General features: G+C 37.9%; 2 protein-coding genes and 1 long non-coding RNA gene across 8 annotated transcripts; 2 read left to right on the plus strand and 1 right to left on the minus strand.

The window, feature by feature from the left end:
* Positions 1-8,547: 8,547 nt before the first annotated feature.
* Positions 8,548-9,262, plus strand: LOC130992852 (uncharacterized). The gene is made up of 3 exons (XR_009091442.1): positions 8,548-8,662; positions 9,074-9,127; positions 9,209-9,262. It is a non-coding gene; the product is annotated as an uncharacterized LOC130992852 (long non-coding RNA).
* Positions 9,263-29,849: 20,587 nt separating this feature from the next.
* Positions 29,850-36,473, plus strand: LOC130992853 (uncharacterized). Of its 4 annotated transcripts, none has more exons than XM_057917613.1 (11): positions 29,850-30,181; positions 31,048-31,159; positions 31,420-31,491; positions 31,741-31,815; positions 31,962-32,059; positions 32,516-32,756; positions 33,333-33,500; positions 34,178-34,490; positions 35,063-35,235; positions 35,307-35,368; positions 36,062-36,473. In XM_057917613.1, exons 1-11 carry the CDS (start codon positions 30,077-30,079, stop codon positions 36,194-36,196), a joined length of 1,554 nt encoding a protein of 517 aa, XP_057773596.1. In that variant the 5' UTR covers positions 29,850-30,076; the 3' UTR covers positions 36,197-36,473. The 4 variants fall into 4 exon arrangements, with proteins under 4 accessions (XP_057773596.1, XP_057773595.1, XP_057773593.1 ...); XM_057917610.1 differs by having other exon boundaries at positions 29,851-30,181; positions 31,048-31,261; XM_057917611.1 differs by having other exon boundaries at positions 29,851-30,181; positions 31,048-31,261; positions 36,068-36,473.
* LOC130992854 (protein ABIL2-like) lies at positions 36,263-39,302 on the minus strand. Of its 3 annotated transcripts, none has more exons than XM_057917617.1 (10): positions 39,164-39,302; positions 38,492-38,642; positions 38,335-38,417; positions 38,114-38,264; positions 37,915-38,014; positions 37,733-37,816; positions 37,303-37,363; positions 37,141-37,229; positions 36,735-36,832; positions 36,263-36,625 (listed from the first exon to the last, which is right to left on the minus strand). In XM_057917617.1, exons 2-10 carry the CDS (start codon positions 38,576-38,578, stop codon positions 36,443-36,445), a joined length of 936 nt encoding a protein of 311 aa, XP_057773600.1. In that variant the 5' UTR covers positions 38,579-38,642; positions 39,164-39,302; the 3' UTR covers positions 36,263-36,442. The 3 variants fall into 3 exon arrangements, with proteins under 3 accessions (XP_057773600.1, XP_057773597.1, XP_057773599.1); XM_057917614.1 differs by lacking the exon at positions 39,164-39,302 and adding an exon at positions 38,751-38,995; XM_057917616.1 differs by lacking the exon at positions 39,164-39,302 and adding an exon at positions 38,717-38,969.
* Between the last annotated feature and the right edge of the window lie 32,787 nt (positions 39,303-72,089).

Below are 72,089 nucleotides of genomic sequence, written 5' to 3' on the forward strand. Positions count from 1 at the left end.
GTTGCTACCGACCAATTTTTTCAACAAAATCGTGATGCGGCTGGTCGTTTAGGTATGTCTTCGATTCAAAAATGTACTGCAGCTATGAGAGTCTTGGCATACGGGACCGGAGCAGATTTGCATGACGAATAGCTCTGAATGAGTGCACAAACCATAAGACGATCAGTTGAAAAATTCATTGAAGGTGTAATTAACAACTTCGGAGATGAATACCTCAGAAAGCCAAATGAAGAAGACCTATCATATTTGCTGCATGTCGATGAACAACAAGGTTTTCCAGGTATGTTGGGCAGTATTGATTGCATGCATTGGGAATAGAAAAATTGCCCTACTGCATGGGCAGGGCAATATACAGGAAGAAATGGTAAGGCGACAATCATTTTGGAAGCAGTTGCATCTCAAGATTTATGGATCTGGCATGCATTTTTTGGAACTCCGGGTTCCAGAAATGATATCAACGTGCTTGAACAATCTCCTGTGTTCAAGGACATCTTGGAAGGCCGAGCACCGAAAGTTAGTTATGTTGTAAATGGTCACGAGAAGAATATGAGATATTATCTTACTGATGGCATATATCCTCAATGGGCAGTATTTGTCAAATCTATTAATGGTCCACAAATTAGGAAGCACCAATTGTTTGCCCAACATCAAGAGGCTGCTCGAAAAGATTTTGAAAGGGCATTTGGTGTTTTACAAGCTCGTTTCATTTTATCAAAAGACCATGTCTTATGTGGGATCGTGATATGATGGAAAAAGTGATGTTAACTTGCATCATTATGCACAATATGATAGTGGAAGATGAGAGACACACTTACCTAAATTATTGTGATCCTACAGAATTTATGGAAGCTAGAAGATTTAGTAATCAGAGTGGAGGAGATGTGGAAGAAAATGAAGATCCAAATTTTAAGTTCTCTACAGAACGGATTACAAGTCTCTTTAGCCATATGAGAGATAGATCACAAGTTCGTAACAGAGAAGCTCACAGTGCTTTAAAAAATGACTTGATCGAGCATATTTGGCAGAAGTTTGGCCGTGAAAATTGAATGTATAATTTTTTTGTGTCTGTTAGTATCGATAGTTTGTTTGTAATATTGCAATGCTATTAGTGTAATTTATATTTTTAATTTAGTTTGTGTAATTTTTGTATTGCCTTTTAATTTCATAGTTATTGCTTGCCTTTTAATTTCATAGTTATTGCTCGATTTTTAGTTTTAAAATTTTTATAATTTCTTGTTTTAATCATAATTTTATATATTATTTTTAACAAAAATAATTATTAATGATTAAAAATTATAATAAAAATAATTATAGATAACATTGTGGTTGGGTGGTTGGGTGGTTGGATGGTCATGGATAAATCATTCAAAATAGATGTGGTTGGATTGGATGAAAATTAATGATGTGGAAGAGAGAGAAATTAATTAAATATTAAAGATGTTGGATGGTTGGGTGGTTGGAATGGTTGCTGTTATTTGTGGTCAAAGAGACCAGATGGTCTCTCTTTCCTCCACTGTAGCACCAAACATATTTTAATACTTGTTTGTATTGTATTGGCGTTAAAGGATTTTATTTAGAGAAATAGATAAAACTATTATATCTTGGAGTGAAACCCCTACTCTAACCAAAATCTTTTAGTTGTAGTAAAATATTATATGGAAAATGTAGTCTTTTTAGTGTTGAATTGACAAAGTTGCCCTTACTAATATATTTTGATTAATTAGTTTTGTACTAATTTTCAAAAATTTCACAAAATAGTAAAATCAAAAAAAGTTAAAAGAGAAAAAAAACCTAAATTTTGGGTGAAATCATATTTGGGTAAAAAAAAAAGTTATCGTTTTCTTCCCCAAGTCACCACCGTCTCCGGCGGTCTCGTGAGGCGGTCTCCAAGGCTGTGTTGCTTCTCTTCCTCTCATATATCTTTGAATTTGTAGAGGTTTTTGAAAAAATGAAATTTTAAAATTTTGTTGGGTAAATCTTGATAATAGAAAAATGTGTTAATCCCCTTTGTAATGATGTTAAAAACAACGAGATTTGGTTGATTTGGTTTAGAGTTTGTGAATATTTTTGTTGTTCTTTGGTTCTTGATTTGTGTTTTTCGAATTGTGTTCATGGTTACACACAAAAAACGATGATTACACATATTATCGATAGTTACAGACTTTATTCGAGTGTTACACACATTATCTTCCGAAATTGTGTATAACATAGAAAAATTAACCATTACACACATTATTGTCCTAAATTGTGTGTAACGGTTCAAAATGCTTCATTACACACATTATCGACCAAAAATGTGTGTAATGGTTCAAACTACACTGTTACACACAATTTCGGCCGATAATGTGCGTAACAGTGTAGTTTGAACTATTACACCCATTTAAAATAGGATTTCCATTTAAAAAATATTAATTTTTCAAAATATTAATCATTTTTATTTATTTATAAGTATGTGCTTTTTGATATGAGTTTTTTTGTTTTGTAACAGATGAGTCTACAGTCCATGATTATATCCTATGGAGGATCATGGGTAGATAACAAATATGAAGGTGGGGAAAAAAGATTTGCGCTTGTCCCAACGAATGGTTATATATACGATACTCTTATGAGGTAGATTGAAGGTATTGTTCGTGCAGATAGGAATATATATGATTATGTATTGAACTCATTGGTTGAGTCTTCTGAAGGGAAATTGATAATGAACATATCCAATGATGATGATGTGAAGTTTATAATGGATGCACATGAAGTTTCGAAATTCTATGTCATTATTACTCCTAAATTGACACAGTCGACATCTTGTGTTATGGAACAACCTGTGATGGATCTTGGTTTTGTGCATTTATTAAATGCTCAAAATGTTGCATCTCAATTGCATGCAAATGTGATGCTTCATGTTGCTTACAATGTCAATATGGTACAAAGTTATATTCTGAGTGACACTGTGAATATAGAGCCAAAGATTGAAAGGAGTAATGAATGGATTTATGACCACTACTACAAAATTTCACATACATAACACTTCATACATAACGGTTTTTTTAAAAAACCGTTATGTATGAGCGCATTTTCTAGAAAAGACAACGGTTTTGAAGAAATCCGTTATCTATGTAGTGTTATCCATAACAATAGATAACAGTATGATGTAATCCGTTATCTTTTAGCGTTATCTATTAGTTACATACATAACGGTTTATCCAACCGTTAAGCCAACCGTTATCTATTAACACTTTTTTACAACAGTTTTTTTATCGTTAAGAAATGCGCCTCTCAATACTGTTATGTATTAACATTATTTTTTTTCTTTTTTTTTAATAAAGTTTTTTTTAATTGTTATACTTTAGGTAATTCGAAACCTAACTCCAAATCTGATTTTCAAGCTTCTGCTCCAATACTCCTAACACACCCACCGCCTCCCCCCGGTGACGCCGCGCCGGACGACGCTGCACGAGCAACCGGACGCCGGTGCCAGTGAGTCAGTGACCGCCCCTGCCCCCACCCACCCTGCATCGTGTCGCCTCTGACGCCGCTCTTCTCGCAGCAGCAGATCGAGCGGCGGAGCACCCTTCTCCCCTCCACCGAGCACGAGCAGACCACCCCTCTCCTCCGCTCTTCTCGCAGCAGCAGCAGCAGATCGGGCTTTTTGCTTCTCCGTCTGCCACCTACCGCACCCGTCTCTCTCTCTCCGTCCGTTAGGCCTAGCAGCTGTCGCCGGTCGAGCTCTCAATCGCAGACCCTAGGAGCCGCCGCTGTCGCCGCCGCCTTCTACAATAGCCACCACCAAGGTAGAATCCCTAATTATTCATCCCTTACGCAAATCTCATTCCAAATCCCTAATTTTTGAACTTTGTTGGTAACAATATGATTTAGATTAGGGCTTTTGCTCGAATTTTTTAAATTATCTGAAGCTATTTTGCTCAAATTTTTTAATTTTGTCAAGCTATTTTGCTCAAGTTTTTGAATTATCTCTTTGTTATTCGATTATCCTCAATTGTAAGAATGAAACACATTCTCATACATAATCACTTTCATTTCTTCATACTGTTACTGAGACCAGTCTGATTACAATGTTTCTTTGGAGATCAAATCTAGTTTGGATGAGGTTGAAATCAAAACTTGAGAAAGAAAGGTGAGATGAAGATTATTTGGACAATCACGTTGTCAGCATAGTTTACACAGCATAGCTACCTATTTAGCATTACCTGAAACATTATTTGTTTTTTCTATTCTTTGTTTTCTTTTTCTAATTGCTGCATTTGTTAATCTTTCAAGGAAAGAAGAGTAACAAATGACAAGTTCTCATTTCCCATATACTTGTGCTATATGGTTTATGCTCCTCTTTACATTGCTGGACCAATCATTAGCTTCAATGCATTTGCCTCTGTCGCAGCCCGATTCCCAAACGCTAGTAATAGCGGGGTACGAGTATCGATACGACTAAAATAAATGAATAAAGAACCATAAGACTTTAATTGACATCAGCGGAAGCTCTCATCAAAATATACCAAGGCAAAGTATCATAATCTGGCTCAAAGGTATATATATCAACATCAGTATAACTTCTTGAATATCGGAAATTTCAAGAAGAAAAGCAAAGTAGGTATCCCTTATTTTCCATAAGGAAGCCTAACATCAAGAGTAACACAGCAAAAGGTGTAACAATTATATGTATGAAGACATATAATCGCGAGTATATTGCTTGATTAGAAAGGAATAATGTATCAGTTCACTAAGGTTTTATCAACATCAAAAGGAAAACAAAGTTCATCATCCTTAAGACTCTAACATCACAGGAAAACAGCAAGGAAAACTTCATCGGTGAAACCATCCCCACCAGCACCAGTCCAATCTCGCTCCATTGCTTAGCCTGCACATTTAAAAATATATGCAGGGCGTGAGTAATAATACTCAGTGGGCAACCGCCGAAAAAAAAAAACATCAAAGGCGCTCTTAGAGCTATATGTTTGAAAACTTGCCATATCTTCAGCAATGCACAGAAATAAGTTAGCATCAAAGAATCTGTGCATGCAGTTTTAAACATCATAACATCATAAATAAACGACTGCAGTAAAAAATATTCAGCATGTATGTACCACGTCTACAACATCATCATTATTATCGATACTGAGAAGTAGGCCTCCCTCTCAAGTACCGTGACTGGCCGACCCGAAGACGGCTCACAGTCACATCTGTGCACAAAATCCCGCTTGTGGCAGGACCGAATTCGTCTCATCAGTAGAGGGTGACATACAAGCTTAACATCAAAAATTGGCAAGTCAAACAGTTCTTTAAACATCATTTAACTCAAAGCATCAAAACATCTCATAATCTTATCATCATTTAAAACAGTTTAGAAAAGCTCATAAACTGTATACTCAAAATATTGCCCACCTGGAGTCCTTTGCTTAAGCTCGTATAGGAACAGGTGACTTACTTCTTCGTCTCGCTCGGGTCTTCATGAGTCATCAACATCATCACGAAAGTTCATGTGATAAAACAAACCTCAGTTAGATCTCAATACTAAAATCCAATCTCGTTTCATCGATAACTTCTCACTCAACGTCTGTTTACCCAGTAAAACTAAATCCCTAGGTATACTCAACTTCTAAGGATTCACACGTCTTATTCTCGATTTAACTCTCAACTCGGACCATACTCAGCAAACAAGCACATAGGCATGTAGAACACATAAGCATACAACTTCACATAACAAATCACAACCAACAAACATAAGTCTGACTCGGAGACCAGAGCAGAGAAATGCTCGGTGGTCAGGGTGGAAGAACTCAGCAGAGCAGACTAGCTTGGCAGAGCAGAGAAGAAATACTCGCCAAAGCAGAGGAATGCTCGCCAGAGAAATCAACAGTCAGAGGAATGACTTCGTCAGAGGAATCGGTCGTCAGAGGAATCAAACATCAGAGGAATCAAACATCAGAGGAATCGATAGTCAGAGGAATCGATATCAGAGGAATCGATCGTCAGAGGAATCGATCGTCAGAGGAATCGATCGTCAGAGGGATCACGAACTCTCTGTTATGCCAGAGGAATGGCGAACTCTCTGTCGCCAGAGGAATGGCGAACTCTCTGTCGCCAGAGGAATGAACTCGCTGGCAGGGCAGCGGAGAAAAGAACTCTCTGGCATGCCAGCGGGGAAACGACTTCTCTGAGCAGAACGAGACTCAAGGCAGAACAAAGCGAACAAGAGTAAACTCTAAACTTCCTCAACTTTTCATACCCAGAAATCATCAAACATCACGTTAATCCTTTCATCTATTCATGCTCATCGTCAAAACATCATTCAAGACATAACTTACAGATTTTTCCCCTATTTCTTATATCAAACCAAATTTTGTAAAAACTCATGCTCAAGACTCAGTTTTGAAAAACACCTCTTAATCACTTCAAATCATCACGTACAACATACATCTCATCACATATAACACATTTCTCACCCCTGTTTTCGAAAAGAACTTGAAGATTATAAAAAGGGCATGAATCCCTAATTTTCAAAAATGACGAAAAAAAGTGAAGGGGGAGTTTCTCATGCTTCAGTGATCCTTCTAAACACATATATCACATAAAAAGTCTAGATCCCAAAGGATTCAAACACTTACTCAGGTAGTTTCAAGAAAAGGAAAGCTTCGAGCTCTATTCTTCAAGCATCAAACTCCACTAATCTTCTTGAATCAAGAGTAGAAAGTGTTTTGGGGCTAGATTTAGTGGAGTATTTCATCGTAGATACGTCTTTAGAAGCTTGAGCTTAGTCTCCAATGGAGGAGAGAAAGAATGGCGTAAGGGAGAGAGAAGAAGGTGAAGGGCCGAACTGATGAGAAATGACGGAGGGAGAGAGAAGCTCTTCGGTTTTAGCAAGATTCTTATTCCTTAAGATTAGAAGCATTAAATGCTCAATAGTTCTTTGTCTCCTCCCTTAGCAGCAAGCCTAAAATCGGCTAATTACCCACATGTGAGAAGGGATTAAAATAATGGGTGTGAGTGTAGGAATGTGTGGTGGAAAATAAATCATGTACGCTAATTTTCGAGAATCAGACTGACTCAAAATAATATTAGTGCGCACATATCAGGTAAATCACATAACGTCAATTAAATAACTCACACCGTTATCACATTAAAAACGGATCATCACTCATCATCACTCTAACTTAATCCTCTTTATAGTGATTCACAATCACTACCTCGACTCTATCTCTCGTCTTTCATCTCAACATCAAAATCAATTTACCATCTCCATCTCAACTCGCACATCACTCTCAATTCTATCAACATCTCTAACTCAACTCGTTTATCAAATCTCATCATTCTAACTCCATCATGAGTTTGTCCACTCATAACTCATAATCTTCACATCTCGACATCCCAGTATTCTCAGTAGTGTTAAAACACTATCTCTTATCATAAGGAAAAGTACGGGGTGTTACAGCCTCGCAGGTTTGTTCTGGCATTCACCCTAACTTAATGAGGTCTTAATTTGCTCAAAAATAGCACCAAATCAATCTGTATTTTTATACATTGTGTTCCAATTGAATATTTTTACTTGAATATCCATTTTGTTTTTTAACTTGATAGCATTGGGGTCCATGTTACATAGTGATTTGTCATTAAAAGGTTCCTTCATACACTAATCCCCTTTGTTAACCAGAAGAGTAGGACGTGGATACTTAAACAAAAGAGTAATGTAGTACAACTGCTCAATGCCAAATTCTCTTCAACACATGGTGAATTTGCCTGTACCATTTTCTTTTGTTCTCTCCTTTATTGCCTATGTTTAATTTTAATATTCCCAAATTAACACATGCTTTTTTGCACAAACCGTATCCTACAATTATGAATGGTTTCTTTAGAAGGTATTTATAAATATATTTTCAAATTTCTGGCAGTTGGATTCTCCCCAGAACATATACTCATCCCGAGATATTGCTTGGTATGGATTCCGATGGGTTTTTTGTCTTTCACTAATGGAAGTCATGACACAGTTCTTTTACTATAATGCCTTTGCTATTAGGTAAGCATTTAAATTTATAGCTGTTTATAACAAGGCAATATTAAACTTTATACATTGAGAAATTGAATTATTGTCTGCAGTGGTTTGTGGAAACAATTGTCTCCAATGGACATCTTTATCATTGGATATGGTGTAAGTTCTGCTCTTAATATGCTTTGGTTCTCCTAAAACTGAAAGCAGTTCTACTTCTGTGAATACCTACTTCTACTGTATTCTAGCTGTTGAAATTAGTCTTTGTAATTGTGAAATGTGGAAAAATCTAATTAACTTATGAAGAGTTCCTAGCTGCTTATCACTTAATGTGATTTGAATACGAATTCCATCATGTGTGTTTCTCTTTCTGGAAAGTTGAGTAGCACTTAGAAGTGGGCATGGCTCAAACTCTTATGCTGGGTACTAAAGGTGGAACTGCAGTGCTTAGTAATTGCTTTCTCTTCACTTGGCCATTCTTACATCTTTTCATGCTCTATTGACTTGTATACATTATTTTTTTCTGGATGAAGTTGTTTGCTGATATTTTATTGTTTAGGTATTGGAAGTTGTCTCTAATGGTTTCATCCTGACAAATCTTCTCATCCTCAAGCTCACCAAGCTTTTGTTAAGTTGAATAAAGCATTTAAAGATTTACAGGATCCTGAGAAGGTGAGGTTTGTTAAACGTTTATGGCTTTGTAATAACATTTTGATTTTTATTTTATTTTATTTTATTTTATTTATCTCTGCTTCTATCTGTGCTGTGCTTGTGAATAGTTTGGTACATGCGTTGAACCGCTGGAAATTTAATTGATTCGGAAATAAAATGCTTCTTATTCGTTGTCACTTGCCTAAACCTCTGGACAAAGTGGAAGACTTTTTGTGCTTATATGCTTCTAACTACACAGGAAATGAGAGAAGTACTTTAGTGTTGCAGAATCTCATAAATTAATGCATTGTATAAAGCTAGTTTTTGCCTCTTTGCTTACGAATAACTAAAACCATATGCATGTTTCTTGATGTTTTAAGTATATGATTTTTAATTAATCTTTGTATCTTAATCTATTACCATTTTTTGTAGCGAAAAGCACTAGATGACAAGTTAAAGGAAAAGGAGGAACGAGAAGCATTTCAGGTACCAATATCTCCATGATATGATAGTCTGTTAGACACCTCCTGTTGTTTATACTTGCAGAAAAATGTTCTATATTTGCAGATAGAGCTGAAAGCAATGCGTGAAGCTGCTCAATGGAGACGTCTTCAAGGTTTAGCATCTTCTGTAAATTCCTTGGTGTTGCTTGCATGTGATGGGCTTGAAGCTCTGAACAGACTGAAGTAATATAATTATTCATTAATTGCTTGGCGTCTATATTGTTTGTTTGCTAGGGGAGCAGGTGGGAACTCAGATTTCAGTGATGAAATGGGCAATGAACTTAGCCAAATGAGTGCGGCACCTAGGCTAAGGTGATTTTCGTGCCCAATCTTTTTTTTGTTGTCTGCTTTTTAGATTAAATGTGCCTTATACTTCATGTATCCATCTATGTCTTGCATGTTGCCATATGTTTTGGTGTAACTGTAGGTTCTTGAATCGGGCAGCGCTGAAGAGTCTAGATGAGTTTGGAACAGAAGGTTCCATGATAAGTCCATGGAAAAGATGCTGCTATTTGGGCGATATTAACAAGCTGGTGCTTGTATGGTGGGAGAATTGTTAGACAGAAATGTATGTGATGTTTACTACATGCGCATGTAGTAAAACATGTATTAACAGGCAACTTGTGTAGCTCGAATTGTTGGATGCTATGTTATATATGCTAATATTATCTTGTCAATCTTATTTTATTATTTGAATTTTTCTTATTGATTTTTAGATATAAATAAAAGAAAAAATTGAGAATAAATGAAAATATGCGGAAAACTGTCATCTAATACATGTAAAACTGTTATCTATAATGAAAAAGACAACAAAATAAAAGTCATGTATTCTAATTAAAGATAACGGTTAAAATCGTTATAAAAACTGCAAAAATCGTTATAAAAAGTGCAAAAAATCGTTATAAAAAGTGCAAAAAACCGTTATGTATTCTATCAAAGATAACGGTTAAAACCGTTATAAAAAGTGCAAAAAACTGTTAACTATGACAAAAAAAAATTAATATATAACGGAAAAATCTTAATACATAACGGTGAAAAACCGTTATGTATTCTATCAAAGATAACGGTTAAAACCATTATAAAAAGTGCAAAAAACTGTTAACTATGATAAAAAAAAAATTAATACATAACGGAAAAATCTAAATACATAACGGTGAAAAACCGTTATGTATACCCTTTATAGATAACGGATGCGTACTGTTATGTATGACGCATCGTACCGTTATCTATGCTACTATACATAACGATTTTGAAACCGTTGTGTATGACGTATAGAATAGATAACACCACTATACACAACGGTTTTTTTGCTCATAGATAACGGAAAAAATCCGTTATCTATGAGCGTTTTTCTAGTAGTGGACAATGATGATTTTGCTGAAGATGATGTTGGGGACGATGTGGATACTAATTATGATGATGAGGGTGATGTGGATAGTCTTGATGAAGACAATGATGATGTTGTTGAAGACGTTGTTCATCCTTTGTCCAATAGACATACTGTACAACCATTAGGGAGTTCATCAGTGTGTGACATTGTGGAAGGAGACGACCTTCAATATCACTCCACTCGAGGGCGACAATGGGTTATTCCAGGTGCCGTTTATCAAGACACATTTTCTTGTGATAATGTAAGTGGGACTGACCTATACAGACGGGAGGCACTGAGTTCAGGTTGTACATATGTTGATAAAGAGAAGTTGCATATTGCATTGGGTCTATATCATTTGCAAAATCGTGTTGATTATGTTGTGGAACGTTCAAATAAGAAATGATTTTCAGTTGTCTGCAGGAATAAAGAAAAATGTGCATTCCTTATGCGTGTTACATCAGTTGGAACATGTTCTGTTTGGAGAGTTTCAAAATGGAACGCTCCACACACTTGTGAGATGGACTTGAGAAATCATGGGCGAAGGACTGTTGGTGCAAAAGTGATAAGTGCATTTTTTGCCCCTACTTTGCTGAATCAAGGGGAAATTTTGAGGCCAAAGGAGATGTTAGCTCAATTTCAGAGGCAGTTTGGAATTCAAGTTGATTATAAAACAGCTTTGATGGGAAGAAATTATGCCGTTAGTATGATCTATGGAGACACAGACAAGTCATTTCATCAGCTGCCATCATATTTGTTCATGGTTCAGGAAGTCAATCTAGGTACGGTTGTTGAATTGCATAACCTTCTTTCAAGTAAAAAAAAATATTTCTCTATTTCTTTTTCAGTTTCACTAGCTTTCATAAATTTTTTGAAAACATAACAGCTAAATAATTGATCACTTTCTTTTCCAATCCAGGTACGGTTGTTGAATTGCAAACTGATAGTTCTAATTGCTTTCAATATGTTTTTATGGCTCTTTCTGCTTCAATTGGTGGTTTTCTAACATCGGGTCGTCCTGTGATTGTTGTTGATGGTACACATTTGAAAGGAAAATACAAGGGCATTATGTTTGTGGCTGCTACAAAAGATGGTAATGAGCAAATATTTCATTTGGCTGTTGGTATTGGTGATAAAGAAAATGACAATTCTTGGACATGATTTTTTAGACAGTTGAGAAAAACCTTTGGATGTCCAGATCAATTGTTATTTGTCTCAGATCAACATTGTACCATTAAGAATGCTATTGAGGTAATTTATCCTGGTATTCCTCACGGACTTTGCACGTAATATTTGCAAAAATAGTACGTGGCACAGGGCTAGATGCTGACGTGGCAGATCCGGTGCATGAAGAAGATGCGCGAGAATATTCTGTTTTTCATGCGCTGAGAAGTTATGAACGAAAGCTTGAAGATATGCACGGATCGGAGGGTGGAGTTTTATCAAAGGTAGAGTCCTTGCACTTGTGGACTTTATCTCGGGCAGAAGAAGAACACTCCAGCCGGAGTCGAACTCACCAAAACCCTAGATGCGTGTTTGTAACACCCCGTACCTTTCCTTATGATAAGAGATAGTGTTTCAACACTATTGAGGATACTGAGATGTCGAGATGCGAGATTATGAGTTATGAGTGAACAAACTCATGATGGAGTTAGAGTGATGAGATTTGAGAAACGAGTTGAGTTGGAGATGCTGATTGAATTGAGTTGAGATTTTACTTCCGACTACCGGGAATAGAATTACCGGATACCGAGTTATCGGAGTTTGACTGTCCTATTAAGAAAATAGGAATAATGAGTTTGACATAGAGTCGAGGAAGAGAGGGAGAGAACCCTTGAGTTATCGATGGATGGTAATATGAGTAAGATGGAGACGTTGATTGATTTTTGAGATGAGATGAAAGACGAGAGATAGAGTCGAGGTAGTGACTGAGAGTCACTATAAAGAGGATTAAGCTAAGAGTGATGATTAGATAAATGACGAGTAATGATTCGTTTTAATGTGATAGCCTTGTGAGCTATTTGATTGACGTTATGTGATTTATTTAATATGTGCGCACTAATATTATTTTGTGTCAGTGTGATTCTCGAAAATTAGCGTACATGATTTATTTTTCCACCACACATTCCTACACTCACAACCATTATTTTAATCCTTTTGAGCATGTGCCAATTCCTTAACATTTGCTAGAGTGGGACGTGTGGCATAGAAGGAGCTAGAAGGTTTGGGATGTAAGCTTAAGGGGAGACAAAGCACTATTTGAGCATTTAATGCTTTTTAGCTTAGAGAGTAAGCTTGTGTTTAAAACAAAAGACTTTCTCTCTCTCTTGCCGTCACTTTCATTTTCGGCCTTCACCTTCCTCTTTCTCTCCCCCACGCCATTCTTTCTCTCCTCCATTGGAGACTAAGCTCAAGCTTCTAAAGACATAACTATGATGAAATCCTCCACTAAATCAAGCCCTTAAACACTTTCTATTCTTGATTCAAGAAGATTAGTGGAGTTTGATGCTTGAAGAATAGAGAGAAGATTTTCTTTTCCTCGAAACTACTTGAGTAAGTATTTTGATCTTTTAGATCTAGATTTTTTTTGTGATATATGTGTTTAGAATGATGACTGAAGCATGAGAAACTCCCCCTTCACTTTTTCGTCATTTTCGAAAATTAGGGTTCATGCCCTTTAAAAACCTTTCTGGTTCTTTTCTAAAATTGGGGTGAGAAATACGTTTTATGTGATGATTTGAAGTGATTAAGGTGTATTTTGCAAAACTGAGTCTTGAGATATGAGTTTTTGAAAAAACCAGTTTGATGTAAGATTTGGGAAAAATCTGAGGTTATGTCTTGAATGACGATTTGATGATGAGCATGAATATATGAAAGGATTAACGTGATGTTGATGAATTAGTGTTTAAAATGAGTTTTGAGCTGGTCATAATGTAGAATGTGAGTATTTTTTTGATGTTTGAGAGTGTTTGATGATTTCTGGGAATGAAAAAGTTGATGAGTTTTTTGAGTTGCTCTTGATTGCGTCGTTCTGTTTTGAGCCTTGCTCTACTCAGCTGAGAGTTCTTTTCCCCGCTGCCCTGCCAGCGAGTTCATTTCTCTGCTGACGATCGATTCCTCTGAGATTGATTCCTCTGAGTTCGATTCCTCTGAGATCGATTCCTCTGAGATCGATTCCTCTGAGTTTGATTCCTCTGACGATCGATTCCTCTGACGATCGATTCCTCTGATGTTTAATCCCTCTGACGATCGATTCCTCTGATGTTTGATTCCTCTGACGATCGATTCCTCTGATGTTTGATTCCTCTGACGATCGATTCCTCTGATGTTTGACTCCTCTGATGTTAGATTTCTCTGATGATAGATTCCTCTGACTGATGATTTCTCTGGCGAGCATTCCTCTGCTTTGGCGAATATTTCTTCTCTGCTCTGCTGAGTTCTTTCCCCCTGACCACCGAGCATTTCTCTGCTCTGGTCTCCGAGTCAAACTTATGTTTGTTTGTTGTGATGTGTTATGTGAAGTTGTATGCTTATGTGATTATGTGTACCTATGTGCTTGACTGCTATGAGTATGGTCCGAGTTGAGAGTTAAATCGAGAATAAGACGTGTGAATCCTTAGAAGTTGAGTATACCTAGGGAATTAGTTTTACTGGGTAAACAGACGTTGAGTGAGAAGTTATCGATGAAGCGAGATTGGATTTTAGTATTGAGATCTAACTGAGGTTTGTTTTATCACATGAACTTTCGTGATGATGTTGATGACTCATGAAGACCCGAGCGAGACGAAGAAGTAAGTCACCTGTTCCTATCCAAGCTTAAGTGAAGGACTCCAGGTGGGCAATATTTTGAGTATACGTTTATCGTATGAGCTTTCTAAAATGATTAATGATGATATTTATGAGTTTATCAAATGATTTGAGATAAATGATGTTTAAGAATTGTTTGACTTGCCAATTTTTGATGTTGAGTTTGTATGTTACCCTCTACTGATGAGACGATTTCGGTCCTGCCACAAGCGGGATTTTGTGCACAGAGGTGACTGTGAGCCATCTTCGGGTCGGCCAGTCACGGTACTTGAGAGGGAGGCCTACTTCTCAGTATCGATAATGATGAGTTGTAGATGTGGTACGTGCATGATGAATACTTTGATAGCGCTATCGTTTACTTATGATGTTATGATTATGAAAACTGCATGCACAGATTCTTTGATGATAACTTATTTCTGTGTATTGCTGATGATATGGCAAGTTTTCAAACATATAGCTCTAAGAGCGCCTTTGATGTTTTTCCGGCGTTTGCCCACTGAGTATTATTACTCACGCCCTGCATATATTTCTAAATGTGCATGTTAAGCTTTGGAGCGAGATTGGACTGGTGCTGGTGGGGATGGTTTCGATGATGAAGTTCCTTGCTGTTTTCCTTTGATGTTAGAGTCTTAAGGATGATGAACCTTGTTTTCCCTCTGATATTGATAAAACTTTAGAGAGATGATGTATTATTTCTTTCTAATCAAGCAATATACTCGCGATTATATGTCTTCATACATATAATTGTTACACCTTTTGCTGTGTTACTCTTGATGTTAGGCTTCCTTATGGAAAATAAGGGATACCTACTTTGCTTTTCTTCTTGAAATTCCTGATATTCATGAAGTTATACTGAGGTTGATATATATACCTTTGAGCCAGATTATGACACTTTGCCTTGGTATATTTTTTTTGATGCGAGCTTCCGCTGATGTCAATTTAAGTCTTATGGTTCTTTATTCATTTATTTTAGTCGTATCGATACTCGTACCCCGCTATTACTAGCGTAGGGCTTTCGGGCTGCGACAGAGTGGTATCAGAGCAGGTCGTCTGCTCTGAGTTAATTGCTTGATTGAGTACTAGTCTAATATGAGTTCTTAGACTAATTTGAGAGAGAGTCCTTTTTGAAACGAAACCCCAGCACCCCATCTCCTCCGGCTTAACGAGGTAAGAGATTGATGTTGTTTCTTATCGCTTTTCTGATGAGAACCGAGTTTGATGCACTAATGAGTTATGTATTGTTTTGATGACGGAATTGTTTGATGATGATATGAGGAAGTTGATGTGGAAGATGAGGAGAGACGTTGAGGCTAGTATAGCCGATGCCCCACCATACCAAACGAGGAGTATATCCCGGACGAGGATGACACCTTGGGTGAACTTCTGGCACACTATCACCAACGATGGAGGAGGGCTATTTTCCCTATGGGATTGACGGTGCGGAGACCATTACGCTTTTGATTCCACAACTGCCACCCAAGTGGCAAGACGGGCGGCTTCGCTGGTGCCGCAATATACCTTGAAGACTGAGTTCGGGCGTTCGTGAGCGCCAATTTTCGTGGCTTCATCGCGACTTCGAGCCACCTTCATCGCTGTATGGAGAGCCTGAGGGACCAGCCCAAGGAAGGGAGATAGCTGTTATGCCCCCACTTTCTGAGGAGCCGTTTACGATTGTACCTTTACCCCCAGCTGTTTCTATCGACTGAACGACGAGTGCGAGAGTCGGAGCCGAGTGAGGATTTGGAGGATGATAATGCGACGAGCAGGATTTCAGGAGACGATGACTGGCGACCACGTGTATCTAGTAGACGCATACATATGTGAAGATGTATAGTTGATATTTATATATCTATAGGCACTTAGTACCTATGATGCTGGTATAGTTAGAGCATCATTTTGGGTTAGAGCCTTGGTACATAAGACCTTGAGAGAGAGGTAATTTTCCCTTTCTTATAGAGATGACGTTTATGACTAGAGAGTTTGGTGTCACATTAGAGTTTTGAGATTGATGATTTGATGCATGATGTTAGATGAACGATAGAGATGACGAGAACCATGAGAATTTTATAGGAGAAATATAGAATTGAGTTGAGATATAGAGAACTGAGATGAGAATTTTGTATGATGATGTAGATGTTTGATGATAAATGAGAAATAGAGACTGACGAGAAATTCCGAATGATGACGAACAAGAACTAGAGGGGACGAGAATTTTGAGATTTACTTATGAGATATAGAAGTGAAGTAGAGAATTAGTATTTTGTTTTAACGAACTGCTAGTTTCGAAGTCGATAGTTTTATAATTGTTTTCCCTCTATGGTTTACCTCCGAGAAGAAGAAGGAACGGAAGATATATAAACCGAGAAGAAGATGAAGAAGAGAAGCAGAGAGAGAGATAGTTGAGATAATGCGATAAGAATTAGAGTTTTCATCGCGATTTAGAGACACGACCCTAATAGGGCGAACGTATTGTGGAGATCTCATGGGATGCACAGATACTTTTGACCAATTGTACTTCGCAATAGAGGTACTTTTACCAGGACTGCGTTTATCATCGCTAGAGTGATCATGAGAATGGACTTATTGAGTCCCTATCCCGCTGGGTCGTATTTAAACTTTTCTGCATCCATTTGAACTCCTATATGAGATGAACTATATGCTGTTGAGAAATGTTTCCAGATCCACTGTGTTTGAGCCTGAGCCGTTTGTGTTGGAAAAACCTTACCCCTTGCTTTAACAGTGGACAATTTATTCATTTTCCACTTAGTGGATTGCTTCTACTTCCAGTATTGGTTTACCCCCATCATATCATATCTCGGTTTTCATCTGAGTTTCTGTTCTAGTTTTTTATCTTCCTTTGATTATAACTTCTTCATTATCCTTGAGATAGCACTGGCTATTATGGAATTATTCCATTACTCGAGCTCGTCTTGTTCAAGATCAGACATTTTTATTCATCACATCCTAGTCCCTACCACATCCGACAAGAGTTAGGAATGTCTAGGTAACTAGGATGGCATAATAAGAGGAGTGTTTGGAAGAAAACACGATTTATGGGAGAAGTCGTAGAATGTTATTACGGGACGAGCACAACAGTTAGATTATGGATTTTCTTATATTAGCCAAGTACGTAGAAAGCTAATCATTTCGAGGATGAGAAGAAGTGATGCGAGGATGAGAAGAAGTGATGCTAAGCCAGAATAGGCAATGACAGATTCAAGGAGATCGAGATGACATATTAGAACAGATAACGTTTTCCATGATAGCAGACTGAGATGACGACTAGTATGGGAGTAGCAACGACGAAGTATTACGGGATGTTTTATTTCCGTTATGCCCCGCTTAGGGTACAAGTTCTCGAAAGAGAAAATTTTCTTACATCCTTATACGATGATGACCAGAGAGTCTCTATGCTTGAGTAGAGTTTTGAGCTGATGTTACGATGATGGACATGAAATATGTCTTTGACGTTGAGTTATGGGAATTGAGAAAATAATATGATGATTGAGTAAGAGTCTTATGATATGTGAGTTATGAGGATTTGTTCTAAGGTTGATACATGTTCCCTTAGACTTTTAACGAGAAAGAGAAACCGATTGAGGAAAGAAATAGAGTTGATGATATGAGATAAGGCAATAAAACCATAGCTATATACGAACGTCAGTTTCATGACTTGGTTCGGTATGCCACATATTGAGAAGAGATGAATGAGAAGATGTTAAGATTATTTCGATTAGATTTGAGATAAGAAGTACGAGACGATGTAACGAGTCAGAGTGCGATTATGAGTACTGAAGCATTAAATAGAGTATTGAATATAGAACTGGCAATGCAGCCAGAGAACGCGATTTGAGCTTCAGCACCCCAAACGAGTTAGAGCACGCGAATGTGCAATCTATCTTTTATGGACGAGGGCAAGAAGGGAAGAGAAAATGAGACGACCGAAGTCAAGGCACTAAGAAGCCGTGGCAGAGTCAGAATGTGCCACCGCAATATCCGAACTGAGAAAAATGGCCTGAGGTTGGCCCAACTGCCCAGTAGCAGTAAACCTTTAAGAACCGCGAGGGATGTTGCCTTGTCGAAGAGCAATAAATTACATTTGAGATAATGCAAAATGAGACAGAATAGCGGTTACACCTGCGGAAGGGTCGGGCACTACTCGAGCTAGTGTCCGAATCGTCAGCAAAGTGGAAGCGGAGGACAACCGAATCAGTTCGGCCACAACATAAAGCAAGGAAGGGAATCCTAACGCTACCTCCACCACAGCGACAACAGCTAGCCTTTCGACCACGTCAGTCAAGAAGGCAACCGCCAGCCCCGCAGACGAATTAACCGCATCAACAGGGACTGTTCGCACTTGAGCAGAAAGCACCGGACAAGAATCAAGGAAAATTTCCAGAGATAGACCAATTGAAGATGTGCCCATAGTATTTTGTTCGATGCCGAACGAAGAGCCTGTTCCACAACCTCTAAAGAGTAATCGCACCCATAGGCTGAACCACTACGGTTTCATCCGTGTACTCTAACTTAGAATTTGAGTTGAGATCGATTAAGCTCGAGGCGAGAAACCTGAGATTGATGCCTATATGGCACTTGGATATAAATTTTGGAATGTACTGGTTAGAGGAAAACCACGTGAAGATACAATGCAAGGAGAGACGGATATCTTTTCAGCCACCTGGCCAAAGACCAAATTCCTTCATTGGTATTGATTAAAGATGGAAGAAGACGCTGATCATCTTGGCACTGCGAGCAAGAAAGTTCTTGCGGAGAAAAGATACAACCGCGTACGTTGTATATCTGAGCCAGAGAGACGAATCTAAAGAAAAACGCTGATGATGGCCGTCGTGCGAGAGTATAAAGATGTTTTCCCTAAGACTTTATCGGGATTACCCCCAGACCGACAGTTTGGGTTATGATTTATTTGGAGCCTGGCGTGTCACCGACGTCGAAAGAGCCATACAGAATGGCCCCCACCGAGTTGCAAGAGTTGAAGCTGCAACTACAAGAACATCTCGATATGAGTTTCATTCGACTTAGTGTTTCCTCGTGGGAAGCACCAAATCCGTTTGTTAGAGAGAAGGAGGAAAGCTTGAGGTTGTGTATCGAGTATCGAGAATTGAATAAAGTGAGGATAAAGAATGAGTATCCGTTACCCCGGATCGATGATCTGTTCGATCAACTGCAAAGAGCGAGCACTTTTTCGAAGTTTGATTTGAGAACGAGATACCACCAGCTGATGATACGATCGGAAAATATTTCTGAAGACGGCATTTCGTACGAGACATAGATACCGAGAGTTTATAATGATGTCTTTTGGTTTGAACGAATGACCCGACCGTATTCATGGATCTCATGAATCGCGTTTTTTACGAATACTTAGACAAGTTCGTGTTAGTCTCCATAGACGATATCCTGATTTACTTGAAGAGTAAATGAGAACACGAAGAGTATATGATGATCGTGTTAGAGAGACTATGAGCTGAGAAGTTTTATGCGAAGTTTAGCAAATGCGAGTTCTGGCTTAAAGAAATCAATTTTCTTAGCCATTTTGTTTTACAAGAGGAATTGAAGTGGACCTAGTGAAAGTCCAAGCGATACAGGAGTGGAGATTGCCAACTACACTGCACGAGATTCTAAGTTTTCTGGGATTAACAGAGTATTATCGATGTTTTATGAAGGGCTTTTCGAAAATCGCTAAGCCATTGATGCACCCATTAAAGAAAGAAGTCAAGTTCGTCAAACGGACGAATGTAACGAGGTTTTCAAGAGCTAAAGAAGAGATTTCGTATGCAAATTGCATCGATGCATTGGAAGATGGTCTAGTTGTGTGCTGATGCAAGAAGGAAAAGATATCTTATCTTTCGGTAGTTATAGCCGAGCTCTGCTCTGGAAGCAGAACTGAAGTTGAGCTCTGCTCTGCTCTGACGACAGAGCTGAAAGCATTCCTCTGCACTAGCACCGATTTCTCTGCCCTCGTGCGGAATTAATGTTAGAAAGAAAGGAGTTAAAGCAAGTGGAGACCACGCGAGATGAAGTATCTAACGCAAGATTTAGATTTAGCAGCCGTAGTGCATGCTTTGAAGATATGGAGACACCATCTTTATGGAGTACAATGTGAGATGTACACCAATCGTAAAAGTCTCAAATTTTTCTTTGAGCAACGAAGGAGACGATCAGAGTCAGTGGAGGACTACGAGCATGGTTCATGAGTTTATAGAAGGTTGATGATGAGTTAAGTGAGATGAGTTACCCAAGATTTTGGGAAAAATCTTGGTGTTCATAAGTCGATTTGAAGATTTAAATGTATATGAGTCTCGAGCATGTTATGATATTAAATGCTGGTTTGGATTGATGATTAGAAGTGTTGAAATGAGTTCTGTTTGTTTTGCCGAGTGCTGCTGAGTTTTAGCTCTGCTCTGGCAGAGAGTTAGGGATTCCGCTGACAAAGTGATTCCGCGGACGAAGTGATCCCTCTGACGTTGTAACTAACGCGTTAAGAAGAGAGAACCAGGGAGAATTGGGATTTTTCCTTACTCAAGAAGTGAATCTAATCAAGGAATTCGAGAAGATGAATTTGAAGGTAATTATACCCCCGCAAAGTACTGAGCATTACATCAGACTCACGACCGAGGAGCTCTGCTCCACCAGTAGAGCCTATGTGTCGAGCGGTCTTTGTTTTAGACAGAGCTGACGCCGATTCCTCTGCTCTGGCAGAGAAGGATGAGAAGATGAGAAGGTGGAAAGATTTTCGAATAAAGTTTCGAACCGAGAGAGAGTAGAGAATTATTAAGAGGCGGCATATAATGCCATTCTGTTTAAGAAAAGAGACTGAGCATGCCTGATAAAGAAGAGCTGAAGAATGGAATCACGAGTGAATCCATACCTTTATGAGTTATAGTAGTGTCGAGACACTGCAGAGAGTACTACGGTACTGAGATATGAGAATTTTTATTAAGATGAGATGGAGTTATGATGATAAATAGAGATATTGAGCATTAGAGTTACACTTTTGATGAGACTAGAGCGCTGAGATATAAACGTAAGGATAGGACGAGATAAGATTTCTGCGCCAGAGCGGAAGCCATTTCTCTGACGTTTCATTCCGCTGCTCTGGCATCCGATTCCTCTGGCTTTACGAATTCGCTGCTCTGACAGAAAAAGTATGATTACGTGCCAAGACTGAAACGACGTTTTGAATAGAGATGAGAAGTGAGTGATGGCATCTTTCATAGAAAGATGTTTGATGTGTTAGCACGTGAAGACGCCACTTTGGCAGCCTCATACAAATTACAACTGTTAGAGACTTCCACAATAGAAGTGAGACCACATACCATGAGTTATGATATCGATTAGCAAAATTGAGAGAAGGAAATTCGATAGTTGAGTAATCACTGATAGATTCTTTTGACGTTAGAAATGATGTTTATGTGAGTTTTCCCTATCTCGGGGAGCGTGTTAGTTCGAGTTATAGAAAGACTCAAACCGAGATATATATTTATATATATATAGGACCTTACGATGTATTAGAAGGAGTAGGCCAAGTGGCCTATAATTAGCGTTGCCTCCGAGCTTCGCGAACGTTCAAGACGTTTTCCCATGTTTCTCAACTGAGAAAGTAGGTGTTTGTTTCAAAACACGTCGCCCAGGAAGAAGAGTCCCTGGAACCAGTTTTGAGCTACGAAGAGAGAGACCTGATGCTATACTGGACCAGAAGATCCAACAATTGAGGAGCAAGTCGATTCCTTTGGTGAAAATCCAATGGAGACATCACGGTCAAGGAGAGTCAACATGGGAACGTGAAGAAAAGATGATTGTAAACAGATGTTTAAAGCAACAGTTACAAAATAGCCAATCTCCAATAACCTCGAATGGCTACGGAGCACAAAATTCTAGATGACTAAAAAGCGAAGAAATTGATAGTCACATTTGATGGACTACTGGGAATTAGTGGGAATGTATTCCCCCAGAGCTTGAAGAGAAGATGAAAGAGAAGTACCCAGAGCTTTATCCCGGAGATGAATAACTCAAATTTCGGGACGAAATTTCTTTTAAGGGGGGTAGGATGTAACACCCCGTACCTTTCCTTATGATAAGAGATAGTGTTTCAACACTATTGAGGATAATGAGATGTCGAGATGCGAGATTATGAGTTATGAGTGAACAAACTCATGATGGAGTTAGAGTGATGAGATTTGAGAAACGAGTTGAGTTAGAGATGCTGATTGAATTGAGTTGAGATTTTACTTCCGACTACCGGAAATAGAATTACCGGATACCGAGTTATCGGAGTTTGACTGTCCTATTAAGAAAATAGGAATAATGAGTTTGACATAGAGTCGAGGAAGAGAGGGAGAGAACCCTTGAGTTATCGATGGATGGTAATATGAGTAAGATGGAGACGTTGATTGATTTTTGAGATGAGATGAAAGACGAGAGATAGAGTCGAGGTAGTGACTGAGAGTCACTATAAAGAGGATTAAGCTAAGAGTGATGATTAGATAAATGACGAGTAATGATTCGTTTTAATGTGATAGCCTTGTGAGCTATTTGATTGACGTTATGTGATTTATTTAATATGTGCGCACTAATATTATTTTGTGTCAGTGTGATTCTCGAAAATTAGCGTACATGATTTATTTTTCCACCACACATTCCTACACTCACAACCATTATTTTAATCCTTTTGAGCATGTGCCAATTCCTTAACATTTGCTAGAGTGGGACGTGTGGCATAGAAGGAGCTAGAAGGTTTGGGATGTAAGCTTAAGGGGAGACAAAGCACTATTTGAGCATTTAATGCTTTTTAGCTTAGAAAGTAAGCTTGTGTTTAAAACAAAAGACTTTCTCTCTCTCTTGCCGTCACTTTCATTTTCGGCCTTCACTTTCCTCTTTCTCTCCCCCACGCCATTCTTTCTCTCCTCCATTGGAGACTAAGCTCAAGCTTCTAAAGACATAACTATGATGAAATCCTCCACTAAATCAAGCCCTTAAACACTTTCTATTCTTGATTCAAGAAGATTAGTGGAGTTTGATGCTTGAAGAATAGAGAGAAGATTTTCTTTTCCTCGAAACTACTTGAGTAAGTGTTTTGATCTTTTAGATCTAGATTTTTTTTGTGATATATGTGTTTAGAAAGATGACTGAAGCATGAGAAACTCCCCCTTCACTTTTTCGTCATTTTCGAAAATTAGGGTTCATGCCCTTTAAAAACCTTTCTGGTTCTTTTCTAAAATTGGGGTGAGAAATACGTTTTATGTGATGATTTGAAGTGATTAAGGTGTATTTTGCAAAACTGAGTCTTGAGATATGAGTTTTTGAAAAAACCAGTTTGATGTAAGATTTGGGAAAAATCTGAGGTTATGTCTTGAATGACGATTTGATGATGAGCATGAATATATGAAAGGATTAACGTGATGTTGATGAATTAGTGTTTAAAATGAGTTTTGAGCTGGTCATAATGTAGAATGTGAGTATTTTTTTTATGTTTGAGAGTGTTTGATGATTTCTGGGAATGAAAAAGTTGATGAGTTTTTTGAGTTGCTCTTGATTGCGTCGTTCTGTTTTGAGCCTTGCTCTACTCAGCCGAGAGTTCTTTTCCCCACTGCCCTGCCAGCGAGTTCATTTCTCTGCTGACGATCGATTCCTCTGAGATTGATTCCTCTGAGTTCGATTCCTCTGAGATCGATTCCTCTGAGTTTGATTCCTCTGACGATCGATTCCTCTGATGTCTGATTCCTCTGACGATCGATTCCTCTAACGATCAATTCCTCTGACGATCGATTTCTCTGATGTTTAATCCCTCTGACGATCGATTCCTCTGATGTTTGATTCCTCTGACGATCGATTCCTCTGATGTTTGATTCCTCTGACGATCGATTCCTCTGATGTTTGACTCCTCTGATGTTAGATTTCTCTGATGATCGATTCCTCTGACGAAGTCATTCCTCTGACTGATGATTTCTCTGGCGAGCATTCCTCTGCTTTGGCGAATATTTCTTCTCGGCTCTGCCAAGCTAGTCTGCTCTGCTCTGCTGAGTTCTTTCCCCCTGACCACCGAGCATTTCTCTGCTCTGGTCTCCGAGTCAGACTTATGTTTGTTTGTTGTGATGTGTTATGTGAAGTTGTATGCTTATGTGATTATGTGTACCTATGTGCTTGACTGCTATGAGTATGGTCCGAGTTGAGAGTTAAATCGAGAATAAGACGTGTGAATCCTTAGAAGTTGAGTATACCTAGGGAATTAGTTTTACTGTGTAAACAGACGTTGAGTGAGAAGTTATCGATGAAACGAGATTGGATTTTAGTATTGAGATCTAACTGAGGTTTGTTTTATCACATGAACTTTCGTGATGATGTTGATGACTCATGAAGACCCGAGCGAGACGAAGAAGTAAGTCACCTGTTCCTATCCATGCTTAAGCGAAGGACTCCAGGTGGGCAATATTTTGAGTATACGTTTATCGTATGAGCTTTCTAAAATGATTAATGATGATATTTATGAGTTTATCAAATGATTTGAGATAAATGATGTTTAAGAATTGTTTGACTTGCCAATTTTTGATGTTGAGTTTGTATGTTACCCTCTACTGATGAGACGATTTCGGTCCTGCCACAAGCGGGATTTTGTGCACAGAGGTGACTGTGAGCCGTCTTCGGGTTGGCCAGTCACGGTACTTGAGAGGGAGGCCTACTTCTCAGTATCGATAATGATGAGTTGTAGATGTGGTACGTGCATGATGAATACTTTGATAGCGCTATCGTTTACTTATGATGTTATGATTATGAAAACTGCATGCACAGATTCTTTGATGATAACTTATTTCTGTGTATTGCTGATGATATGGCAAGTTTTCAAACATATAGCTCTAAGAGCGCCTTTGATGTTTTTCCGGCGTTTGCCCACTGAGTATTATTACTCACGCCCTGCATATATTTCTAAATGTGCAGGTTAAGCTTTGGAGCGAGATTGGACTGGTCCTGGTGGGGATGGTTTCGATGATGAAGTTCCTTGCTGTTTTCCTTTGATGTTAGAGTCTTAAGGATGATGAACCTTGTTTTCCCTCTGATATTGATAAAACTTTAGAGAGATGATGTATTATTTCTTTCTAATCAAGCAATATACTCGCGATTATATGTCTTCATACATATAATTGTTACACCTTTTGCTGTGTTACTCTTGATGTTAGGCTTCCTTATGGAAAATAAGGGATACCTACTTTGCTTTTCTTCTTGAAATTCCTGATATTCATGAAGTTATACTGAGGTTGATATATATACCTTTGAGCCAGATTATGACACTTTGCCTTGGTATATTTTTTTTGATGCGAGCTTCCGCTGATGTCAATTTAAGTCTTATGGTTCTTTATTCATTTATTTTAGTCGTATCGATACTCGTACCCCGCTATTACTAGCGTAGGGATTTCGGGCTGCGACAGTGTTGGCCTTTGGCCCACGCCTGGATCTCTATATATACCTGTTCCATTTCACTTTTGAAGGTGTACATCGCACAAACTAAGGAGTAGGGGCTAGTACCAAAAATATTTTATATTTTCTGTATTTAGTTTCTGTTTATTTTTAAATCTTAATTTGGGCAAGACGTTTAGTTTATGCTTTACTGGCAGAATAACATCCTGCCCATTTTCTATTTATTAAGTAAGTTTACTTTATTTATTTTCATGTCTTATTTATCTTTGGGTTTCGCAATTTACTTTATGTCCAGCTAAGTTTATAAATCTGGGCAAGGCATAGATGATGTTGATATGAACTTATAAACTCGTGAGGTTTAATTGTGTGCTTAAATAATTGCACGTTGTGTTCCCGAAGTGCTGGGCATTATAACCAAGTGTCTAAATCGACTTGATTAGTTAACAGACCATTAATTAATTGAGTAGACTTAGATCACCAATAAATTAAGATTCTAGGGTGTATATGATCACTGTGCGTCTTGAGAGTATTTGCAGGTACGGGAGGTTGAAGTAGACTAAGGTCTGGCTAAGTTCAATATCGGGTCTATCAAGGTCTAAATGCTTCTCTTATCTTAAACAGACTTAGGGATAAATTTTCTTAGATGATGGAAGTGCACATGTCAAGTGAGAATGGGGGCACATGCCATTGGTAAGTTATAACTGGTAGACACAACATTGTAATGAATATCTTGACCAATGAGCGAGTGTAAGAGATTATCCATAGATTCGACATCTTGACCATATTGCCTTTTATTATTGATATTTATGTTCAGTGTTTTCAGTTCAGTTTATTATTTCAAGCCAAGTTGAGTTTAGTCCCGAGAGGTGTCTCGTGACCAGGACGATTGTCCACCCAACCTTTTCCTTATTTTTGTTCGTGACAAGAGACAAGCTGCACCAACTTCCTGTGGGATTGAACCTTGCTTACCATTAGGCACTACGCCTGTTATTGGCAAGGTTATAAATTTATTTGTACGTTGACCAATACGATAACTTCGATTAAAATCCGAAGTACGGTCGCGTCAAAGTTCCCAAAGATATCTCTATTCCAATCATTGAGATCTTTACGGAGCCTCTTAAGCTTGTGTATAGCACGCACCATAGGATATCTCATATCCATCTCCGGGAGCCAAGAGTGCTTAATGAAATCCAAAAAATCTGGCCACATATTCAAAAAATGAAAATGTTTGTGAATCGGGGCATGAGCCAAAGCGCAGGTGAGGAGGATGGGAGTGTGATCCGAACCCACGCGCGAAAGAACTCTATAACTGATGTTATCCCAACTGTCCGCAAACGAAGAAAAAATAAGCGCATGATCCAAGACGGATTAAGTGGTGCAAGGAAAATGGCGTATGTCCGTCCAGGTGAAAAAAAGGCCCGAATGAGGCAGGCTGGAAGAGCATGTTGCAATCAATAAAATCCCAAAAATCCCGACAAGCAATAGGACTAGGATTACGTCTACCCCGTCTCTCATGAGCCCCGAGGATAGCATTGAAGTCACCGATAATAATAATATTCCCGAAAGCATAGACAGATAACTCTTCCAAAAGAATACGATGCGTAATATAATTGCATCTAGCATGCACGAAGACGGCAAATAAAGAGGAACCATGAATCATGACTTCAATAATAAAAGTCTGCTTGAAAGAATAAACCACATTCGTGGTAAGTACCGGGGACGCAAAAACCCAAATTTTAGAAACATGCTCATATCTACAATTATGGTGGACAGACTGAACGGAAATAGAATGCCAAAAAAGAGGAGCGAATACTAGAAAAACGAGCCTTAGGCTCAAAAATCCCAATCAACGAAGGAGTATGGGAAGTACAATAACTATGCAGAAGGTTACAGGCGATAGAATTCACGCCTCTAATATTCCAAGCAAGGATATTCATTAAAAATCCAACACAGTATCCTCCTCGAAACGAGGAATGTCATCACGAATAGAGTCTTCGTCCATAATATCTCTCCAACGTTTAGAAATCACCGCGTCCATAACCATGGTAGAACTAGAATTTCTAGAAGCTGTAAAGTAAGCATTAAGCAGCATACCATTAGTGTTGGCTTCCCGAACCAAGTCCAAAAAAGCCTTAGGGCGTGCATGAGGAGTTTTAGCGGTACTATAGTGTCCTCACGTTCAACAATGGCGACACGTTTGGTTTCAATAATACGGCGAAGATCTTCAATCTCCGGGTGCTTAGAAGCATCATACGCAATATAAAGTTGTCCATCAGAGGATCGTCGAAAAGGTATACTGCGATTCGAGTTACGCTTAGCGCTATCCTTGGTAGAGGAATACAGTCCACAAAATCAGAGAGTGAAGGGTTGTATACTGAAAGCAAGACTTTTATTCTTGTATACATTGATTCCTTAGTTCACTGCAATTCTTCTATCTGAAATATTGTTATTGCATAATTCTATTATAGTCCAATTTATCTCATACTATAGATTATATGGTGTGTTTTAGATAACAAAAGATCATATAATCGGGGAAAGTTGAGATATAAATTGAGTTCACAATCGAGGCAACCATGGGCGAGTTGCTGGTTTAAATTGTAGCATAAATGGATAAATAGTTTGTCTTGGCTATTTATTTATGCTAGTGCACTTGTGTATTGAATAAGATCATAGTGAGATGAATTCTTATATTCTGACTAATGAAGAATCAAGATCTCAGTGACTTAAATAGTCTTAACCTTAATTGAATTAATCGATGTGAATAATTAATTGACTATTGCTTTGATTTATCAAGGGTGAGAGTTTTATTGAAGCTCAATATACTCGATATTTTGAATGACAGCAATTATTATTTGACATGCGATTATATTGCAATAAGGATTCATATCCTACTAACATGATGATAATATCATGTTGAGGAACTTAATAAGTTTATCGTATTAAACCCTGCAGGTGGAACTAGTTCCAATACGATAATAAGTTTACGTGGCAGCACTCGAGATGTCATTTATAATTAAACGACTAATTAACTAATTAATTGATCGTCAGAGGAATTAATTAATTAATGGATATTGAATATCTTAAACACGGGGATTAATTAAGTCTAATACTAGCCCCAACTCACCTATAGAATAAAGAGGTAATTCAGTATTAATTTTCTAGTGAGTAATACTTGTGTGTCGATTTATATTCTGGGCTGAATAAGAAAATCAAGCACTGGGAGGCCCAAACTTTATTCAAGCTAGTAGATCCCCGTTTGGCCCAATAAAGGCTTAGCTCCTTATGGGGCGTTCGTTTTCTCCATCTCTTTAGGCCTTGGGCTTTGTTTGGTTTAATTAAGTTTATGGGCTTATTATTTAGCTACGATTAATACCTAGTATAAATAATAAGAAAACTCAAAATCTAATTACTTGTGACATTACGTAAAACCAAAAAGAGAGAAATATGTGAGAACACAGAAAGGAGAGAAGGCTGCGCATCCTAGAAGAGGGAGAGGAATTGAAGATCGTTGTCATCCAATTCCAACGTCAAGTCTTGCCGTGAGAACAAGTTGGAAGATCAACTCTGGAGTCGATCATTGCCGGATTTGCAAGTAAGATATTATTATCTTGTTGTAAGCACGTGATTTTTGTATATATTTGTTTGATATCCGAAATGGATTACGAGCACGTGAATCATATGTCAAAATATGGTTCCTTCGGAGAGTTCGGTCAGATTTTTCGTAGGAAATCAGCCTTCTGGCAATCTCCGTAGAACAACCATAACTTCTTCTACATAACTCATATTGAGACGAAGTAGGAGAGAGCGTGGAAGCTCTCTCCGTCTATAAAAAAGCTTCCTAGAAGCGGGTGACAGAGATTTTAAAAAAAGATTATTGAGTTCATACGATCATGCCTGCTTTCATTTGGTTTCATGTTTGAAGCAGAGCTCTTTACCCTTCTTGTTATTCTTGTGAGAGCGGCTGTAATCTCAACATTCGTCGTGAATATCTTCAACGGCACAATTACCGTATAAATTACTTATATAGTACAAAATTCTACAATTATTTGCAAAGTACAACACTAGTAGACTAGTAATAGTATCACAATTCACAAAACTACAAAACCCAATAGCCCATCGTTATTCATTGTTCATTGTTCTCGTCGAAAAGTAATGACAAATATTTGAGTTCCCGCCACTGCTAACAAGTAAACACCTCACCGCTGCCGAAGCTACCTCATTTTCCTCTCATTTCTTAATTTCCTCTCACGCCTCGTCCATTTGCGACTACTTTTCTCTCTCCTAAAGTTTCTGGTGGTCGATTCGCACAAGCACTAAATCGGCGTCGCAATGGAGGAAACTCAGCGGTGGAGCGTGACGTACACGAATCACGTTAAGCAGAAGCGGAAAGTCTATCACGACGGCTTTCTAACGGTTCAATCATCTCGCAATAAGGTTTTTCCTCATTTCTTCAATTCCTTCAGTTATGTGTCTGAGACGAGATCCTTTCGTGCGATAATTATCGTCTAAGTTTACGTATGTATTTCGCGATTTACGCTCCCGGAAGTTTATTTTATGCATATCATTATAATGCCGATCGGATTAGGGTGAGTGTTTGCTGATCTCAGCAAAAATTAGGTGATATTCTGATATTATGGTGCAAAATTCGTAGTTATTTTCTTTGATTGCATTTTGCCACAATTACTCTCCTCTCTTGCTCTGCGCCTGTGGTAGTAATTATATTTGTGAAAGAAGACAGTGTTGGAAATAGTCAATTAACGATGAGGAGAATTTAAATGCAACCTTCTAATCCATAATACCTGGTTAGGTGGCTTACCTTTCAACTTATGATTTATGTAACATAAACCATACAGTTTTTGCAAAAGACTGTTGCAATACTGAATATTTCTTCAGAAAAATTTAAAGCCATTAAACTTTTCTACCTTTCGATGTTTTAGTTAAAGTTTAATTATTAATATTACCACAGACACAGTAGCAGCTGCTTGTAAATGAAGTCCTGATGTTTAGAAGTTGTTTAATTCATCTTAACAACGAAAGGCAATGAGAGCCAGAGTTCCTCAATATGTAATATTTTCAACTAGGGTTATTTTTGAGCTAGTTAGCTATTTCCCTTTTCCAAATGACAGATGTGAGACCATAGTAGCCACATTACTGAAGAAAATTATTATCAAATTATAATCTCAGTTCCAGAAGTTTTAATTGGATTGTTTCAGCCATGAGAAGCATCAGTGTCATCTCTGTTTGGTTTATATAGGAAATGCTGTGTATAATTAGGTTTTGTTTTATGTCATCATGATCAGGTCATGTTGTATGATGAATGGGACAAGCTCTTGGAGACTAGGTTTGTGAAGAAAGATGATCTCATCTTATCTGGTGAAACGATCACATTTGGTTCTTACCTTGTCGATCTCGGTGAGCTATGTCAAGGCCATCAACCTATATCTAATTTGAATTCTCAAGATCAGGACAAGAAAGTTGAAACATCCAGTTCACATTACAGCTACAATTCCCAGAGTAATTTATAGACTTTATTGCCTTAATGTTTTGGTTCGTCTTCTTTTTCTGTGACCGTTGGTTTTCTATGAATAATGAAATTGTCTAAATTTGACGAAATCTATATTTTGCGTATTGCTGCATGCCAAATAACTGTAGACTTTTTGCTTCTGTTAAAGATAGGAAGCCTATGGTTGGGAAAAGAAAAGGACAAGTAGTTAACATAAGCCCATCACAGAAAATGATCAGAGGTTAGTTTAAATATCTCCATTATTTCATATCCAAATTTAGTTATTATCATAAATTTATCCACATAATTTTGCATTGGCTATATCAAGTTAAAAACAGCATAGATGGTAGTGGGAGGAGGCAGCAGCAAAGATGTGTATAACGCTTTTGATGACTAAATGCTTTCCTTATAGTGCATTGGGGCTGATATATGATTCCCTCCCGGCCTTTTCATAATTATTAACTGGACTTACAACCGGTGCTTATTTCAGATTTCAAGAAGAGTGAAGTGAATAAGTTTAGCTCCTCACCAAGTTGTATGAATATGACAAAACTCAGTACAAAAGGTAAGTTGCTTAACCATGCACTAGTATTATAAGGTCCATTTATTCTTTTGAGTTATCTAGTTATTCTTTTAGTTCTTCGAGAAGTCTGTGAGTTGTTGGTGGACATTAAATTAGAGAAGATTAACAGTTTCATTTCTTGTGTCAAGAATGGCAGGTCTTGTACACAACACAAATAACACAAAAGGCAAAGAAATTTCATGATGGCTTTCTACATCTCATAATTCATGGATCACAAGGGAGGCAGGTAATTATGGATCAAAATTCTACGATTCACTTCAACTTTTTTCTGTTTTCTCTTGTTTCCTCTTAGCTTCCAGTGTTTATTCTTTTGAAAATTATAGTTCTTCATATGCTTTGTGTATAAAGGAAGATGCAGAATTCTTATTTAGCTGACCTCTTATTAATACCCTACATTTGAATAAGATTTTTATATCCCCAATAATAATACTGAACTTTGGCAAGGTTAAGACATTTCTATGTTTCACCTGCTACATGCATGAAAAGAAAAGATATTTCTTGAGCTGCTGAATGAGACTGTTAACCCGTGTAGACCAAATTAGTTATCTAGCATATGATGAAGTCGCCATCTTAATGAAATATGACTCAGTTGCATTTCTTTTCCCTTGCTATCTTTCTTGTAGTTTGTTGTTATCAACCCTATTTAAACCAACCTAATGTGATTCTAAATTATTTACTTCAGGTTAAGTTGTATGACATTAACAGGAGACACTTAGATGGCAGATTTCTGAAAAAGGATGAAAAAGTTTGTTCTGGTGAATCACTAGTTTTGGATGGTCATTTAGTAGAGATTGGAGAGCAGGAAGAAGATCATAAGCCTCCAACTGACTTAAACATTCAAGGAAAAGGCTGCAAAGTAACTGGAAAAAGTGATGTCGTTGATTACCAAACCAAAATCCCGACTATTAAAAAATTTCCTGCGGGTATTTACCCTCTTTCGATGTTATAGCCCCGCTTTTGGAAAAAGTAGAATGCTATATCCATACATTTTTAATCTTCATGTTCTCTTTGTTTGTATTGGAGTTTGGCTCATTTCAATTTAGTAAACTCCCTACAATGTTTACATCCCAAAACTAGATACTGTAGCAGAGGATGAACAAATAGATCCAGTCACTGCAAGATGTCCTTTTTGGCTTTACCTTATAACTTATCCAATGGGAACTTATGCTTGGCATTGGCTGAATATCGTCTTTCCCACCATGCATCAAATTGGTTTCTTTAGTTGGATATTCTGTAATGAAGTTAAAATGGTCTATTGTGCAAATCTCAAACAGTGTTCTAAAGATTTTCTTGTCATTTACTTCAGCAATCTGAATATCTTTCTTTCGGATTTTGTGCAAGCACTTCAAATGCATTTTACAGCTGAAATAATGCTCAATTAGCAGTCCTTGCAGCCCCTCATCTTGTATAATCACTAGGAAATTTGCTATCTTCCTTCTCCAAATCTTATCTGATTTCTTATAGCTCTTCTCACAACTTATATTGTCTTGGGTATCAAGGAAAAACACTAGGTGGTACCTCTCAAGGGACATTTACTAAATTTAGTGATTCAAGCTACAAGTCTGAAAATGCCAAATTATGTGGACGAGATGCTGAGCCTAGTGATTCAAGCCACAAGTCTGAAAATGCCAAATTATGTGGAGGAGATGCTGAGCCTAGACGTTCTGGTAAGAGGTCTCTTGATTTGAAAGCACAACCATAGGAGCTCATACTCTTTCCTGAAAATGTACTTTCATCAGAAGATACCTTTGTTGTTTCCAGATATTAGCTTACTGTTGTGTTCGGCCCAGTAATTGAGTAAAACAATGAGCTTAACGTTTAGTCTGCCTTTTAGTTTCATATGAATTTTATTACTGGTATTGAAGGCAGCTAAAGGTTCTCTGGGAGATTGAGAAATTTGCTCTTAGTAATTTATCTTAAGCCAATTGCAACTTTATGTACTTGTCCTCTCTTGATACGAACATTGTTGAGCGATAAGCTGATTTCTGGTTTTAAAAAATGGTGCGCTTGGAAACTATAGCTCATCCACCTTCTTGATGAATCATCCATTCCAGTTTTGGATTATACAGAAAATACATCTGATACCTCCGTTATGTCATGGATATTAGTTTCTCATTTTATTTTATTTTCCACTGACAGACATGACATTATTAAAAGCTCTTATTAGTCTTGATATTAGATTTATAATAAAGAAATAGGATTTTCTTATTCCATTTTAGACCATTTATATCTTTTCTTGTTTATCTTTCTGCTATCCTAATTGTAGACTGAAAAGTGTGTGATTTTTTAATTTTTTTTTTTGGTTATGACTTTTTTTTTGTTTTGTTTTGTTTTATTATGACAGTCTGCGATATATTGTCCATTCTCAGACAATCAAGTGAGAGGAAGGTTGTCTCTGTGAATAAGCCTTTCACCAAGGACTGTGCTGAGTTATATCCTTCAAAGTCTCAGTCTGGTAACGATAATCATATAAAAAAATATGCTGAAGAATGCAGTGGAACTGCAAGACTGGAACTGAAACAAAAAGGGTCAGAGCATGATAGCATGATTAAGGTTATAAAATCTGAAGCTGTTGAAGTCGTAATAAAAACTGAAAAGCATGCGATTCCTGAAAATGGAAGAGTACGTCAAGCTAGATCTTCTAGCTTTCATCTCAGGTATGAATATGCATTCATTCTGCTGTATATCATGTAAAAAGAAGAATGCCTTACTCATGGAACATTTTGGTTTGGTTGAATCAAATGCTTTGTCTCTGGTTTCTGTAGCATCTTAGACTGGAGTGCTGCTTTTCTAGGAACTGAGAACATAAATTTCATCAAATTTTTGGGAAATAGAAAAAACAACAATCATGTTTGGAATGTATGAAGAGTTAAATGTTTATGTAGATGAGTCTCACAGAAGGAATAGTGGCGTTTCGGTTTCCTTTATTGAGATATTACATTAACTCCTTACAAGTAAATTGACTTTCTTCTCGAAAGTGAGTAATTCATGTAGCTTTCCTAAGGTCAAGAGTTCTGATATCAAATTAGCATTGATATACATATTAAACAATTCTGGAGATGCTTCCTGTTTGTTATATCCAAGATAGTACTGAATAGAGGATGGCTTAAAACGTCCAAGATTTCTTTTGCTCAGATGATGCAAACTTGTTTCCCGTTGACTCTGGCACACGTGCCTTATATTTAATTAATTTAGTTAAACTTTACTAAAGAAGCTTTCTTTATTACAGACCACAAACAGTGAACTTTAAATCTCCTCTCCATGATGTACGTTCTTCATCTATGGAGTCACATGCAGCAGCCGCTGCTGCAGTGAATGCTGATAGCCAAAGGGATGTCGTATCTGAATCTCTCACCAGAACATACGATAATCAAGAACTTGAAAACATATGTCCATGTGAAGGTGAGTTACTGCTATACATTCCCCGTCATTGGATTAATTGTTTATGATGGTTGGTTTCATTTATCATGCAGAGGTCGTAACTGAATCAAATGCTGCATTAGCAAATGGTTCGAGCTCCAGTAAATTACCTGAGGTGAAATTTCGAAACATCTTGATTTCAAGTTTAGTTGATTGAAACTTCAATGTTTTGGTGGTTTAACTGCTAACCTGCTAGTTAATTTTTATCATCTGAGATGGCTAGCTTTAATTATTTTGAACGTGTAGTTCTTTGTGCCCTTTCTGCATAGAGCTATTGAAGGGTTTTAGACTATGCGGCCAATGAAACCTTTAGCAAATTAGCTAGAAGGCCAACAAAAGTTAAAAAATAAAATAAAATACAAACAAAAGTTTGAAACAGAAAGTAGGTTTTACCCCGGAATGACTATTGATAAGGCATATAGACTATAGTAGTCTAACTCCTCCTGAGTATTCTAGTTTATTATTTTGTTATAATCTATATACTCCTTAGTTGTAGTACTTGCTTAATATTGTTGTACACAATTATTTATGGGGGCATTTGCTTTGGTGGATGACATAAATAAGATTGATTGGATTGGAAGATGATTAAATAATCCACTAAATTTTGAATAATAAATAATCATTCAATTGTGTTATTAGTTATCTATCACAGGCCGAATCATGCAAACCAAACTGACCAATAATTTCCTGCATGAGCACGAACTAATAAGTCTCTGTTGGTGCACTTTACTGATTCAATCGCCACCAAGCGCAGAAAATGCTCCCTACTTTGTGAATATGGTCAATAAAGATGTTTCTTCTTGCGTAGCTGCAGGAAGACAAGAAGGGAAGCAGTTCTAGATGCAACGTTGCTTCTACTACGTCTGCATCTCGTAATCTCAAAGAGACAAGTCTCAAGACCAAGGATATGGATGAGATCCCGAGTTTTGATCTTGGATTTTGAAGCTGCAAATTAGTTATTTTACCAGATTCTCGACACATTCCAAGAAATTCACTTCCTGATCAAACATTGACAGAAGAAACTCAATTCTTCTCTGCAAACTCTAAACCTGTTCAAGCAACATGCAATCAACTATCAACTAGCTACAGTGTAGCATAAGCAAGGAACCTTTTATTACAACCATAACTTTGAATTTATATAGCCGCCTTGAAAAGAAATGTATGGTGCCCAAAAGAGGATTCTATCTATCTATCTATACATCGTTTGCAGCTTATGATTCTCCTTTCTTGACCGGTGAGCATTAAGCAAAGCTTTGAACAGATTCTTACTTCTTTTGGCATAGGACTCTACAATCTGTCCTTCCCGCTTCGCATCAGCTGTTCTGTGCACTGACATAGCTCTTCGCGGCTCTGATGGACTCTGCCATTGCATCTACCAAAACTTTTTTACATTACTAACTATTTGAAATCCATAATGTTGTGATTAGAGAAATTGCAGGAAAAATGAATTTCCTGTTACGAACAAGTCATTCGTGGCTTACCTGTTGACTACTGTATAAGGGGGTAGGAGAGACTGATCTGTTAGCAGCCGATCCAGATCTCTTGAGGGGGAAACTAAGTGGTGAAACTGAACGGTTCCCTGCTTTACATGAAAAAGATGAATCTCATAAGACTCGCCTCCATTGTTAAAATGCTGGTATTAAGCGATTCAATTGAACCCTCACATCATGCATCGTTTTATCTACCAATTGTTATGGAATCAGAATGACATCTTGAATCAATCAAAGAAAGATCAGAAATAGTGGAGATGCTGATATGCAAAAATGGTTTAGGCCATTTCTCAGAACTGTTGAGTTTTTCAGCTCTAGCACTCATCCTCTTACTAGTTCTAGCATAGTAAAGCACTAACATCAGGAATTGCTTGCTGTTTAGCACATACACACTAACCCGTTTCTTTCTTAGACATGGCTCGCGTGAAAGAAAAGTGGGCAGAATTTTGAGATGATTCGTCTGAAGGAACCCTCGGGTATCCTTTTCTGCACAAGTAAGATTGTCGTGATGAATCTGAGGTGAAAAATGCAATGGGTTCCTCTTCGTGTCAGCTTGTACCTTGATAATGGTGGTTGAGGCTTTAGTCGTGCTGCTTGAAAAGCTCTAGCGGATGGATTATCTGGATGATGAAGAAGTCAGTTTACTGCCAATAGGTATGCTATAAGTTAAACATTCTGAGCAACTTGGTGTTTTCTTAGATGTAGTCCCTAATACTAATTATAATATGTTATTTTATCTCTGTTCTGTTTTAGAAAAAATGAAAAGCCAAATCCAATCTGATACAGTGACCTGGTCTTTGCCATACTTTGTTAGTGTCTACTGTCTAGAGCCATACCACATAAGATTAGTGCACATCTAGGAGCAGAAATTAACTACTCTGTTAGAATATATGATTTCACAACATAACATAAATACTATTTACTTGATTCTTTGGAATATACAAACAATTCATAAAGATGATATCCAAGAAGTCATGCTAACATCTAACCTTTCTTGGTATGATTGATATCATACTGGGGATGCAAGGGGCGATTTCTATACATAAACTTCGATTTCTCAATTTGGAAATACTCTGCAGCAGAAAAATGCTATCAAGCTGATGAAAAAACCTTCATGTTTATGTAAATTTTTACAAAACAAAAGCATGGATAAGAACATATAATTAATTGCCTGGAACAATATACTGTTTATGGTGCTTGGGAGCTTCTACCATCAACGAGTGTTGTGATACACCTCTCAAGTCCATGAATCCTTCAAACGTGCTTAGTTTCTACAACACAAAAAAATCTCTTAACTTTTGTTAAATTGAGTTGAATTAGGACTAATCAGAATTGAGTAATCTAATCGAAGTAATTTTAACAAAGTGTACCTGTTGAATGCAAGAAAACCTAATATTCGTGGCAGAGAATTCATTAGCCTTTTCATCCAAGAATTTGTTGAGTTTATCAGCTATAGACCCCAAATGGTCGACAGTGCTCACGAGAGCTTTGGTAACATAATCTTTCGACGATTCCATCACACTATATATACAAAATCAATGAAATGTCACAAACTTATGCAAGAGAGAAAACAAAGCACACAATATCATACAGTATTTGGTGATCATCTTTATCGTAGGAAGACTCAAAATACTCTGCTGCTGAATACAACTGATTCTTCAAAACTTTTAGATCCTGAAAAAATCCCAAAAAGAGTCGAGATTTCAAAAGAAAATCACTCACACTAATAGTTTGCTATTACAACAAACCTTTAAGCTTTCTGCAAACTGCAAACTACGCTGCATGAAGATTTCATCATAGTTGGAAGCCTTTTGAGGGGCGCTAATTGAACCCATTCCTCTCTCTCTCTCTAACAGCTTGCAGGCAGTAAACCAATTAGGAACGGCTGTGCGAAGCTACCTATATAAACAAGAACATGTAGGAAACCCATAAATAGACAAAGAAGCAAAAAGCTTTAATCAAAAACAAGTTACCGGTTATAAGGTGTTGAAGACATAAATTTCTTACTAATAATGAGTGTGCAGGATTGAATAGATGCCTTAAATGATGTGAGAGAAGAGCAGTTTAGTTGGCCGCAACAAATTAATATCATCAATTCAAATCATATCTTTAAAGATGGAAAAATGGGGCACATGTATTTGGAAAGTGGAAACTCAAGAGAGAGAAAAACGAATGATTACAACTGCACAAAGGGAATGGAGACTGACAGTGTCACCTAGTGTGGACTACAGGTTGGTGGTGGGCTTGCAAGAAATTTGAACATGAAAACCACAAATTCACTATTGTGAAAATGTAATTTTTTTTAAATATATATAAAAATAGCCCAAAAACAATATCATTAGGGATGGAGACATCTCAGTTCTCACCTCACAGTCCTAGTTCAAAAATGAATAATGGATTTCTAAATTCAAGATTCATACCATTCTAAGTTTGGATATAATCATTGCTTCATATTTGTCATCACCATGAAAACTAGGTATAGAGGTTTAGTGTGTATTTCAAGATTCAGTGTTTCGTTAGAGAGAATCCATCTCCATCACGTCTCTTTATTTGATGACACTTCTATTTCTATAGATAGCATTCAAATGGAAATTTTGATTGTAACGATTTATTTATTTATTTATTATTACTAAACATGTTATAAATGTTTCTGAATTGAAAATACAAGTGAAGAATTTACTGTTGGACATGTGAATATGGTATTGGATGTAGCTGGTTAATAATAGAGATACCTTTACTTTTAAGAAATTAAAAGTAAAGAAAAAATAAAAATATATAGGTATATCATGATTAAGAGATATTGATAAGAAATAAATGGCGCATGCAACCAAAATATGTGTACTTTGGTGTCAGCAAAAGCATTTTAGTTTGTCATATGCTACATTGCTTCATCACCTAATCTCTCAACTGTGCTAGAAAGCATGGCATCTTAATTAACTCTCATGCATCCTTGCTCTGCCTCATATTTTTGAACCAACATTCTATTTTGCCCCCTATTATCTATAATTGATACAAGCCACACACATATCATACGTATATCATATTAATAGGATATTAATTAGTGTTAATAGATAAAAGTGCCTCATTCGTTATTCATATTTTGAAAAATGCCCACCCTTATCATACAAAGCTATCCATGCCCTAAAAGACTAATATACCCTTAAGTGGGTCAACATCATCAGTAATCATTTCGGTCTTCTTACACAATCTTACACACTTGTGAGTTTCAATGCATTTTTTTACAATGATTTGTGATGTTGACCGAATTCATGGTTTTGAGTGCATACAATAATTGTTTTTACACTATATATATATATATATATATATATATATATATATGTGTGTGTGTGTGTGTGTGTGTGTTCATATCTTTAAATTGAAAATATTATCGATAAGGATACTAATTAACACTTAAACAATATAATTAAATTAAATTCAGCAAAATAGTAAAAATTAATATAAAAATACATATAGATAAAATAGAAAATTTTATGTCGATATAGCATCTATCCGGCCGGTGAAGTGGCCGGAAAAATGTGTCCGACCGGGTACATTTCAGGTAAACAATGATCCGGCCGGACACATTTTTCCTTGAAAATTACCGGCCGGACAGATTATATTTAGGAATAAAATATTCTATTTTATTCAATTTCATGAAAAAAGAAAAAACCTGTCAAGAAGCTAATAATATATATGCATGTGTATCTATCTTAAATTTTTTATTTTTTTTCCCTTTAATATCTTAATTTCAATACATATATTCTTTGAAATTATTTGTATATATATATATATATATATATATATATATATATATATCGTGTTAATCCATATCTTTAAATTTAAAATATATATATATGAGTATATATATATATATAGGGGGCCGCTCCAATGAGACCCCCTAATTTAGTGAGATCTAGGGCACGATCTGATGCATTTATTTTATCAATCCTATGGCTGATATTTTATCTGGAGGGTGATTTTTTTCGCAGGGTTCGAATCCTGGAGGGAGCAGAATATTTTAAATTTTGTTATTCATCAGTATATACTGCATTGTTCATCAGTATATACGGCCCTGTTCATCAGTATATATGTCTTATTCATTACGAATTTTTTAAATTTTATTTTTCATCAGTATATACATCTTGTTCATTAGATATACGTTTTGTTCATTAGTATTATATGTCTTATTCATTGTCCTAGTGTTTCACGAAAAATATGGGGTCTCACTGGAGCGCGCCCATATATATATATATATATATATATATATATATATATACTCAAAATCCGTCCCAATTATATCATGCTTGTTACCCAAAAAAATCATGCATGTTACCAAAAAAATTATGCAAGAACCGATACATAAAGGACAAAAAAATCTTTGTAAAAAATTTGATTCTCTTTTGATAGACATAAAGCCAATTGTATCGGCTTCAATCCCTTTTTTTCGTCCATATATCTTATCTATATATATATATATATTTACCTTCCTCTTTTTTTTTACTCACCAATATAACCGAGAGAGAGTTCAAAATTGAAGCACGGTCGGACACAAGTTTCTTCATCATCCATGGCATCTTCTTCACAGGTTTTGATTTTTATTTTTCATGAAATTGAATAGAATAGAATATTTTATGCTAAAAAACAATCTGTCCGGCCGGTGAAGTGGCCAGATAAATCTGTCCGGCCGAGTACATTGTTTAAATGAAACATACCGGCCGGACACAGTTTTTCGGGCACTTCACCGGCCGGACAGATCGTTTTTTAGCATGATATATTCCATTTTAATTAGTTGTATGTTTATATTAATTATTAGTAATTTACTGAATTTAATTTAATTATATTGTTTAAGTAATAATTATTGAATTATTATTGCTTTGTTTTGCTGGGTATTACATTGCATTATTTATGTTTTTTTTGTGCAATTGAATAAAATAAAATATTTTATGCCTACAGAGAAACTATTCGACCGGTACTATGCCCGGAATAATGTGTCCGGCCGGTATAATTTTTATCTGAAATGTACCCGGCCGGACACATTTTTTCGGGCACTTCACCGGCCGGACCGTTTCTCTATAGGCATAAAATACTTTATTGAATCTAGTTGTATGTTTATATTAATTATTAGTAATTTACGGAATTTAATTTAATTATATTGTTTAAGTAATAATTATTGAATTATTATTGCTTTGTTTTGCTGGGTATTACATTGCATTTTTTATGTTTTTTTTGTGCAATTGAATAAAATAAAGTATTTTATGCCTACAGAGAAACTATTCGACCGGTACTATGCCCGGAATAATGTGTCCGGCCGGTATAATTTTTATCTGAAATGTACCCGGCCGGACACATTTTTCCGGGCACTTCACCGGCCGGACCGTTTCTCTATAGGCATAAAATACTTTATTGAATCTAGTTGTATGTTTATATTAATTATTAGTAATTTACAGAATTTAATTTAATTATATTGTTTAAGTAATAATTATTGAATTATTATTGTTTTGTTTTGCTGGGTATTACATTGCATTTTTTTATGTTTTTTTTGTGCAATTGAATAAAATAAAGTATTTTATGCCTACAGAGAAACTATCCGACCGGTACTATGCCCGGAATAATGTGTCCGGCCGGTATAATTTCTATCTGAAATGTACCCGGCCGGACACATTTTTTCGGGCACTTCACCGGCCGGACCGTTTCTCTATAGGCATAAAATACTTTATTGAATCTAGTTGTATGTTTATATTAATTATTAGTAATTTACTGAATTTAATTTAATTATACTCCCTCCGTCCGCCAAGATTATGTCACAATTACTATATCGGGCGTCCGCCAAGATTATGTCACTTTCCTTTTATGGCAATGGTCCCACTATCCTCTTTAATATTTTATCCTTACTAACACTCTTTATTTACAAAAAAATCACTCAAAATTCAATCTCAACCACTCATCTCATAAAGTGGTGGGACCCTTTCTCCACTATATCAAAATCATCACCAATTTTATTAAATCCCGTGCCCAAGCAAATTGCCATAATCTTGGCGGACGGAGGGAGTATTGTTTAAGTAATAACTATTGAATTATTATTGCTTTGTTCTGCTGGGTATTACATTGCTTTTTTTATGTTTTTTTTGTGCAATTGAATAAAATAAAATATTCTATGCCTATATAGTGACTGCATATTAAACTCATCGAGAATTAGTATTGCTTTATGAAATTATATACATGAGATGTGAGATGTTAGTTTGTGCATTTTGATCTAGATGAGTTTCGAATTAGGCATTTTATGTATTTTTCTATTTGTATTATTTTTTAATATTTTACTGAATTTAATATGGTTTTCATTTTGTAAATGAATAGGCGAATGTCCCATATCTTCGTCCCGACACTATTGACTAGACGGAGGTTGCTATCAGCACATACTATAGGGATTCTGCTTTTCCAGAGCTGGTTGAAACTTTAAATGTGGTCTGCAATGAGTGCAATGAAGGGTTATTGGGAAGATTTAGAGCATCATGTTTTGGGCATTTCACTGATTGGAGGCCCGGCCCGAAGAGCAATAGAGCATTGCACCAGATTGTATCGAGGCAGATTGTGTCAGAAGCCGATGAGATGTGCTTCTTTCTGTGCGGAGCACGAGTAAGATTTTCCCCCGCGGACTACGCATTAGTGACTGGGCTCAATTTCGGGGGATCGAGATTCGATGCGCCATTACAGCACGACTGCAGTCGCGTGGAGGCATACCGACGATTCTGCGGTGGGCGAACCATGACCATACAGGCGCTCATTAAATGCGTGTGCGATTTGGATCATCGAGTGGATGATGAGGATGGGAGCCTGTACCTTCGTACTGTCCTCGTGTGTGTGGCTCACACCCTTGTTCTTGGGTTGGATGCGCGGGTACAGCCGTGGCTTTGGGTGTTGGTGGATGATCTGGCTGCATTTGATAGATTCTCTTGGGGTGCGTATTTGTATAAGATGTTATGCCATTATACGACAGATATAGGAACCAGCGAGAAGTATCACTTCTACGGTCCTTCGTGGGCTTTATATGTCTGGGCATTGGAGCGCGTCCCGGGCTTCGGACAGATGGTCGCAGCATCTAGCGGTGATCCGACAGCGCACCCTCGATGTTTGAGATGGAATTTCAGGGGTAAGCCCCGGCTTCACGGTTTGCGCGATCTATTTGAGGGACAGGTAATCAGTTATTTCAGATTTAGTGTTTCACCGTTACTGGTTTTATTTATGTTCTAAGATGTTATCTATGTTGGTTTCTAGGGTGGTGTCCTGCCCCTGGAGCCTGATGGGCACGATCTGTCGAGTCACTACTTCATATCAGCGCTGACACCGGGCGAACTCTCGGTGAGCTTCAGGGCCCCCGATAACCCATTAGCTCGGGGTGTCCAATTTCCACAGCACACCAGAGCTGGTGTTGTGGAGGAGCGCGGGGACGAGGAGGATGTACCTAGACAACCTCGTATGACTCGCAGTCAGAGTGTTCGAGGCCCTGTGAGGGATGCTCGACCCCACGAGTCGGCTCATCATTCAGTAGATCTGGGAAAGCGCCCAGCGCCGCATACTTCTTCATCGTCGAGCGGATCTCGGCCTGTATCCAGTCCCAGCGAGGGTAAGGTGGACCGTAAATGGGTCAAGAAGACGATCCGTCAGGAGATCAAGAAGTTCTTCGGCAAATTCATGGATAAACTTCAGGGCAAGGGTGATGAGCCTAGGTTTGTGCTCTGTTTTTGTGTTTGTTTTAAGTCTAGATCGAGTCTTTTTCCTTGTGTTTGTGTCGTTTGGTCGCCTGGGAGGGCGTAGTTCAATGGCAGGACCAGCTTGCGGGAAAGAGGCCAAAATGCCAGAGAAGCGAAGTGCCAGAGGATTCAAAATGCCAGAGAAATCAAGTTGCCAGCGGAATCAAAGTGCCAGAGCAGCGAAGTCGACTTTGTCAGAGAAATCATCCGAGCAGCGGAATAAGCTAAAGCAGAAGAATCCTCCGAGCACTCCAGGGGTCGAAAGTGCTGTCACTTCTCGTGAAAGAGGTATGCGCCGGAAGCAAAGGGGAGTTGGAGGCAAAACCACCCCTTATGCCCATAAGTACCGCACGGGAGCTGGCAGGCAAGAGAAAGAAGGCAGGGGAAGAAGACGGAGGCACAACAGACGGGCGAGGAAGGATTGCAAGTAGGAGTCCGAAAAGGGCGGAAGGCGGCAGCTATCCAAAAGAGACCGATAAGGCCAAACCACCGCCTTATCCAAAAGGAAACATATCTTCATGAAGATTAGGTCTGAAAAAGGATAAGTATCTCCATGCTTGCATGGATCCGGCCGCACGTCATGGGTTGGGCCTTGTTGCCCTAGTTACTCCTATAAATACCCGACGAGCTTCTCAAGCCAAGGGTGCTGAAATTCCGTTCTGTTGTGCATTGTTTGAGAGTTGAAGCTAGCCCAGGCTGTGGGCATAACCTAGTACTTTCAGTTTTATGTTTTGCACGGCACTTTCGGCCGTAAGTACTTCTACTTTCGTTTAAGTAATTTCAATCCCAGTTATGTTTTTCTTTATATCTTTTGCTTATGTTATTTACGTTGTGGTTGGCTTTTATATTCTGATTTGGGCAAGATGATCTAAGCATGAATGAATAAACTCGAGAGGTCTAATTTGAGCATAACTACTTTATGAGCATATTCCCGATACACTAGGTTTGATTCCAGAAAGGTTGTAACAACTTGGTTAATTAATTGATCGCTAGTTAACTAGGAAGTTCTGACCACAAGTAATAATTTGGGCATAAGGCGAGTTGCCTGACTCATCCTAAAAACACCTAGCGGATGGACTCGAATTTATACGAGGTCGTCCTAGGGTGGTAAGGTGACTCAAGTCGTCTCACAAGGAAGACTTAGCAGGGCTCTAATCGTATTGCTCACAAGAAACTTAAAAGAAATCTAAACACTCTAATCGGGTAATTGGGTCTGACACTTTCTCTCCGATTAACTAATGCGTAATTAAAATAAGCATATAAAGTTAACTAGGCAAAAGATAGGAAGCCAATAAGAACGCAAGAAGGCAAACAAGCTAGGGTTCTAAACTAGCAATCTAGAAAGCAATCATCAATTCAACACCAATAACAACGATTATCTAGACGAATTAACATATTAACATTTAATCAAAGGAATGTTAAGCAAACACACACAATCAAAGAGAATTCCGCAAGCAACTCAACGACGAACTAACTAGAACATGGCTTTTGAACATTAACGAAATCAACTAGAGTTTCCAACTCCAACACTAAACTAAACGATCATAAACTTGTAAACATCAAAGATTAATAACTACCTAGGCAAGAAACTCAATCAAGCATAAGATTCTAATGCAAAGAAAATCTTAATCTCCATAAAAAGAAATATCTAAACCTTCAACAACAAAAAGGGAAAAACGTAAGCAATAGCAACGAACTACGAATCACGTAGATTATCTAAACTCAACGACAATAATCTCCAATCATCACATCCATCAAAAGTATAAAACAACGATTCAATTAACCAAAGGATTCATATAATCCAAAATTATCTAAACTCAACAATAATAATCTCCAATCATCACATTCATCAAAGCATAAAACACAAAACTTAATTAACCAAAAGATTCATATAACCAAGAGAATATAGAATCAACAACAATGATCTTCAATCATCATAATCATCAAAGACAAGAAACAAAAGATTCAATAACCAAAGGATTCATAAAACAAAGAGAATCAAAAGGAGTTCTTACAAAACGTAGCAATCCAAGGAAATCCAATCCGATGAAATGTTAATTGACATCCAAAGCAATCCAATGAATCCACAATCGAAAGTAATTGATTTGAAACTCTAAAAACCCAAGGAAAAATGTGGAAATCGCCTCTAGAGGCTGCTGGGTTCGAAGATGAATAATAAAACCCTAAAAATGGGTTTTTATACGAAAATCCGTAACTCCCGGAATTGAACAGACACGGCGGCGGCCGTGAGACGGCGGCGCCGTGGACGGCGGCCGCCGTGAGACGGCGCCGCCGTGATGGCCTTTCGCAGAATCTCCAAAAACATGCACGGCTCGCGCCGTGGGGCTGCGGCGCCGTCTAGACGGCGGCCGCCGTGGGACGGCGGCGCCGTATACGGCGGCGGCCGTGGGACGGCGGCGGCCGTGAGCTTTTCCTCCGAAACTGCTCCAAACGATGTCAACACGCGCGGTAACTCCTAATTCCTGCATACGACAGTAGCATACCCAAAAGATCATCGAGCACGTGAAATAGAAGGTAAAAGTCATGAAAACACGCTCGTAAGCACAGCAGAACATACGCAAAAACTGCCCAAATACGAGGTAAACATTGCCATCGACATCCAAAATAGTACAACTGGTGTTGGAGCCGTGACTGCTGTGAAATATCGGTGTAAGAGTCAAGTGGGTTTATCTAGTTCTTAAAGCATTCTGGGCAAAGCACAACTAGCGATAGGCCATCGCAGAGAGTGTGGAAGTTGTCCGGGGCAGTTGATTTCCATTAGCTGACCCTTTTAAGGGATCATAAACTGAAAGGATAGATTGGGCAAGGGGTTTGTTGTGTGCGTGACAAGTGACAATAGGGGCACAAAAATTCTTATGCCTATAACCACTGGTATGCAAATATAGTAATAAATCTTTGCACTAATGATCGAGTGTAAATTCATGTTTAGTGATTCGAACCCAAGTCAGAATTATTTTGTTATTTGATTTATCTACTTTGTTATTTCAGTTTAGGTTGGATACCCGTTCTGCCCATAACCACGTTTTGGTCAGAACACTGCAGAAAACAAAACCCTTTTAGTGACACCCTTACAGGAGAAGTTACTGCTCAGTTCCCTGTGGATTCGACTCTGGACTTACCACTAGCTAGTCTAGTTGTGGGCATATGATATTTTATTTGCACAAAGCTCAAACGACAGCTTCGTCAAAGGGCAAGGGCAAAAAGGATAGGTGCAAGAAGAGCAAACATTTTCGAGGGTCTGACTCCCCTGATGATGACCAGCGACAGTCCCCTGATGATTACCAGCGACGGTCTCCTCCAAAGCACAGAGCCGATCCCAGTGCTTCAGGGCCTGACGCTTCAGGGCCAAGCGTTTCACGTCCCTGCGACGATGACCCCCACGATGAGGAACCACGCCATCTAGAGACCCAGCATTATGCTGCACGCCCTTTAGATTATGATTCTCGCCCAGCAGAGACTCGGGATTACAACGAGCTGTGGCAGGCCATTATACAATCTGGTCAGAGCGACTACACACCGGCCCAGCAGAATTTTGACTGGTCGACCTATGTCTACCCTCATGCCACTTCCCCATTCCTGCGACCGCAGTATAGGACAGAGCCCCCGATATACTTTGCTGAGCCGCTCACTTCTGTTGCACCATATGAGTGGGGACTGTCTAGTTCTGCAGGGTCGGCTCAGACGGAGGAGCCTGAGCCATAGGCAGAGCAGCCCCAGGTAGAGCAGCCACCGCGTCGCAGCCAGAGGGTGAGGCGTCCGTCTAACTTTCAGAGATCGCCTTGGGTTAATAGCCGAGAGCCACGTCCAGTGACACAACACTGCAGTGACCATTATGAGAAGTGGATTGCTAGATGTCGAGCGAGTAGGGGTGGTGAGGTGTATGTCAAGGCCAGTGGTGGTGTGTGGGAGTACGACGACTTCGCGTGGGTGGAGAATGTCAGCTAGGAATTCACAACTGGGGTAAATAATCTATTGATTTTAACATTGTTAAATTATTTTCTACTGACTTTCTGATTTTAACTTTGTTGCAGGATATTGACTTGTATTTTTTGACCTTGAGAAATAGACTTAGAGATTCCCTGGATTTACTTGATGACGTAAATATGAATAACACAGTCATAGTAGAAACGGATTGGGTTGTAAGTAAACTTTCATTATTTATATGTTTTCATTGGTGCGGATATAAATTATTAATTACTTATTTGATCTGTAGATATACCTCAAGAAAGAGTGGGACGCTCTATTGGTGAAGTGGGTAGGAAGTGAGTTCAGCCCCAGGGAGTATCATGTATTGACGCATACATCAATAGCTGATGGTTGGGAGCCTGAGATAGACTGGATCTCCGCTGTACGTGGAAAAGCACTTCCGGGCCATGAACTTGCTCCTGGTCAAACCGGATGGATGAATGCCACACAGGTAATGATTAAAGATATATTAAATAATTATTTGTCATTAATCATTTGTGCTTTATCGTTGTTTCTTATCAATTCATTGTGGTTTGTCATAGGTTCTCATGCCAGTCATAATTGGCCACCATTTTATCCTATGTCAGATTCGGTTAGGAGAAGCCGTTTGCGAGGTCTATGACCCAATATTCCACAATCTTAGTGCTCAACATCAAAGTGCTCGATATAGTGAACTACTACCTATACTGAGATTGTTGCCAGTTGTCCTTCAGTTGTCGAGGTGGCTAGACGACACATCCATTGATTCGACAGTGGCAAAGGAGAGGTGGCCAGTTATGACGGCGGAGTTTGCTCCAGCGGAGGTTCAGTTTCAGCAGCAGGACGCTGTCAGCTGCAGGCCTTTCATCTGCATGTATGCTGAACGACTGATATCTGGCTCTCCATCCATTGAGTGGGGTAATAGCAACGTTAGGGCATATAGGAGCAAGATTGCTAGATCTATATTTTCGTTGTGTGAAACTTGGAAGGCCCGATGCACTAGACTTGGTTTTACATAGTATTGTATACTGTTGCATTCATGTGTGGTTTATTTAGTTATTCAACGAACTTTATTTCCAATTAATCATTTCAGCTTATCGAATAATAAGATAATTCAATCAATATCATTAACTGTTACAACACACAAATATAAACCACTACTCCCTAGGCTCAGTCGCCCTGCCAGCGCACGTTCTCTTGCTGTGTCCTTCTTCATGGCAGATGCTGCACTTCTTTGGTTTACGACGCCTGATACTAGAAGACTCATCTGCTTGTGTGCTGCTGCCTTCACCACCACCTCGATGTCTACCTTCTTTTGGGCGCCCCGATTGACCTTTTACAATCAGAGGTAATACAACCTGCTCAGCGATGTGCTCGGGAACCAACCACTAGTGTCTCGGCGGGAGATTATTTACTTCGTCAGAGTAAGTGTCGATAAGAAATTCATTCGTGTAGTACGAGTCTACATACTCCGCGATCGTATCACCGGCCTCACTATAAAAACAAACTCCGACAGTAATCAATATAACGAACATTAGAACATATTTACATTTCAATGAACCCGCCTTAGAAATAATGCTCGTACCTTATTGCAGCGATTGAATGAGAACGGGGCAGTTGGTCTAGCTGAAATACTCGACATTCGTATTTTTTCTTCTCCTGATCCACCTTAAAGCTTCTGTCAGCAGTTTGCACCTTATACTTCATGCCACTCAACCTTTGTGCAGTGTATCGACGACTTTTTTGGACTTCAATAGCTACCCTTTTACCGGCCTCAGCAGTCAAGACTTCCTCATTTTGTTGTGCAGCCCTTAGTCGCTCGCTGAACCATTTCTCAATAACAAGTCTGATTGCCTCTAACATCGAGCAGATAGGAAGTCTTCTTGCCCACAACAATCTGGAATTAAAAGCTTCAGCAGCATTTGATGTCATAAAACTATAGCGTTGCACAGGCATAGGACACATCGAACGAGCCCACTTTTTCGGCCCAATCCCCATTAGTTTATCGTACGCGGCTTTCTTCATAACCTTCAGGGCGTTCATAGCCCTAGTGAAGTCGGACTTCTCGTACGCAAATACAGCTTGTCGATACACCTCTACCACTGCCTTACCGTAATGCTTCAGGTTATTTTGCAAATGGTAGTAGCATAGGCCGTGGGTGGCATTTGGTAACTCATTCCTGATAGCATTGGCAATGGAGATATGTTGATCAGAGACAATCAAAAGTGGATTGGCTTGGCCATAAACACGTCGAATGTGCGACATGAAATACATCCACGATTCATCGTTCTCTTTCGGGCCAACACCATACGCGAGTGGGAATAAACTCTCGTTACCGTCCTTCGTCACTGCAACAAACAAAATACCCCTATTCTTGCCCTTCAAGTGTGTGCCATCGACGACAATCACTGGCCGTAAGCTGAAAATGAAACAGCTAGCCGAAGCTGCAAGAGCAACAAATAAGTGTTTGAATCGGCCATCATCATCAACTTCCCACTCCACCATCGAACCGGGATTGGATTGTCTCAACATGTATAAGTACTTGGGCAGCATCTCGAAGGACTGATCATGTCGACCATAAACCATCTCAGTCGCTCGATTACGGGCTTGCAATGCAACATCGTACTTGATCTGTAAGCCAAACTCACGTCGCAGCTCCAGCTGGATGGCCTTCGGCTTCAAGATCTCGCAATCGTCGTGTATTTTCTGTGCTAAATATGCTGCAACGACTTTTGCAGGGGCCTTTATTCGCGCTACGCGCCCTAGATCACCGTCGCATGAGTGCTCATTGGTGAACTTATACACTTCCCAAATGGCTCCATCTTGAGACGATGCATGGAGCTTGAAGGGGCACGTATCTGAATGCTTGCATTTGAAGTAAATTCGTCTGCTGTCTGATTTGGTGACAGAAAATTCCTTGCCCTGCTTCATGTTCCACACACCGATTGCAACGATCAGATCATCTTTGCTATTGAAATACATATTCTTTGACAACTCCCGAGGCAGTAGCTGATAATCTTCAATATCCACAAGTGCCGCTGCAGCGTCCAACGGGATAACCGAAACTAACCAATTAGTTAGTTCATCTGCTCCAGGAACCTGTTCGTCATCATCGTCATCGATCTGCAAATTCTGCCAACCCACATATTCAATCCCCGCCCTTCTCACGTTCTCTAGCTCCGACAAGTCTTCAGAGGCGGTTGTATCAGTCTCGGCTTCAGACGATGGAACATAATCTTCATCTACATTACCAGCATTCTCCACAAACTGAGGCTCGTCTGTATATTGATCATCAGCTGGACCCCAACAACGATCAGTTGTTAGGTGATCGTAATTGTACGGATTTGGCTCATCCCATGTAGGCCAACCCGTTGACAGATCATTACCCCAAGTGATCGACGGTTCACCAATTTCTTGCGCCGGTGAATCTCCGGCTGATAGGTTTAAATAAGCATATCTTTGGATTCCTTCCAATCCGTCCCCACCTTCGAATGTTGCACTAGATTCACCTCCATACCCGGAAGATTGAGGGAGATCGAAAGAAGGAACATACACTCCTCCACTATAATCGTCTTCGACAACATAAATCTCAGGAAAATGTGGCTGGGACACCAGCAACTGAAGCAAATCATTTTCATCGGCAAGAAGATTTTTACTGTATACCCTGCCATTTAATCCCTTCGTCAAATAATACAAGCTGTAATTAGTGCTCAATTAATTCTCCAACATCAGGTGATTTATCATGTACACCGTATTGGCCATTGTGTCTCCGAAAATATGCAAACTCTTAGAAGAGCCGCCGATGTACTCATAACCATTGAAGGCACCTCCATAATTAACCACAAAGTATCTCCCATATTCATTCATCTATAGAAAAAATAATAAATAAATAAATATATGATGTAAAGGGAATAAAATGTAAAAATACAACATATAACATGTTAATACACTCGAAAAATATCTGTCCGCCCGGGGAAGTTTCCGAGAAAATGTGTCCGGCCGTGTATTACATAATATATAATTACACACGGCCGGACACATTTTCAAGGACACTTGTCCGGGCGGACACATGATTTTCGAGCATATTAACATGAGTTATGTAGCAATATATATGTATAGAACTAAAATGTAAGTAATAATTACTAATTAATACTTTAAAACATGATAGAATGTGCTCTAATTCACATGTATTTCCTTCAAACGTAGCTTTAAATCATAATATGCTATAATATGCTAATAATTCACATAAGCATATAGGATCAAACAAAACATTGAAAATAAACAATAACCAACTTAAATTACATTTCAAACGTAAAATGACATACCTTTAAACGTTCGGATGAGAGAATTCACAAATAATAGCTTCACCACTTGGAAAATATTATAAACAAATATAATAGCTATTGAGTTTGAGTGTTTTTTCACTTTGAGTGTTCGGATGAGAGAATTTCTATCGGATGAGAGAATTCACTCATATATAAACAAAGATTCCTTCATTTCACGTGAATTTCAATGAAATTAGAGTGTTTGACATGAATACTTTACTGACAAGGCTATTTCACATCATATTTGTCGTTTATCATCAATTTAAAAAAAAAAATATGTCCATTAATTGAAGGCTAATTAATCGATGGAATATAAATACTAAAAATTAACACAATCAATATTAGCACTCAAAACACATAATGGAACCAAAAAAACATCTGTCCGACCGGAACAAATATGTGTCCGACCGGTAAAACCTTGTGTCCGGTCGGACACTTGTTTTTTTCCGGTCGGACACATTTTTTTTTGTTCCAACGTGTGTTTTGAGTGCTAATATCGATTGTGTTAATTTTTAGTATTTATTTTTCATTGATTAATTAGCCTACGATTTACTTCTAAAACCTTCGATTTTAATTCAAAAATAAATAAATATTATTTTTTGTTTCAGTCTTTCACTTGTTCCAACAATAATTTGACCGATTTCAATCTTTAATTCATGACGTTGATGTTTTTCTTACACTTTAACAACTTTTGTAAGGCTTTGTCATAGATGTGTAAGAACTTTTGTGGGTAACAATGCACAACCATCACATTCAAAGGGCATTTTCGGTTCTTCACACAATTAGGGCATGGATTGCTTTACATAGTAAGAGAGGACATTTTTCAAATTTTGCATAAGAGAATGGGCATTTTAAATTTCGCCTCTATTAATTATGTACAATATTTTGTCTTATTATTTTTTATATGAGAAATGGAATATAATTTTCAGTAGAGTAATCATGGTTGCTAGTTCAATAAGACAAAGTATTATATTGTGCACTTAATCAGAAAAAATATACAATAATGATATGGCTAGTGAATCTCAACATTTTGTGTAGATACTGCCATCACATTAATAAAATAAAAATACAAATTCTTGTCTGCTCCATGGAAAACCGTGCTCCATAACACCAACACTTGCATTAAATAACACTAATACTAACACTATTTTATTTTACAAATGACACTATCATGTTATAGTGTTAGTGTCATTTCGCGACAGTGTTAAATATAACATGATAGTGTCATTTGTAAAATAGCATAGTGTTAGTGACATTTCAAGATAGTGTTAGTGTTAGTGTCATTTATAAAACAAAATAGTGTTAGTGTCATTTCAAAATAGTATTAGTGTTAGTGTCATTTAATGCAATAGTGTCATTTGTAAAACAAAATAGTGTTAGTGTCATTTCAAAATAGTGTTAGTGTTAGTGTCATGGAGCACACAAGAATGCCTCAAATAAAAATTAGTACCTACTCATATTGACTTAATACAACATAGCAAACTTTCAAGATCGGAAAATGATGCGGAGTGTTGTATTGTATGTATAATATGAGAGATACACATACTTACGGATGCAAAAAAGTCTGAAATCGATGGGTCGACCCGAGTTAACCGAACATTTTCTTAATAATTAATTTTTAAACTTTAATACTTTACTTTTTAATTCGATAATAATATTTTGTTGCTTGCAGAATATGTTTTGATTTTTTTCAACAGTTAATAACAAACATCTATGATATAAAAGTCAAAGTAAGATAATCATTTATATTAAATCTATATACAATTTATATAGGAAACGAAGTTAAAGTTAGATATTATGTAAACTTACGTTAAAAAAACACTAATTTTTGTATCTAAAATAAGGCGAAATGTTTTGATTTAAGAAGTACGACACATTTTTTTTTACAAGAATATGATTATTTATAAAAAAAATTAAACATATCAAAAAATCATAAACTTGCAGACCCGAACGGGCTAGCCCGAAACCGAGTGGGTTAGGGTTAGGGTCAAAAAATTTTAGTCTGAAAAATAAAAAAATCGACTAGCCCGAACCGAAAATAACCTGAAACCGAATGAGTTGACCCGAAACCGAGTGGGTTGGCCCGATTGACATCCCTACGCATACTCAAACAATATTACGGGGAAAAAAAGAATGTGTTAATAGGCAAAAATGCCATATTCCTTATGTTGTATATGAAAAATGCCATACTTTATAAACTTAAGCATTTTATGCACTAATTGTGTGAAGTACCTATTTTTCCCTTTGATGTTGATGGATTTGCTTGGTTTTTTGTGAAAGTCTTATACATTTGACCGATTTGACAGCTATCAGTCATAAAAGTCAACGATTTAACAGCTATCAGTCAAGTGTACATGTGACCGGTGAGTGGCTAGAACATGTGTCTGCCCGGACGGACACATAATTTCACCGGGCGAACATGTGATTTTACCGGTTGGACACATGAGCTAGCATCCAAATCATGTGTCCGACCGATAAAATCATGTGTCCTTAGCCACGTGGCAAAAGATTCCTGAGGCGGTTAGTGAGGACCTTAGCCACCAATTTATAGCTCATGTTACATAGGCTGATGGGGCGAAATTCTTTTACCATGGTCAGCTTCTTGATTTTGGGGATCAAAACAATGTGGGTTTTGTTCCATTCTCTAATGTTTCCTCCTTATTCATCACATCCATCACCTCTTTCGACACAAATCCTCTAATCTCTTCCCACAACTTCTAAAAAAATAATGGCGGAAAGCCATCCGGCCCCGAAGTTTTATGTGGGTTCATTTGGAAAAGAGCTTTGCGGACCTCTCTTTCTGTCACCTCTTCAAGTAGCTCCTCCTGATCGGCAACCTCCATAAAGGAAGTAATAGTACCAGTGACAGCCTCAATGTTGTGGTCGGCGGGGTTCGTCGATCTGAAAATGTCGCGGAAGTATTCCTGCACAATAACGACAATGTCTTACTCTTTTTCAACCATGAGTCCCAAATTGTTCATCAGTTTCTTAATAGTATTTTTCTTCCTTCTTTCACTTGCAAACGCGTGGAGAACTTGGTATTCCTATCCCCCAAGCTAAGCCAATTCGCTTGCGACCGTTGCTTCCAGTGGACCTCTTCAGCCTCTGTAAAAACCTCAATTTCTTTATTAATCCGACGAAGCTCTGCATGAAAATTAGAAGCACCCGGCCTTTCGAGGGCGGCTGTCCTGAAAAGGCCAGGTGCTTCTAATTTTCATGCAGAGCTTCATCGGATTAATAAAGAAATTGAGGTTTTTACAGAGGCTGAAGAGGACCACTGGAAGCAATTCTTGAGTCTTGACATACTTAAGTTTTTCATATGCAACAATACAAATTTGAGTTAAGTTTTGATGGTCGAAACTACAGGCTTATATGGTCATTACAACAAAATCTTAATAGAACTCGATTTCTATTTTAAAAAAGTGCGCTGATAGAAACCAGTTTTTGTTATCTGTTCTATCATGCGGTGTCGTAGATTATTTATGAAATCGGTTTTAGTGGAACAATACGAAATTGGTTTAGTTTCTTCTCATTTTTAATATTTAATTTTAAATTGCAAAAGGAAAAAAAAAAAAAAAAAACCAATATCGTACTCCTTCTCTAAGTCCTAACCAACGCTACACATTCTTCTACTCTTCGACACATTCAATTTCTCCGCTCCATCTCCCTGCGCCACCATACCCAACTAACGCTACACCTCCGGACGTCACCTTCATCCCTCGTTAAATAGTCGATTGATCATCTTTCAATTATATGGTCATTGCAATGTTTGTTGTACTATATTTGCACTAATAACAAATGAAGCATATATATCTAGAGACGTATGGAAAGAGAGTTGGAAACAATTTTTATGGCCATGCATAAATCATCGGTCCACTTTTTCTTGGTTTAATATAGGTAGTAGCATTAAGAAGATAGATGTATTTAATTATCTTATGTGATTTTATGTTTGACTATATTAATTGAAAGTTGAAAAATATAAATTGTGAATTTTCAAAAAACATTAAGATTATCTAAGATTTTTTTTTTAAATACAATTCAAATTTAAAAAGTGGACTGTATCTCGGGACATCTAAAAAAGCTAGTGGATTTCAAAGTGGAATGGAGTGAATACTAAACTATTCACTTAGAAGGATTTAAATATTTTTAAGATGATCATAAAATATTGCGTTCTTAATTATTTTGAGTCAGTTAGCCTATATTTCCCTACCTTAATCAATGTCCCTACATTATAACTCAAAGAAAAAGACTTTTTTGATTTTAGTCCTGACACACTTTTAGCGATGGAGATTGTAGACGATTGGCAAGCTTATGGTAAGTGATCTACATTGTATTGAATTTCGATGAGTGTATACACGTCCTATTCCATCAAATTGAGAGTTGAGTGACACACATACATGTGAGATTCAATTGTTTGGAATGTTGAGGTTGATTTTACTATAGGTTGTGTTTATTGATGAATTTTGTGCTTGATTATTGAGGATTTGAGAATTCTATTATTCTTTATCTTTCGGAGGCATCGATGAGCTAAATTTCTTACCCATTCGTGTTTTTGATTGTGTTCTTCTCATTATTCGAGGACGGACAATGGCTTAAGTTTGGGGGAGTTGACCGCCGTTTTTGTGCAGAAAAATCACCAAATTCGGCGCCCGCCGAATTTAAAACTCGCAGTGCAAAACTGAAACAGAGATTTCGGCGGTCGAAATGGCGCCCGCCGTTTTGGTCGTCGAATTTCTTCTTCAAAATGCCCATTTTCGGCGGTCAAAGTCGTTGACCGCCGAGTTTTGACTGCTGCGCGCGATGTTTTTATTTCGGTCATAACTTTCTCGTCCAAACTTCGATTTGCAATCTATTTGCGCTCACGAACTCGTATCGAGACGATCTACAACTTCTATTTCGGAACAGTTTTCCAAATTCGAACTCAATAATCCTGCAATTTCCTTCAAAGTTCGAGTAAAAATCATGTTTCACAAGATAAAACAATTTAAGCACAAAACAATAATCCAACACTCAATTTCCTATAAAATTAACATAAAAAGAACATTAAAAACCATGAAAACATGAGTGTTATCATGGATCAGTCCGCTTGTTAGTAAAAACGGCGGGATCGTGTGAACGTGTTACAACCATATTTAGACGAAAAATTCCAAAAACCATAAATTAAATAAGAAAAATATATCATTATTACAAATCAGCCTAGTAACAGTTTCTTATGGAGAGACAGTAAAGAAAAATAGTCATAAAACTTATAAACTCATTGAGAGAAACTTACATGTCAGCCAGTTTTGAATTGGACGTTAAAAGCAGTGGAAGTTCCCCCTTAACAGATGACTGACTCTTCTTTAGGCATTTCGGTTTTGTTTGTTACTGCACTTGCTTCTCTTGTTTCATCTTTCTTCTGATCTGCAGAGTTCCTTCATGAATCACTCCTTCAAACATTTCTGACGTCTTCTTGAAGTTCATTTCTGTTTCTTCCAGAAGAGGTAGAAGTTTTTGCTTCTGAGACTGTAGAAGTTTCAGTCTGTTGATCAGTCTGTGCTCTTGAATGCTTCTTCTATCAACTTCGACTTCATCTGAGAGATAGTACATGATATTTTCTCGAATGTCTTGCACATAGAGAATTTCTTTGATGATTTGCCTATGTTCCCTAAGGAGATTTTCAAATCTCATTCTTAGGTCTTGATATTCCTGTCGAACTTGATCATATTCGCAAATTTCTCCTAGAGGTGAGTGGGTTGGACTCTTATTTTCTTCAGGAAAGATGAATCTGTAGTTGAGGTTTGAATTCAAAGACCCAATCTCAAGTCCGTTGACTCTTCGAAAGAATGTGTTGATATAATCACTGGAGGAGCCTTCCTTGGTCCTGTTCATAAGGGAAAGAAAAACAAAAACACATGAACGGAGAAAAGAACACAGCGCATGCAAACTCAAGAAAAAACTTGAAGAGATTTTAAGAGGTGAAAATAACCCTTTGGAGGATCTAGTTCAATAGAACCTAATCAAAGCAAAATTGTTCTTGTGAACAACCTGCTCTAATACCAATTGTTAGGTCCGAAGGGTCTCGAATAGGTGTATGAGGGGGGGAATACACCTATACGCTATTTTTGTTCGAAGAACCAAAATGAAACTTTACACACAAACTGACTCAACCTGTTTACTGAAAAGAGCTTTGACCAAAATAGGGTTGACGACTGATACTGAATAATCTTCAGTAAGGAGTTATCAGTTAAGTCAAAGACCTTAACTGATACACGTAAAGCTTCAGTCGAGTTTGATAAACAGAGACATGTTATGAATCTTACTGACTATCAGAGGATAGATCAGTTAGACTGATAACACACGCAACGGAAAACTTTTATTTCATAATAGCCTGTGAGTTAAACAAGTTGTCAGTCTTTAGGTTTCTCTTCGCTATTAATCAGTTTTCAGTTTAAGAAGGTAAGAACACAAGTAAGAAAGTAAATACTGAAAGTTGTAAATAACACTGAGATTTTTTCGTGGTTCAGAAATCACTTCCTACATCCACGATCGGTTGATCAGACCAACAACTTCACTGGGCAAGTGCTTACGGGTGCACTGCAAACCGATGCTCGTGCTTACGGGTGCACAGCAAACCTGAACATGTGCTTGCGGGTGCACACAATCGAGACAACTGAAGATCCAATCTTCAGTACCAACACACCTTGTTGGATTTCTCACTCCTAGCACACACTGGGCACTAGGACCTCACGGAAACAGAACACCTTTCTGAACTCATTTTCAACATAAACACTCAATTCGGTTGATTGAATAGAGGTTTGAAAACTTGCCAACTAGACTACAAAGAACAAGTTCTGTGCAGTTAGTTTTACCTAGGCTTTGGATAAACAATATTTGTCGTAGCCCGACATCTAGCCAGTGATAGCGTAGATTGGGTATCGATACGACTAATAAAATGATAGGGTAGAACAAGGGTATTTGAAAGACTCGTCAAGCGAAAGCTACTAATAATTCAAGTTAAAACAAATAAAATATCATCAAACTTAATAGAAACATTATCGACTTCATTCATTCAAATGTATCAAGGTTCTAGTCAACGAAAACAAAGGGAGTATAGCTAAATATTTACAATGATTCATATTGTTCAGGGTAGCACAATGAAACGTGATCAGACTATATGTATGAAGACATATAGCTGAGAGTGACAATCCTAATTAAGTTTCAAGAACATAGTCTTCAACTATTCACACAACCGTATAGAAGTAAAATACGATACTCAAAAGGTCGTCTATGAACAACAGCCCTCCAGCGATCCCCCAATCTCTCTCCTTGCTCATCCTGCACATTTAGAAATACATGCAGGGCTGAGTATAAAATACTCAGTGGACATAAGCCGAAAATAAACAATCTCGCTCTTAGAGCTATACATTTAACTTGCCATTTATACATCACACAGGGGTTTTTCTTTAAAAGAACCTGTGTAAGCAATTTATAAATTATAAGCATCATAAAGTAATGAAAGATAGACTGCAGTCATAAATACTTAGCATGTAGTACCACTTCTACAACTCATCATCATCATCATGGTACTGAGAAGTAGGCCTCCTTCTCAAGCACCGTAACCGGCCGACCTGACAGTCGGCTCACAGTCATTTCTGACCGGCCAACTCGGTATACAGCTCACGGTTACCTCTGTGTACACAATCCCGCCTTTGGCAGGATCCGAAATCGTCTCATCTCATCAGTAGAGGGTAACGTACAGGCTCGTCGTCATCAAAACTCGGCAAGTTAATTAGTTCAAACATCAATTTATCTCAAAACATCTTAAAACTTATAGACATCATCATAATCATCATTTAGAAAGCCAGTAATAGGAGTATTAGAAAGTAATGCCCACCTGGAAATCTTAGCTTTGGTCCTCGTACTTCGGAAAAATCCTACTTATGCCCTTGACTCGCGTCTTTAGATATCATCATTGGTATAGAAGATCATGTAAAGAAAATAAACGTCAATCAGACAAATCCTCACTAGGTTTACTATTTCTTATCTAAGTACTAGTCTTCCTTTGCTTCCTTGTAACTAATCACTCTTCGTAACAAATCACTCTTATAATAATTTCTAAATATTCATCGTTTCTATTTCCAACTCATCACCAAATTTTAAGTCTAATCTGCTTATTAAAGAACAACTCTTAACTACTTCAAACCTAGATAACATCTAACAATCACATACTAAAGTTATGAGGTTATAACACATTCTTTAACATATATCTGATAACTCACATAATACTTAATGACTTCACCATGTGGTTAAATATCTCAAGAGAACCAAATTTGGTTAAGTAAATTTATCTCGGAAAAGTATTACATCTATATATAAACATATATATACCCCATTAGTATTTTTATGAATTACTAAGGTGTATAGTTATCGCCATTAACACATTCAATTTACTAAATCAAAGGTAGGTGTACTTGTGAAAGACCATACTTGACTTCATATACTCTGTCCCAACTTCAAGGAATAAACTGTTTTACCTCGGAACTCTCCTGGGTTTGGGACTCATACAGTTCGAAACCTCTTGAAGTCTAGTTTCATTTAAAAAAAAGTAGGTTGCAAAACTCTACGTGGTTTAAGAAATATGACCATTTTCCTACAGTCTACCATATTCGACAGTTTTGTACCACTGAAAGTTTTGATTTTAGAAAAATAGTAGATCTCGTCAAAAAGACTTAAACTTTTATGGGTAGCTAGGTAACATGTTCATCTTGTTCATATAAAAATTTGGAAACCATAAACTCACGAAAAGCTACTGGAAAAGTGACTCTAGTATATGTTTCTTCCACACTTTCGGTAGAAAATTGCAGTTGGAGACTCACAATTTAAAAGGTTATCAGACGATGTTTAAAAGACCTCAAATTTTACATGAACGTTCCTAACACTTATATATACTTACCATAAAATTTTCAAGATTTTTGGCTATCAAAAACCCTGTCGAAAACAATCAAGTCAGTAGTTTAAAAGCTAGCCAATTAACTTATCAACTAGTCCATCCTAAACATATAGCCAAGCATACTCTATTTTCTTGTCAAACCAATTCATCATAATCGTTATCAATCATTTTTAATCATCATTTTAATCCACCAACTATCATAACTACAATCTCATAGACTCATTTTCATACTCAACTCACTTTCTTCATGAACTTCAACTTTCCAACATCTCACAACCTAACACCTTTATATATCATATCTCAAAATCAATACATGCTTCTCATTCAAAAGACCAATAAACAACATCTTAATAGCATGCATATACTCTCCATCTTAAAGTTAGAAGACGACAAAATTTTAGAAGACTTCCAACCCTAGTGATCTTCGAAAATTACCAGCTTGAATTAGAAATTGTTTTCATGCTTTGATCCTCCATTTACATGCTCATAAAACTTAGATATAAGTAGATTCATGTGTTTAGAAGCTTACTCTTATGATTTGTATAACGAAAAGTATAACTCCACTTTCTTGTTTCCTAGCTCAAACCTTCGTCCAGCTGTTGTTCTATGGATATACGAGTGTTTTCAGCTTGATTAAAACGGTGGTTATGGGATACAAGTAGCTTACGAAGCTTTTTACTAGCTCAACAATGGCGTTGGGTGATGACAATCGAGAGAGGATAGAGAGAAGAGAGAGGAGAGAGAGGAAAGGGACGTCTGTTATGAGGGATGAAAGAGAAAGGTGTTATTTATATAACCCCATTTACTTAGCCATCAAGTATCGGATAAATAACACATGCTTAATTATCCACTTGCATAAAAAATATCTTATCCGTTAACTATGTTTATCCACTTGCTTTGACTTCTCTCTCTCTCTTACGTTAGTTCCGCACCCGAGCAGAGGAACGAATTCTCTGGCATAGCGGAGAAATGAGTTCTCTGGGAGAGCGGAGAAACGAATTCTCTGGCAAAGCCGAGAAACGAATTCTCTGGCAGAGTCGAGAAACGAATTCTCTGGCAGGGCCGAGAAATGAGTTCTCTGGGAGAGCCAAGAAATGAATTCTCTGGCAAAGCCGAGAAACGAATTCTCTGGCAGAGCCGAGAAATGATCGCCAGCGCAGAGGAATGCTCGCCATTACCGCGAAAAGGTGATATCTCTGTCACGTCAGAGGAATCGTGATTTCTCTGGCATGTCAGAGGAATCGTGATTTCTCTGTCGAGCAGAGGAATTGTGATTTTTCTGTCGAGCAGAGGAATCGGCGTCAGTGCAGCGGAATCAACGCCAGTGCAGCGGAATCGCTCGCCAGTGCAGCGAAATCACTCGCCAGTGCAGCGGAATGGTGATTTCTGTGGCACGTCAGAGAAATGGTTTCGCCTCTGGCAGCGCAGATGAATGACTTCTCCTCTGGCATAGCAGAGGAATGACCTCGCCTCTGGCGTAGCAGAGGAATGGCCTCGCCTCTAGCATAGCAGAGGAAAGGCTTCGCCTCTGGCATAGCAGAGCTCGCTTCCCGAGCAGAGCTCGCAAGCCTGAGCAAAACTCCCAGACCAGAGCAGAACTCCAAGGCCAGAGTTTGGCTACACACTATCAAAAGAAAAGACATTTTTTAAACTACATTAATGACCAACCAACATCTCAATACCTCTTTATTTCCTCAACCATCATCTCTATACATCCTTATTTTCTCAAAGTATTTCACTCTCTAATCCCATCATCGAAAAAAAATAATAGCTCAACCTATTAGAATATCTCATCGCATCAATAACTTATTTTTATATCTCAGTACTCTTAAAACACAAGGTACTTATAATAAGGAAAAAAAAGCGGGGTGTTACAATATTTGCCTAAGGTCTAAGAGAATATATGTAATCAGCAGTGACTGATTTTTGGCTTTGTGATTCTCTTCTTCGATTCAAACTTTGGATAGGTTTGGTTTAGCTGAGTAACAAGTTTGACAGAGTTTCAGCTTATGTTGTTGAATCGGTGAAGATTGAAGTGATCCTCGAGCACTATTCATTGGAGACGTCTTGAATAGATCCGTTAGAGGAGATGGTCTTCAAGATTTCTTCCGTTAGAGAGTAATTTGAACTTCGGATGAGGCTTCAATCTTCGAGGTTCCTTGTTTGGTGAGAACGACTACTTTGAAGAGCAGGAGATGCGACATCTCTGAAAAGGTAATCACCAAAAGGAATGGCCTCTGCAGAGAAAGGACGATCCTGAGATCTCTGCATTTAATGCGGCTGTACTTCTGAAGTGCGTGGCTTCCTTTAAATGTTTGAAGGTTCAGTTTGAGGAAGAATGTTTAACTAATACTTGACTTTAGTATCAGTCCGCTGAATCCACGTGGCATGCATTAAGTAATCAGTCGAAACTGATCCTTCGACTGATAAGCCAAATATCAATATTTGACTTTGCCTTATTCGTTACTTCAGTCGGTATCTTCAGTCTTCAGTCCTTCGTTCTCCAGTCTTCAGTCTTCAGAACTGCAACTAAACTAGAAAAAGAACTCTAACACTTGAGTTCGAACAGTTCTAATCTATTACAAATGAGACCTATTGATTTTGGTATCATCAAAACTAGGATTAGGATATTTCATTAAGTTCCCAACAGACATTAATTCATAAAATGAATAAATAAATTATTAGAGATAAAATAAGTTTAACACACACACACACACACACACATATATATATATATATATATATGAAGGAATTCAAATAAAAACCTTCTTATCATGAGAACGTGAGAACCTTTACATAGAATGTATAAAGTACTTGCACGAAACGTACAAACTAAATGCATTTAACATATAAAGTAATTCGTCTTTGATAACATTATATTTTAGTTCATAATCATAGTGCAGCTACTTTGTACTTTAAGAGGTATTTTTATTTTAGTCCACTGCACACACACACACACACACACACACATATATATCTATGTCGACGGTGGTTTCTAAAAGATGGGGAGATATGTTGGACGACGAAGACTCTTTGGACGAGGATGAATCTCTAAATTTTTTCTCATAGTCTTGGTTTGTTTGTTTTTCGTTTACCCGTGGTTTCTCGCGGGTGTTTTTTCCTGTTTTTGTTTTGACCTTGTCTTCCTTTTTTCCTTTTAATAAAATTTCTATTTCAGCATATATATATATATATATATATATATATATATATATATATATATATATATATATATATATATATATGGTGTGGTTATAATGAGAACCACACTTATCGTGAGAACATAAGAACCATTAAAATCAATGCATCTGCTATATAAATTAATGCATTCGCTATTAAATTTAATGCATCCGAAAATAATAAAAATTTTGCTCCCTTCAGGATTCGAACCCAGGATCTGCATTCATCCACCAAGATGATGCATCCACCGTAGATCTTGATGATCGAATGGCTTAAAATGGTTCTCCGTTCTAATTTTATTTAGTGGTTCTTATTTGAACCTCTCCCTATATATATATATATATATATATATATATATATATAGGGTGTGGTTGTAGAGAGAACTACATTATTTGGGAGAACGTGAGAACCATCAAATCTAATGCATCCACTGTAAAAATTAATGCATTCGCTGTTAAAATTAATACTCTCAAAAAAATAAAAAAAATTGCTCCCCTCAGGATTCGAACCCAGGATCTGCATTCATCCAACAAGATGATGCATCCACTGTAGATCTTGATGATCGAATGGCTGAAAATAGTTTTCCATTCTTTTTTTATTTAGTGGTTCTTTCTTGAACCTCTCCATATATATATATATATATATATATATATATATATAATATCCATTCCCCTCATAGTATATAGGTTCAAATTTGGACCACACAATGTGGCCACGTGGCTCACTAGAACGCTTCACATGGAAGAAGCTTCCCAAGACCTTCCGAGGCAAAAACCACGGAAGGATAAAATAGTAATTTCAAAAATTACAAAAAATAATTTTATTTTATTTTTATGTTTTTTAATACCGAAATTTTATTTTTTTTTCCTGTTGCCATCGTCAAAATTATGCATATAATTGAACACCAATATGCATAAACATAAACCCAAATATGCTTGAGAAAGTAGCAGTATACAAACCCTCTGTGCTTCTCGCTGTCGAATAATGCTATGCATATTTGTGTGTAACATTATGCATATTCGAGTGAATTATATGCATATTCGTGTTGAACTATATGCATAGTACTATGCGACACTATCAGGTAGCTTTCGCCGCTAGTTACTTGACGAATCATACTTTTTCAAATGGGTCATATACTTATATTTTCTCATGCATATTTCTATCTAACGTGATGCATATTTGTATTTACCTTTATGCATATTGGTGTTCAATTATATGAATAATTTTGACGACGACCGCGGGAAAAAAATTAATTTTTGGTATAAAAAAAATTACTCCCTCCGTCCGCCAAGATTATGACAATTTGCTTGGGCACGAGATTTAATAAAATTGGTGATGATTTTGATGTAGTGGAGAAAGGGTCCCACCACTTTATAAGATGAGTGGTTGAGATTGAATTTTGAGTGATTTTTTTGTAAATAAAGAGTGTTAGTAAGGATAAAATATTAAAGAGGATGGTGAGACCATTGCCATAAAAGGAAAGTGACATAATCTTGGCGGACGCCCAATATAGTAATTGTGACATAATCTTGGCGGACGGAGGGAGTAAAAAAAATATTTTTTTAATAGTTTTTTTCATTTTTAAAATTTTTATTCCTATCTTATCCATGTGTGTATTTTGCCTTGAAAGGCATCCACCACGTATCTCTCTCCTAGCGCGGCACATACACACATGATGTGGTCTTTATTTAGGTTCTATATACTATTATAAGGGGGTGGATATACATGATCCACTCCATATATATACATACATATATATATATATATATATATACTAAAATAAAAATACATTTTATAATATAAAATAGGAACTATTTTAAGCCTTTAGCTCATCAAATCCTATGGTTGATTCATCACCTTGTTGGATGAATTCATGGTCTGGAGTTCGAATCTCATAATTCAAAAATTTATTTTTCGCAATTCATACATTCACACAACAAATTCATACATGTTCTATATATAATTCATACACTTTAGCTAGTTCGTATTTTATATGTTAAGAAGTGTTTATACCGTAACCATAATATATATATATATATATATATATATATATATATATATATATATATATATATATATATATAGGGTTGGGTTCCCATAGTCCCAAGTGCTTAGGTAGTGACGTAGGGCCAAATACATGGCGCATCAAGATTGTGACACGTGGCAAGGAGCTTTCCAAGGCATTCCAAGGCAAAATCTGCACATGGGTAAAATCGGAAAATCATTTTTGTTAGAACTGTTGTGTTCTTTCTCTTAGTACAAGTTATTAGGTTCTTTTGTTAAGGGGGAATAGTATTCACCCTGTTTTAGGACTTGTGCTCTGAGTTCAGTTTGTTGTATGTCTAGAACTGTTGTGTGGTTTTGGCATCATCAAAAAGGGGGAAATTGTTGGGAAATTTATGGAATATCTAATCCTTGTTTTGATGATACCAAAATCCATAGGACTTAATTATAATAGACTAGAACCTTTTGAACTCAAATATTAGAGTTCGTTTCTAGTTTAGTTAGCGGTTCTGAAGACTGAAGACAGAAGGACGAAGGATTGAAGACTGAAGACTGAATATACCAACTGAAGTATCAGTTGAAGAATATGTTTGGAACTGATTACCTAATGCGTGCCGCGTGGACTCACCGGACTGATACTAAAGTCAAGTATCGATTAAACATTCTTCCTCGGACTGAACTTCCAACGTTCAAAGGAAGCCACGTACTCAAAAAGGTACATCCGCATTAAATGCAGAGATCTCAGGATCATCCCTCTCTGCAGAGGTCATTCCTATTTGGTGGCTACTTTATCAGAGACGTCACATCTCCTGCTCTTCAACATAGCCGTTCTCACCAAACAAGGAACCTCGAAGATTGAAGCCTCAGCCTCGAAGAAATCTTGAAGACGTTCTCCGCCAACGGATCTATTCAAGACCTCTCCTATAAATAGCGCTCGAGGATCACTTCAATCTTCACCTATTCAACAACACAAGCTGAAGCTCTGCCAAAATTGCGACTCAGCCCAAAGCTTAACTTCTCTAAAGCTTGAATCGAAGAAGAGAATACCAAAGCCAAAAATCAGTCACTGCTGATTACACACATTCTCTTAGACCTTAGGCAAACTTCTGTTCACCCAGAAGCCTAGGTCAAACTAGCTCCAAAGAACTTGTTCTTTGAAGTTTAGTTGGCAGGATTTCAAACCTCCCTTCGAGATAGAATCGAGTGTTTAAGTGAAAAAGAGTTCAGGAAGGTACTCTGACTCCGTGAGATCCTAGTGCAAGGTCGTGCTAGGAGTGAGAAATCCAACGCGAGTGAAGTGTTGGTATTGAAGAGTGGAATCTTCAGTGGTACGGTTGTATGCACCCGACAAGCACACAGTTCGGTTTGCAGTGCACCAGTTAAGCACTTGCGGAGTGGATTGTTGGTCTGATCAACCGACCGTGGATGTAGGAAGTGTTTTCCAAACCACGTAAAAGTCTCTGTGTTATTTACAGCTTTCAGCTTTATATTCTTACTTGTGTTCTTACTCTTGATAAACTGAATTATGATTAACTGCAAAGAGAAACCTAAGACTAACAACGTGCTCAACCGAGGCTATTACGAAACATAGTTATTTCCGCTGCGTATGTTATCAGTCTGACTGATCTATTCTTTAATAGTCAGGAACACTTGTAACATCTCTGTCTTAGCAAACTCGACTGAAGCCTTAACGTGCATCAATTAAGTTCCAGTGACTTAACTGATAACTCCTTACTGAAGAGTATTTCAGTATCAGTCGTCAACCCTGTTTGGTCAAAACTTCTTTCTGTTAACAGGTGTCTTGTTTGCTTGTAAAGTTTTGTTTTGATCTCTATCTTGAGATCCCTCTATTTTAGAGGAGAAAAATAGCCCATAGGTGTATCCCCCCCATACACCTATTCGAGACCCTCCGGACCTAACAATTGGTATCAGAGCAGGTTGTTCGGAAGAACACTCTGTTTCTGATTAGGTTCTAACTGAACTAGATCCTACTGAGGGTAATTTTCTTTGATCTTTGTCATCTCGAGATTTTTTCTTGAGTTTGCATGTTCTGTGATTCTTTCGTGCTCATGTGTGTCTTCTTTTCTCTTTTATCATGAACAGGATCAAGAAAGACTCCTCCAGCGATTATGTCAATACATACTTTCGAGGAGTGAACGGACTTGAGGTTGGGCCATTGGATTCTGACATCACAGCCGACTCATCTTTCCAGAAGAAAATCAGAGTCCAACCCACTCATAGTCAGAAAGAACTTGCAGACATGATCAAGTTCAACAAGAGTATCAAGACCTAAGAATGAGATTTGAAAATCTCCTTAGGGAGCACAGACAAATCATCAGTGAGATCAACTGTGTGCAAGATGCTCGAAGGATCATCATGCGCTACATATCAGACGAAGACGAAGCTGATAGAAGAAATGTACAAGAGCGCAGACTGATCAACAGACTGAAACTGCTTCAGTCTCAGAAACAAGAACTTCTGCCATGTCTTGAGGAAACAGAGATAGACTTTAAAAGGACGTCAGAAGTATTTGAAGAAGTGATTCATGAAGAAACACTTCAATTCAGAAGAAAGATGAAACAAGAGAAGAAAGTGCAGCAACAGTCCACATCGAAGCAGCGAAAGAAGAACCAGTCATCCTATTAAGGGGGAACTTCCACTGCAGTCAACGACTAATCAAGTGCTAGTCACTGTGTAAGCTTCTCTCAACAAGCTCATTTGTATTAATGATTGAGTTTCTTTGCTTTCGACTGAAAATTGTCCTTAGCTAATGTGTCATTAAGTTTGCTTCTTCATTTTCTTTTAAATGACACGTAGAAATTCCGTTTAAATATGGATGTCACACGTTCGCTCGATCCTGCCCTTTTTACTAACAAGCAGACTGATCCACGTGCCACATCTCCATTTGTACGGATTTCAAAAGTTTATTGAAACCGCCTTGTGCACGATCTTCCACATTCTCTTCAAAATCGTTTCATCTTCTGAAAAAGATCTCAATCTCTGAGAAGTCTTTTGTGCCAAAATTATCGAAGTGTGCTTTCTCTCCAAGACTAACAGTGAATTCCACAGTTCAATCTTTGTGAGAACAGTTCACAGATTTTTGCAGAAACCTCTCATTTCAAAATCTTCATGGAAAAATCCACAAAATCCATCTCTCAACAGGCAGTATGTTACGAGTCCATCGTTACATCTGAGGCTCTTCAGAGTCTCACTGAATATGTCAAGATTAATGAGATCTTGGAACGCCATAGATGGATAAGGTTTCTTCAAAGCTCGCCAGAATTCCTTCTCGACAAGCAAACCATTAGAGAATTCTATGACAACATCAAGATTGATGAATCAACTGGTGACTTCACAACGAATATCAATATCTTCACCAACGAAGATCTTTCAGAATCGACGAAGTTCACCATCAATGTCACTCGAGCAGCAAGAGAACTGTCCAATCTTCCAACAGAAGGACCGGCCCCATTCTTCACTGATGAAGAAGCCACCAATCTCATGAGAGATGTGCTGATGAATGATGCATCCTCCGATTCCAACATCACAAATGTCCTGAGCATGTCAAGATTGCATCCTCATCTCAGACCAATCGCCAAAATGATCAAGAAATGTTGGTTTGGTATTCTTGGATCTCCAGGTCATCTCTCAAGACCTCACAAATTGGTTTTGATCGCTCTACTCCAAGGAGGCCCATATAACTGGGAAAGGGCATATCTTCAAATCCTTGCTGAAGAGAAGAAGGAGTCGCATTCCACCCGACATCTTCGTCAAGGAACAAGAGTTTCATCATTGATTCTTCACAACGTGAAAGGAATTCAGTGTTTCTGGAAGAATACCACTCAAGTGTCTTCGACAATCCATCTCTTTGAAGGACAAAAGAGCTTATCCAAAGGGATCACCAGCCTGGTTAGTGAAACTCTTGGTTCCACTGCTGAAGCACATTACAGAACTCGAGGTTCAGTCAAGAGGAACTTTGACAGCTCCTCATCCCCAGTCAAGATCTCACTTGACTCTCCTCAACAACCACTCTATGAGGATTCAGAAGAAGCTGCACAAAAGGCTACAGAGGAAGTGCAAATTCCAGACACCGAAACTTCTCATCAACAACCGCCTTCCACTGTTCCTCTACAACGACAAGAAGAACAACAACCGAAGGAGTCACAAGCGGCTGACAAAGAAAGAGATCATGCAGAAGAAATCGTTCATCCTCTCAAAGGATTCTTCCGCTACTGCATTGACGGATTCAACAAGAAGGTCAAGTATGCAGAGCCTGCTGATATCAATGCTGCATCCTCATCTTCAGTGGCTCCACTCGCTCTTCTCAAGAATTATGTGACACTTTTGGCTCAACACTGTGTCACAACCACCTTTCCCTTGCTCATGGCAACTGAGCATGCTGAAGAGTTTCAGGACCTTGTCAGCTATTTCTTCTTCATATTCGTCAAAACAATGCCGAGATCTCAGTTTCAGGGGATTGACGAAGTTCTTACAAGTGCTGAAATGGATGCTCTAGAGAGCAGCGTCTTTGAAAAATTCAAAGTCTCTAATCTCTGGGATGCAATCCACGACTGGTCGCCCAATTTCAAACAGTACCTAATCTCCAAAGGTCTTCTCAAAGAAGATGACATAGAGGGTACTGAAGTTCACCCTGAGTCACCACCGCGTCAGACTGCTCCCTTCGACACAAGGGATGAAGACTCAGCTGATGAAGATCAAAGATCAGCAAGGCCTCTCACTGATGAAGAAATCCAGATGCTGGATGAAAGGTTGATCATTCAAGAAAAAACAACTAATGATCTCAAAGTCAAACTGGCTTTTCTTGAATCTAAAATGCATCTTCAACAACAATTGGAAATTCAGACCAAGTCCAACGTTGTTCCTGAATCTCTCCACAAAGACAAGCAAGAAGAAGACAGGTTGGGAAAAGGGAACAAAGTTGAAGAGTCAACTAAAAGTCCTCAGAAGAGACAAAGCAAGAAGCTTCGCATCAACTGAGAACGAAGAAAGGTCAAGGAATGTCAACTGATTTAAGATCTCTTATCTGTAAATAATGTTCATGGCTTGTTCTGTCATCTTCCTTTTGTTGAGAATCACTTTGTTTTTCGCAATTGTTGATGAATTCAAAACTGCATTATTCTTGCTTATCCCCAACTCTCTTCATTGTGCTTTACTGTTATGATGTTAAATG

This window comes from Salvia miltiorrhiza, chromosome 7, assembly GCF_028751815.1.
Source record: "Salvia miltiorrhiza cultivar Shanhuang (shh) chromosome 7, IMPLAD_Smil_shh, whole genome shotgun sequence".
Taxonomy (NCBI): Eukaryota; Viridiplantae; Streptophyta; class Magnoliopsida; order Lamiales; family Lamiaceae; genus Salvia; species Salvia miltiorrhiza.

Coding starts and splice junctions, on each gene's coding strand:
- LOC130992854 (XM_057917617.1), bottom strand. CDS start 38,578: ATGGGTTCAATTAGCGCCCCTCAAAAGGCTTCCAACTATGATGAAATC. Junction 38,265..38,334: donor AAAGATGATCACCAAATACT/GTATGATATTGT, acceptor TTGTATATATAG/TGTGATGGAATCGTCGAAAG. Junction 37,230..37,302: donor CCTCAACCACCATTATCAAG/GTACAAGCTGAC, acceptor TTACTTGTGCAG/AAAAGGATACCCGAGGGTTC.
- LOC130992853 (XM_057917610.1), top strand. CDS start 30,077: ATGGAGGAAACTCAGCGGTGGAGCGTGACGTACACGAATCACGTTAAG. Junction 31,816..31,961: donor GACAAAACTCAGTACAAAAG/GTAAGTTGCTTA, acceptor TCTTGTGTCAAG/AATGGCAGGTCTTGTACACA. Junction 33,501..34,177: donor TGCTGAGCCTAGACGTTCTG/GTAAGAGGTCTC, acceptor TTATTATGACAG/TCTGCGATATATTGTCCATT.